Here is a 72,089-nt window from a genome sequence, read left to right as displayed (position 1 = left end):
CCGGCAGGGATGTAGCTCAGTTGGTAGAGCATGGCGTTTGCAACGCCAGGGTTGTGGGTTCGATTCCCACGGGGGGCCAGTATGAAAAATAATGTATGCACTCACTAACTGTAAGTCGCTCTGGATAAGAGCGTCTGCTAAATGACTAAAATGTAAATGTAAATGTAAGAAGCCCTCCTGTTCTCCACTCATTACCTGTATTAACTGCACCTGTTTGAACTCATTACCTGTATAAAAGACACCTGTCCACACACTCAATCAAACATACTCCAACCTCTCCACAATGGCCAAGACCAGAGAGCTGTGTAAGGACTTCAGGGATAAAATTGTAGACATGCACAAGGCTGGAATGGGCTACAGGACAATAGGCAAGCAGCTTGGTGAGAAGGCAACAACTGTTGGCGCAATTATTAGAAAAAAGTTCAAGATGACGGTCAATCACCCTCGGTCTGGGGCTCCATGCAAGATCTCACCTCGTGGGGCATCGATGATCATGAGGAAGGTGAGGGATCAGCCCAGAACTACACGACAGGACCTGGTCATTGACCTGAAGAGAGCTGGGACCACAGTCTCAAAGAAAACCATTAGTAACACATTACGCTGTCATGGATTAAAATCCTGCAGCGCACGCAAGGTCCCCCTGCTCAAGCCAGCGCATGTCCAGGCCCGTCTGAAGTTTGCCAATGACCATCTGGATGATCCAGAGGAGGAATGGGAGAAGGTGATGTGGTCTGATGAGACATAAATAGAGCTTTTTGGTCTAAACTCCACTCGCCGTGTTTGGAGGAAGAAGAAGGATGAGTACAACCCCAAGAACACCATCCCAACCGTGAAGCATGGAGGTGGAAACATCATTCTTTGGGGATGCTTTTCTGCAAAGGGGACAGGACGACTGCACCGTATTAGGAGGGAGGATGGATGGGGCCATGTATCGCGAGATCTTGGCCAACAACCTCCTTCCCTCAGTAAGAGCATTGAAGATCGGTCGTGGCTGGGTCTTCCAGCATGACAACGACCCGAAACACACAGCCAGGGCAACTAAGGAGTGGCTCCGTAAGAAGCATCTGAAGGTCCTGGAGTGGCCTAGCCAGTCTCCAGACCTGAACCCAATAGAAAATCTTTGGAGGGAGCTGAAAGTCCGTATTGCCCAGCGACAGCCCCGAAACCTGAAGGATCTGGAGAAGGTCTGTATGGAGGAGTGGGCCAAAATCCCTGTTGCAGTGTGTGCAAACCTGGTCAAGACCTACAGGAAACGTATGATCTCTGTAATTGCAAACGAAGGTTTCTGTGCCAAATATTAAGTTCTGCTATTCTGATGTATCAAATACTTATGTCATGCAATAAAATGCAAATTAATTACTTAAAAATCATACAATGTGATTCTCTGGATTTTTGTTTTAGATTCCGTCTCTCACAGTTGAAGTGTACCTATGATAAGAATTACAGACCTCTACATGCTTTGTAAGTAGGAAAACCTGCAAAATCGGCAGTGTATCAAATACTTGTTCTCCCCACTGTATATATATATATGCGAGAAATAAACATATGGGGGATTGGAAGTGATGCAGACAATTACATTGATGGAAGTTACAATCTATCTTCAATATTAAAGCTGATCTACCCCCTAAAAAAAAATACAAATACAAAAAACATTAAAAAAAATAACACAACTGGAGCTCGGCAACCTTCCACCACAGATGCGGAAGGCCGCCATATGCGGATGCGATGGATTGAGACACAGATATCTCTAGCAAAAATGTATGGCTTTTGAGGGGGATTTCTGTATTATGTTATTTAGATTGACGCACCGTCAATAGACTCTAGGGGTTTAAATAAAGTTTGATTTGAAGGGAGACACAGCTATGCCTAACTTAGAAACCTTTATTTACATCTTAGTAATTTAGCAGACGCTCTTATCCAGAGCGACTTAAAGTGAGTGAGTGCAAACATTTTCATACTGGCCCCCTGTGGGAAACGAACCCACAACCCTGGTATTGCAAGCGCCATGCTCTCCCAACTGAGCTACAGGGGACTACAAGTAAAGTGTTATGTTTTGATTGAGTACTGTGGTTTTTGCTTTAATAGATCAGTGCTGGAGACACATTCTCTGAGTTTAAAACTATCCTGCAGATAAATCACCCCCATATTTCCAGCCACAAGAACTTTTTCCAAGGTAACTAATGTGTTTCCTTTTCAGTTTAGAGAGACAATGTTAGGGGTGATTTCCCAGATAAAGATTACAACTCCATTGAGAATGCTTTCTAGTCCAGGACTAAACTTAATCTGTGTCTGGGACACCACCCCAATATGTTTGTTGCCACAGTATCAAGTTACCACAGTATCACCATAACATTTAAACAGAACAGCAAGCATGCTATAACATTTTGTCACCCAACACTATATTCACACAAACTATGCATTTTTACAGATGATGAAAGTTACTATGTAGTTTTGGACCATTGTGAGGGCAGAAATCTTGCACAGAAGATCAAAGAGAAGAAGCCATTTTCAGAAGAACAGGTTTCTGATCGAATAACATATTGGTCGCGTTCCAGACTGACTACATTGCAGATGTTGCATTTCATCAACCAATGGTTGCATGCCAAGTCATCGACTCTGCAGTCAGGCATCAGATTGCTATATCAAATCTTAGCTGATATGTTCACCTATCAATGCGTTGTGAGATCTGTCAGGCTTCTGCAATGTAGTCAGCCTGGAACGCAGCCATTTCTATTCATGACACTACATCAAAACTTGTTTGTTTCAGGCTAAACATAAATTATGGACTGTATTTCTTCCCAGATCATGGACTGGTTTGTCAAGATCTGCATGGCCCTGAAGCATGTCCATGGCCTGGGCCTTCTTCACAGAGACCTGAGACCACAGGTACAGACTGGTCTGCTAGATGGTTCTCAACCCTCTCCTCAGGGACCCCCAGTTGTTCAATGTTTTTGATCTACTCCAAAGATAGCAAGCCTAAATGATTTAGTGAACAAATCATCAAGCTGTTGATTAGATTAATCAAGTGTGCTAGTTCAGTGTTACAACAAAATTGAAAATGACTCTCCGAGGAGAGGTTTGAGAAGCACTACTGAACATACAGTATTTGTAGCTTAAAAGCGCCAAATTGGTAATGATTGCAAAGAGACAATGTCTTTCAAGCAGTAACACATTTTTTTTTTATTAAAGAGATTCTCCAGTACTTTTCTACATGTTTTAGCCAGTAGTTTTGAAAGTAGCGCTAAGGAGCCAATAGTTGTCCCCCAAAAATGTGTAATATGTCACAGTGCCTATACAATTCTATAACCTCTTCAATTTCTTCACATTTTATTATGTTACAAAGTGGGATTAAAATTGATTTCATTTTACATTGTCAACTATCTACACAAAATATTCTGTAAAGTGGAAGATTTGTTTATATATATTTTTTAAAGATCAATGAAAAATAAAACACTAAAATACCAGGATAAGATAAGTATTCACCCCCCTGGGTAAATTCATGTTAGAAACACCTCTGGCAGCGATTACAGCTGTGACTCTTCTTGGTTTAGTCTGATAAGAGCTTTGCACACCTGTATTGTGCAATATTTGCCCATTATTATTTTCCTAAATTCTTTAAGCTCTGTCAAGGTGTTGGGTCATGGCTTGACTGCAATTGTCAAGTCTTGCCATAGGTTTTCAAGCAGATGCAAGTCAAAACTGTAACTTCACCACTCAGGAACATTCACTGTGTTATTGCTAAGCAACTCCAGTGAAGATTTGGCTTTGTGTTGTAGGTTATTGTCCTGCTGAAAGTTAAATTCCTCTCCCAGTGTCTGGTGTAAAGCAGACTGAAGCAGGTTTTCCTCTAGGATTTTGCCTGTGCTTAGCTCAATCCTGAAAAACTCCCCAGTCTTTGCCGATGTCAAGCTTACCAATACCATGATGCAGCCACCACCATGCTTGAAAACAAGGAGACAGTCACTCAATGCTGTATTGGATTTGCGCAAAACATAAGGCTTTTAATTTAGGCCCAAAAATATATTCCTTATCTTTTTTTATTTGTATTATTACTTTAGTGCCTTGTTGAATACATATGCATGTTTTGGAAGATTTTTATTCTGTATATTTGTATTCTTCTTTTCACTCTGTTATTTAGGTCAACATTGTGAAGTCACTACAATGTTGTTGATCCTTCCTCAATTTTCTCCAATTATAGCTATTGAACTCTGTAGCTGTTGTAAAATGACCAGTGGCCTCAGGGTGACATCCAGTTTCCTTTCTGTCGTGCAGCTCAGTTCAGAAGGATGACTGTATCTTTAATGTGTCTGGGTGGTTTAATACATTATCCACAGCTGAGAGATATAAGGAAGATCAGGGAACAATTGATGTTGCATGTATTCAACCCCCTTTATTTAGGCACAGTAACATCTCCATATATACTGAGTGCACAATGTTTAGAATACTCAGTGTATTTTCATGGGAATTCTACACAGGGACACTCAAAGTCAATATTAAATGCAGCATACTTTATTGTCAATGCACTGGAGAGTTTCCAACCAACTTAATGCATATGTCAATCAGGAGCATCACCAGGGAAGTCCCATTAGTTCTCCTATATATATATATTTACATTTTAGCAGATGCTCTTATCCAGAGCGACTTACAGTTAGTGAGTGCATACATTTTTTTTCATACTAGCCCCCCGTGGGAATCAAACCCACAACCCTGGCATTGCAAATGCCATGCTCTACCAACTGAGCTACACAGGACTATATACTGCAGAGAAGTCCTATTTTCAGGATTTAGCTTATTCATCACTCATAATTAATTTATCATTAACGTTTGCTTCGTTCATGTGACTGACCAATACTGGGTCATGCATGTGACAGACCAGTACCTCATGAGGCTTCTTCTCTAAGCTGAGACCTTGAAACAGAGATATCTTTCATAATCAAAATAAGGGTCTGGGCGTACTACGAAATTGCAGATACTGATAGTGAGGATTTGTTCAATCAGTCACTTGCATGAAAACAGAAATTGGTTATTAGAAAAGCACATCACAGTATACTTCCATTTTCTTTTTTTTACTGGTACCGGGGACCTTCAGAAAAGTATTTTCAGGCTTGTGGGTGTCCTACAGAAAAAATAAACGACATGTAAGTGTTCGTGAGAGACTCACCTTTCCATATTAGTGTGTAGCCCAAACTGTTTGGATGCTACAGATAGAAGTTGGCAGAAGAGCCTGTACCGACTTCATAAGTGTCCAGTGAAGCTTGTGTGGTTTCTTTCACCATTGTGTTCGTGATCATCTTTCCACAGAGGGGTCATTAAAGTTTTTTAGGCCAAACTGTTCTGATTCTGTAGACGTTTTCGTGAAAAGTCCGATTTTCAGGATGTCTCATGGTCAGACAAAAACCACTCTGCCATATCGGCGGATGCAGTGGATTGAGAAGCAGCCTATGAAAAAAACGGATATCTCTAGTATAATTCTTAAGAGTCAAGCCGTTGGCTAGGGTGCGTGGTACTAAGCTGAGACATGGAATTGTTCTAATTGTTTTAAGATGATCATACCAAGGATCATTTAGCTATTATATTATATATAGAAGATTTAAGAAAGTGTATGATATCTGTATACACAATATAGTTTATTAGTTTGTACCCCAAATGGTTTGGATGCTACAAACAGAAGTTGGCACATCAACGGTACCGAATTCAGTTCCTTGGGGCTAAATATGTATTTCTTTTTTTTCTTCTTTTTTTTGTAGCTGCCATGCCTCCCAGGGGTCAAATTTGTGGTGGCACCATATCTATATCTTTCAACATTTCAGTTTAGCCGCCCACGCACCACTCGTTTACAAAAAAATTAAATGCTTTTCATTCTTCCATATTAATACAGAAATAATGGTACATCATATTTTGTTGTCGGTAACTAGTTGCTTGCCAACGTCCTAATATTTCAGAACGATCATAAAAAGGGTTTCCAAATTATGACTTGTTGGCGTTTTTAGAGTAATTTTGTACATAGTCATTATCTCTTTAAAAAGACAAAGGTTAATGAAAGTTATCCAGAATATAGCCTTTATGTGGGACAATTAACTGTACAGTCCATTCGGAAAGTATTCAGACCCCTTGACTTCTTCCACATTTTGTAACGTTACAGCCTTATTCTAAAATTGATTAAATAAAAACAAATCCTAATCAATCTACACACAATACCCCATAATGACAAAGTGAAAACAGGTATTTAGTATTTTTGCAAATACATTAAAAATAAACAACATAAATACCTTATTTACATAAGTGTTCAGACCGTTTGCTATGAGACTCGAAATTGAGCTCAGGTGCATCCTGTTTCCATTGATCATCCTTGAGATATTTCTACAACTTGATTGGAGTTCACCTGTGGTAAATTTAAATCGATTGGACATGATTTGGAAAGACACACACCTGTCTACATAAGGTCCCACAGCTGACAATGCATGTTTGGTATGATGAGTTTCTCGGGTATCAAATAATCAAGGATGCAAGGGTATACTTAGACACTTTGTAGAAAGTTAATGCAAATGTTTAATGATCGGTACCGGGTCCGTTACAACAAAGGACAGAGCTTTGCTTCTTGGTATCACGAACTGATTTGAACCAAGAGTTACTCTCCCTTATATACAATCTGTTACCAGTTTCTTCAAGCACCTCTGGTAACCCTCAGTGGTCACTCCCTTCTTTGATGTTTATTACCCTTTACCCCAAGTCAGTATATCCTGTCCATCAATGATTCTAAGATCAACCTCAGTAATCTCCTTTGACATAAGGAATGCAGACTCTGTGGCACCAAGTCACTTATATACTAACTCTCCCCTGGTCACACAACACTATTAAATGACATCATTACAATGTCAGAGGAAAAATCAAGCCATGAGATCAAAATAATTGTCTGTAGAGCATTGAGACAGGATTGTGTTGAGGCACAGATCTGGGGAAGAGCCCCATAAAATGTCTGCGGCATTGAAGGTCCCCAAGAACACAGTGGCCTCCATCCTTCTTAAATGGAAGAAGTTTGGAACCACCAAGACTCTTCCTAGAGCTGGCCACCCGGCCAAACTGAGCAATTGGGGGAGAAGGGCCTTGGTCCGGGAGGTGACCAAGAACCTGATGGTCACTCTGACAGAGCTCCAGAGTTCCTCTGTGGAGATGGGATAACCTTCCAAGCCTTTATGTTAGTGGCCAGAAGGAAGCCACTCCTCAGTAAAAGACACATGGCAGCCTGTTTGGAGTTTGCCAAAAGGCACCTAAAGGACTCTCAGACGATGAGAAACAAGATTCTCTGGTCTGATGAAACCAAGATTGAACTCTTTGGCCTGAAAGTTAAGCATCACATCTGGAGAAAACCAGGCACAATCCCTACGGTGAAGCATAGTGGTGGCTGCATCATGCTGTGGGGATGTTTTTCAGCGGCAGGGACTGGAAAACTACAAGCATTTTGCTACACCCTCAAAAACATCTGCTAAACACATCTCTCATCTCTAGTCAGGATTGAGGGAAAGATGACCGGAACAAAGTACAGAGAGATCCTTGATGAAAACCTGCTCCAGAGTGCTCAGGACCTCAGACTGGGGCTAAGGTTCACCTTCCAACAGGACAATGACCCTAAGCCTCTGAATGTCCTTGAGTGGCCCAGCCAGAGCCCGGACTTGAACCTGATCGAACATCTCTGGAGAGACCTGAAAATAGCTGTGCAGCGATGCTCCCCATCCAACCTGACAGAGCTTGAGAGAATCTGCAGAGAAGAATGCAAGAAACTCCCCAAATATTTACATTTTAGTCATTTAGCAGACGCTCTTATCCAGAGCGACTTACAGTTAGTGAGTGCATACATTATTTTTTTTATTTTTCATACCCTCCGTGGGAATCGAACCCACAACCCTGGCATTGCAAACGCCACGCTCTACCAACTGAGCTACGTCCCCGCCGGCCATTCCCTCCCCTACCCTGGACGACGCTGGGCCAATTGTACGCCGCCCCATGGGTCTCCCGGTCGCGGCCGGCTACGACAGAGCCTGGAAATACTGGTCTGCCAAGCTTGTAGTGTCATTCCCAAGGATGACACTACTTTTTTCTAAATGTGAAAGAAATTCTAAAAACCTGTTTTTGCTTTGTCATTATGGTGTATTGTGTGTAGATTGAAAACGATTTAATCAATATTAGAATAAGGCTGTAACGTAACAGAATGTAGAAAAAGTCAAGGGGTCTGAATACTTTCCAAATGCACTGTATATGTTATTTGATGAGAAGTAAAATGTTAATTAGATGTTTTGTTTTCACTCAACTAAATATATATATTTTTTTCTACACTAGAATATATTCCTTACAGAATTTGGGACACTTTGTTTGGGAGATTTCGGAAGAGTCAATGAAAAGTATGGTACTTTTTTATTTATAATTATAAACTGGTGAAAATGAATTTGAATACATAAAGGTGTTACATCCTGTTTCATGATTGTCTGCTAATGGGTTTCTCTCCTACCAGTGCTTCCCAATCTGGATCTTCAGACGATGGAATGGTGGGTTATTTAGGCCCAGAGATTCTGACTGGTAAAGTTTATGACACCAAAAGGTAAATTCTAAATAAAAACAAACACAAATATATGAAAGGGGATCTGTAACCCTGTGATGTCATATGTTTGGCCGAAGCAAAGATAATATTTCTATAATAGACATTTGCCTTTTGGCATATCAATGCATTTCCCTCCTTTGCAGTGATATTTGGTCCTTGGGATGTGTGCTATATGAGTTGTGTATGCTTCGGTGTGCAGTAAGTAATGCCTCCATCTCCTTATTTGCCTCTTGCTAATGTAACATGCAGTGTGATAGTAACAGCTCTTTCTTCACAGTTCGCTGCAGCAAGCACAATCAAGCTCATCCCCAAAATACTGGGAGGTCCTTATCCATCTCTCCCAGAGAGTTTCTCACCTGAGCTCCATGAACTACTGTGTGACGTCTTTCAACAAGACCCAACCAGCAGACCTTCAGCTGGTGAAATCCTATCAAAACCCTTCATTATCAGTTTCCTCACAAAAAAGGTTTGCAATACAAGATGATATGATAAAATCGTACCATTTGTTTGTTTGTTCATTAATTAATTCATCTATCCATGAATTCCTTCCTTCCTTCCTTCCTTGAGTCAAATTATCTGTTTGTCTGTCCACCCATTCATCCATCTATCTAAATACATTTTCTTACAGAATGAAAAAACTGTGGAGGAGCTCCAGACAAACTTGGACAATCTGAGAATGCTGGCAGACAGCTTGGAGCGTGTGCACCATGGCGCCACCATAGGCAGTTTGACAGGAGGTGTTATTGGGGCAGCTGGAGGAATCACTTCTATAGTAGGCCTCATCCTGGCTCCCTTCACTCTGGGCGCATCCCTGATCGTCACAGGGGTGGGTGTTGGGGTGGCTGTCGCTGGTGGAGCCACAGCCGGAGTATCCAACATCACCAACATGGTCAATCAGTCTACCGACCGCAAAGCCATCAAGAGCATCATCAAGGAGTTCCAGGAGAAGTTGAACTCTGTGGTGACATCTCTACAAAACATTGCTGAGGGTATCGAGACACAGAGGATGAGTGGCTCCTTTACCACAGAAATAGGTAGTTTAAATGCAGAGAAGCTAGTAAATGCTGGGGCGAGGGTTGGGAGGGGCCTAGGGAGCATCCCAGAGCTCGTCCGATTGTTCCAAGTCGCCAACATTGGCAAGGTAGCAGCCCAAACTGCAAGGGCAGTGCGTGTGGCAGAGATGGCGACAGGAATATTCTCTGCTTTCTTTGTAGCAGTTGATATCTTCTTCATCGCCATGGATGCCAAAGAGATCCACAACATCCAACAGGCAAAGGCTGAGAAACAGTCTAGTGATAGCAGTAAGTTAGAAGTGATGGACACATACTCCACGACTGAGCTGAACCCTGGATGTGTGGAACCAAAGGCTGAGGTCAAGTCAGAGACAATGAAGTTCGTCCAGACAATCAGACAGACAGCTGATCAGTTACAGGAGAGCCTAGACGAACTGAGTGACGTCCTGTCATTCATTCCTAAGATAGAGGACTGATACTTAGTCAAGTGAAACTATACACAGTTGTAGTGATTGTAAAAGATGCAGAAACAAGAAATAGAGCAGATTAAATCATTCATTGATACATAACTTCTCTGTAAAACACAGGGATGGGCGATGTGACTTTGACAGCCAGATAGGCCTTTAGGTTTAAGGCGTGAGCAAATTCCCTTTTCTGTTCTTCAATCCTTGCACAAATCAGCTATGATAATTAGATTGTAGAGACATAAGTATACAGTATATCTCAGCTGTAGTACTGAAGTGCTTTCCTTTCCGGTTATTACAGTTGACCTGTTTGATCTGTATATTATTTTCTTACATCAAATTATATCAGTTGTATTACACAACTACAAAATGGTCAGTTGTTTCAAACTTATAATAGCCTACATGAAGTGGTGATGGTGACTGTATAGAAGTGTAATTGTTGCAATACATATTTTGAAGAAAAAAAATGACATTATTCTGGGAAAACAACGTTTATACAATATAATCCTAATCTATAAATGTCTGCTTACAACCATAATAAAATATTTTTAACTCAATATACGTTTTGTCTTATTGAAAATATTAAACAGATCATATAGAAAAAGATAACTTAACATAGCAACTTGACAATCATATTTTTTGTCCCACTTCTGCTGTGTCCATGATTGATAAATGAATAACTAATTAAATAGTATAACAATGAATCAGCTAAACAGAAAATATACAGTTCAAAATATGACCTTGGAAATTCAATTCAACATCACCTAAAAATACTTATAATACGTTTGAAAACAATGTCAAATGGATGTAAATATAAACTAATTATATACAGTGAGCTCCAAAAGTATTGGGAAAGGGCAACATTGTTTGTTGTTTTGGCTCTGTACTCCAGCCCTTTGGACTATAAATGATACAAGTGCAGACTGACAGCTTTCATTTCAGGGCATTTTCATCCATATTGGGTGAAACGTTTCAAAATTATAGCACTTTGTATACATAGTCCCCCCATTTCACATATACAGTACACAGTATGTACTACTAACATTAACAGATTATATTTCTAGCATTAACTTTTCTCAGCATGGCCCCCATTTGTCCCTGTCTTACTGTCGCGAATGGCATGTTAATGACAGATCGGTATCTTAACCCCACAATCAACCGGATACCTGAAATAAACAATTTTGGGCAACTCTAAGTCAATTACGGGCACGGTTGACCACCCCCTCCCTCCCGGCCTCATTCTTCTGGCGTCTCTTTTCTACTTCTGATAGCTTTACAGTTCATCCTCCAATTGGAACACATGAAACTCATGCCTGTCAAAGTGGACGGCCCTTGATAATGTCCCAATTACAAAATCTGGTTAATAATCATTTTTTCCCAAGCAGATGAATGTTTCACCATCCTTTACGGTCCATTCTGTTTTGTCAATTTTCCCGACCAGTGCACCAGCAGCATGAGAGAAGTTTGGACGTGATCTCTCTCCATGCTCACTCCACGTGGATGGTCTCAGGACTCTTGTCGCAGTCTTACCCTCCGTACACAGGTTGCTGGCTCAGACTCAGGTCTCAGTTAGAAGTGGTGTAGTGAACACCATTGTCGCCATTACTTCTTTTCGGTAGGGAAAATCTCAAAAGTCTGAAACCTCAAAGTGGAAATTACAAACTTTAGAAGCATTTTCTAAACTGAAATAAACTCTAAGTTTGCATTTCCTGCTTTGCAGGAACATTCTCGAAAAATAAAGAGTGATCAAATTAAGGTCCTACATCTGTATTTTTTTTATTTTTTTATTTCACCTTTATTTAACCAGGTAAACCAGTTGAGAACAAGTTCTCATTTACAACTGCGACCTGGCCAAGATAAAGCAAAGCAGTGCGATAAAAACAACAATACAGAGTTACATATTTGGTAAAACAAAACAAAGTCAAAAATACAACAGAAATACATATAATATACAGTGTGTGCAAATTTAGCAAGTTATGGAGGTAAGGCAATAAAATAGGCTATAGTGCAAAATAATTACAATTAGTATTAACACTGGACTGATAGATGTGCAAGAGATGATGTGCAAATAGAGATACTGGGGTACAAATTAGCAAAATAAATAACAATATAGGGATGAGGTAGTTGGGCGGGCTAATTTCAGATGGGCTGTGTACAGGTGCAGTGATCGGTAAGGTGTTCTGACAACTGATGCTTAAAGTTAGTGAGGGAGATAAGTGTCTCCAGCTTCAGAGATTTTTGCAATTTGTTCCAGTCATTGGCAGCAGAGAACTGGAAGGGGAATTGCGCCAAAGGAGGTGTTGGCTTTGGGGATGACCAGTGAGATATACCCGCTGGAGCGCAGACTACGGGTGGGTGTTGCTATGGTGACCAATGAGCTAAGATAAGGCGGGGATTTGCCTAGCAGTGATTTATAGATGGCCTGGAGCCAGTGGGTTTGGCGATGAATATGTAGTGAGGACCAGCCAACAAGAGCGTACAGGTCACAGTGGTGGGTAGTATATGGGGCTTTGGAGACAAAACGGATGGCACCGTGATAGACTACATCCAATTTGCTGAGTAGAGTGTTGGAGGTGTAGTGTCTAAAAGACACACCTTTGCTGATCCATGCTGTGGTGATAAGGAGTCCGCCGACACTGTACTTTGTTTATAAAGGTTTATTATAACAAAGGGTATTCAGCATCGAAATTTACAGATACCTGCAGATATCTGGGAACAGCAAGAGCCAAATTCTGTAATTCGCTATTCTTATCTCCTATTGTTCAAGACATGGTTTTATATCATTTATGACGTAATATGGTGTGATTCTAAAAACCAATCCCTGGCCTTTTCCACATCTCTCCCCTATACTTTTTCCATGAACATTAGTAATGCTTTCCAGATGTTTTCAGCAAAGTAGAATACAGTTCATCTGTTGCACCATTTTGCAACATCAGCAAAACCCTAGAAGCCAAGTTTCCTCTAACACACTTTTTGCAAAGGTCAGCACATCAGACTCTAAGACACTACATATTTCCCCCCTTCGAGACTAATTAAGTCTCGAAAACAAAAAGAATAGGATTATGACAAATAACAATTGTTGTTCTTGAGTAACTTTAACAATAAACCAAAATTTATGGAGAGTAAACACATGTTTATATAGACACATTTTTGTATGTAGTGTAAATACATTATTATGGAGTGTAAATAAATTGTTATGGAGTGTAAGAGTGAAAAACCTGTCTGGCAGCTTTCATTCCAAATATCCATCAGTCAGTCAAGACAGGAAAATTCTCTCACGGCCCCTCTGCCCTAGGCGACCACCTAAGTACTCCAGATCAATTCATACATCTTTATTAATACATTTTAAGCTATGATGCAATTGAATACATATGAAAACCCCAGCAAACAAAATACAATCAAAATGTCCACATTCAGGCTGGTCGACCCATCGGACCCTCCTGTGGATTCTCTCTGTCCTTGCCTAGACCCCATATCCCTAAACTTCAACGAAATAAACAAAAACATCTGAGGTCCCCACATGTACCCAACAACAGAAAACATAATTGTTCAAAAATTAATACAGAAAGAATATAACACTGGAATGTAGTCCACTACACTTCATCTCCTCCACAGTGTCGACTTTCAATGCGACGTCGATGATGGAATCGGAACATTTCCACTCCTTCCTTGTTCCACTTCCTCCAGTCCATTCATATTGTCCATGTTTGAGTATTTGAGTCCCTCTACATATTCCCCCATATGCTTCTGGAAGAAAAGAAAATACCAAACAGTATCTTTTGCAAAACAACACATGCAAATTAAAACATCAATGTCAACTAAAAATGATATATAAAATTAGATATAAAATGAATCACATTCCATTTCCCCCCTTTGATTCATAACAATAATATAATCATCCCACAATCAGATATTCCAAATTTCCTAGAGTTATTTCAACCCTAGTTTTCATAACATTTTAGTCTGACTTTTTCCCCAAAAAAAAATTCTCAATTTTTTTTTTTCAAAAACCATTTCACTGATTTATTCACAAAACTCTTTCCCATTTTCTGAGGATATTAAGTCAGGAAATTTCCACCTGCTTATGACTTCTTTACACAACAACTTTGCAACCGACTGAGCATATTTTAGCTTAGTTGAACATCTTATGAACCTCTTGGTATATGAATGTAACCAATGATAACAGTCACACATTATTTTCCCAAAAACTCTACTCCTTTGTGATTTTTATCCTAATCTCCCCTTTACAACATAAGCTAACCCATAGCTTACTAAATCATCATGGTTTCTCCAAAACAATATTTGATTGCTATTCTAACGATTTTTCTATTGTCTTCAAAACACTTGCTTTTGAAAGTCCTTCAATTCCTGGTTCAATCCCTTGGATTGCTTCATCTTTTCAATGGATACTGATTCTTCCAAGGAGGTCTGCCTCCTCAACTTTCACCTCAATTGAGCTGATTTCACAAATCCAATATCAGTACTGTGTTGAGACCACAGAAATTCTGGAACTTGTTGCAACATCTCCTCTTTCATAGGGTCTGAATCCATCTTCACACTGCAAATAGATTCGTGTGTTATCCGTACAGCTTGTGGCTCTCCTTGTCCTTGAGCCGAAATCATGATTTTGAGAAATCGATGATCTTCAGTCCTCCAAATCGCCAAATTCTCTTTCATTGGTATGAAAACAGCTTTCTCTGCTTCTGTCATCATTTCTCCTATTTGCTTCTGCTCATAGCCTTCAGAAACCAACAAGGTCACATGTGGCACACTCTTCTCAATCTCAAATTCTTTATCCAGATAATCGTCTGTGTTTATCTTCATAGCTGCTCCTTGTGGTCCTAAAATTATGCAACATGAGGTAAGTTGAACATTCTTTGGTTGATGACTCAGCCATTCCTCTGAGTCCGATTGGGCAGCATTCTTGAAATACTTGAGCGTACAATGAGATGGATATTCCGGAAGCCTCGCATCTGGCATGTTTGTCACAATGAATTTCTCCCATATCTTAGCCTGCTTCAAAAAATCTTCACTGAGATTTCCAATCCAGAATACTGAAGAAGAATCCATCTCTGTCGTCATCGACAATTGGTAAACATTTTCCTTTGGCACCTCTACCAGACAGCCGTCTGGTGTACATTTTATTGTACAGTTCAATTTACACAATGCATCTCTTCCCAACAATGCAATAGGTGTATGTTCTGATACTAGTATGGGTATTGTAATTTTCTGATTTTCATAGCAGAGCTCAATTGGTTCCGTAAGAGGAATCAGCTGTTTCACTCCCTCAAATCCGATTGTCCTAATTAGTTGATTGGACATAGGGAGATGTGTAGCATCTTCAGGCCGAACACAGGTAAAAGCAGCTCCGCTATCCGCCATCACTTCCAATGGTCGCTTGTTTACTTTCACCTCAATTGTTGGATCTTTTTCCGGTCCTGATGCTACCAGCTGACACCCCCTTTCGGATTTTCCGGGCACCTCTAGAATCCTTGCTCCGGGCCCCTATAAGGGTTCACCGGTCCTCCAGATGGTCTTGACTGGCCCCTGTATCTTCCTCTGAAATTCCCTCTGATGTTTCCTTCTGGCCCATTACACTCACGAGCAAAGTGACCAACCTGTCCACAGTTATAACACACTTCTGAAGATTGCTGGAAGTGTGGCTTAAATCTTCCTCCTCTTCCTCTTCCTAAACCTTCTCGTCCTCTTCCTCTCCAATTCTGTCTCTGTCCAGAAACTGGCTGTGGATATGAAACAACTGGTACCGCTATTGGTGTCTGGTACAGTTGTGGTTGGAACTGGTTCGGTTGAAGCTGTGGCAGTGATTGTTGATTTGGTTTACCCTGATTCTGCATAACCAGAGCTTGTTTCTTCTCCTTCTTATTCTCCACCAGTTGTATTTGATTGAGTTTTCTGAGAGTTTCTTGGTCCTGTTCTTTCTGGTTGTGTTCCTTTTTCCGGTACAGATCCACTTGATGGGCTATATGATCTGTATAAACACCTTTTGTCATGCTCCCAAGTCCAACCACTTCTGCCAGTTTGCTCCTTACCGGTAAGGGCAGTCCCATCTGTAGTTTAGCTCTCAAGATTGACTGCTCAATTTGACTCACATCTGGATCATTTCCGGTAATATTTCTCCACACTTGATGAACTCTTGACACGTAGGCTCTCGGATTTTCTTGTTGTCCTAGTGGGTCAATCAGAATGTTGTCAGGGTGCACATTTGTTGGAAACGTATCTTTCAGTGCTCTCCACAGCCGATTCCTGCTTGCAGCCAACAATTCAGGATCATTCACAGCAGTTCCCACATATCTATGAAGTCCAGCTCTCTGAAAAATGTCTTCCATGCCTGGAATCCCAAGGAGATTAGCCAAAAGTCTCTTAATGTCTCCTATGGCAGACTGTGTTCCCACCGTAATTTCTTCCAACTTTGAAATCCAAGGATATGCTCCATCTTGAAGAGTAGGCAGCTTCTCAAGTATATCTGACATATCGGTGTTCTGCAAAGGCTTATATTCTAGGTTTTGTCCTCGAATGATCACCGGCATAATTTTCTTACTAGTGCCATCTTTCCTTGGCCTCAATGTATATTTCTTCTCAGATTCTTGGGATTCTTTTCTCAGCAGCTTCTTTTCCTTCGTCTTCAGCTTCTTGAGTTGTTCTTCCAGTTCTTTTACTTCTTCTAAATTATTGGCCTTATACAGGAATGATACGCATCGGTCTATATCTCTTTCTATTTCTTCTGTGTTAGTCATTGGAGGATAAAATCCTCTTGAATATGAAGCACCTTTAGTCTCCAAATCTTCATCGTTGTCTCCATCTTCATTTTCACCAGCACTCGAATCACTTGTATTCTTCTTCTTCCAACTTCCATCACCCCTTCTTTCCGCTCTGGCCAACCTCTGTCTGATGACAGGGTCATATCCACCCATGATCTCTTCTGAATCACTCTGATCATCATCATCATCATCATCGTCATCATAAAGTTCCATCCTCCTGAACCTCGCTCTACCCTTAGTTTCCAGACATCTCGTTTTGTTCCTGCTTTTGGAGTTTGGATTCATCTTTATGGTCGTTTCTGCTTGTCCTCTCTCTATTATTTGTTCATCTTCATCTCTGATGCAATAGTCACCCTCCTGAATGATCACTGGAAGCTGAGGATAAACGTCCTTAAACTTGGCTTCTTTCTCATAAGGTGGGGGTGTTTTTGCTGAATCCATATATGAGAAAGGTGTATTGACTTCTGCAATTAGTTTTTCTGTCACCTTCACCTCTTTTGCCATTTTCTCTGTACCTCTGTCTCTCTTATCTTTTGTATCTTTTATCAGTTTTTGTCCTTCATTTTCAAACAGTTTAAGAACACCCAGCTCTCTTTGTCTTTTTTCTTTACGAAGTTTTCCTTTCTTCTCCTTCTTTTGATCTGCCTTATACGTGGATACAAGCACTTGCATTATCTTGATGACGTCTGGGTTAAGAGTCCCTTCCACTGGCCATGGTTGTTCAATGTCAGGCCAACGTTTATTCCATTTTTCAGATAATTTTGCTATACCATTAACTAGAGGATTACTATTCTGTACTACATGAAGAGGAGTAATTGCTTTTGTAGTTTTGATGTCCTTTTTCCCCATTGTAATGACTATGTTATGTGTTTCCCTCTTGTTTCCCTTCTTTTTTTTTTTTTTTTTTTCTTCTTTAAATTAAAAAATAATTAATCAATTAATCCAATCAATCAATTAACCAATTAAATCAATCAAAAAATCAACCAATCAATCAATTAACAAATCAAATCAATAAATCAATCAACTAATTCAATCAATCAATCAATCAATCAATAAATCAAATCAATCAATCAACAAACTAATAAAATCAATCAACCAACCAATCAAATCAATCAATCAATCAATCAACAAATCAAATCAATAAATCAGTCAACTAATTCAATCAATCAATCAATCAACTAATTCAATCAACCAATCAATCAAATCAATCAATAAATCAAATCAATCAATCAACAAACTAATCAAATCAATCAACCAACCAATCAAATCAATCAATCAATCAATCAATCAAATCAATCAATCAATCAATCAACTAATCAACCAATCAATCAATCAAATCAATCAACTAATTCAATCAATCAATCAATCAATCAATCAATAAATCAAATCAATCAATCAATCAACTAATGAACCAATCAATCAATCAAATCAATCAACTAAATCAATCAATCCAATCAATCAACTAATTAAATCAATAAATCAATCAACTAATTCAATCAATCAATCAACTAATTCAATCAATCAATCAATCAATCAACAAATCAAATCAATAAATCAATCAACTAATTCAATCAATCAATCAACTAATTCAATCAATCAATCAAATCAATCAATAAATCAATCAATTACTAATCAAATCAATCAATCAACTAATCATTCTGTGAATTTTATTTTACCAAATTATTGATTAGTGGCAGTCTTACCACATCCGATGAGGAAGAGTAAAGGAAAGTAGTCAACTCCAGAGCAATTCAAAAATAAAAGACCTGCACCAGCAACACCACCCACAACTACTCACAACCCAATTGCTTAATAAGCACCTAATTACCTTAATTTTACAGAATAATGTCAATGCTGGATTTCCAACACAACTCTAATCAAAACAAGTCATTGACAAAAACTCTAATGTGCAATTATCAATTACATCAATTCATCAGTCTGTTGCCAAGTTCCTGCGAAATGGTCACAACATGAAATATTATATGTAGACACAGTGTATCAATTATATCCTGTAAGGGAAAGTAGGTTTTGTGGATAAGTACAGTACTGGCCTTAATTTGGCTGGGTGGTTGTCATCGATGCCAGCTGATGTTAGCACCTCCTCTCTCTCTCTCTCTGTCTCCTCCCTCTCGTCTCTCATATGACAGAAAGACAAAAGAACAAACAAGAATTTAGTTTATTATTATTTATATATATATATTTTTTCACATTCACGCTAAGAAATAAGCAAAACAGCTTAACTCAGGAATATTATAAATAGCTCAATAACATTTTATTTTATTCATTTATTTTATTATTATTATTTTTAATCCGTCAATATATCTCTCATTTACCAACTCAACCGATTATCAACCAAACAGTTTTACAGTCAAGCAACAGTTAATTCAACAGAACATTTCACTTGTGTGCAAGATTCCCCCTCCCTTTTTCTTTTTGTCTGCTCTGAGACTGACTCTCCCATCAGTTCAGTGCAGGGGAGTGGCTAAACTCATAAAATCCTACGCGTGCGCAGTTCAGTCACCAATGTGATTTCAGAGTGAAAGGAACAGACAGACCCGCTGTTGCTCCGTTCTCTCCTCCCATAGACAATAACAAGACTCTACAGAACACACAAACAAACACGAAACACACAGAACACAAATCCCACTTCCAAGTTATGTTATCTTTCACTTATCCTAATTTGCAGATTGATAGTTATGCTGTTATCAATTACAAAACATCTCTATACACTCTTAAAAAGTCCTCCCTGTAGGGTCATGCTATTCTAATAGTTAATGAACATTCTCCTTTTATAGAGACTCATAAGGTTTTGACCTTAACTGACATATTTCCTTACAAAAGAGTAAAATCCCTGTTGTCAGAGCCTTAGTCGACACACAGCTGGAAGTAATCAGAGACGCAGCCCCCCTTTTCTCTGTTTCACACACACACAGACAGAGAGACATAGGCTGTCCTTCTCTCACACACACACAGTTGAAGAGGAATGCATCCGTTCATACAAAGCATGCTTACCGCCGTTCCTAATTTTCTTTATATTCCTTTTGCTAAATTTCTGCTACCTTCAGGTTTTAGACATTCAAAAGAGAGGATTACTTCAGACAGATATTTCGTCAAATAAATTCAGAGCGGTAAACGTACAATTGAACATATTGTCTTAAACCTGCAGTTCCCAGAACTGACTTGAGAGTTAATCTAATAACTATCAAGATTTATGGCCATCATATTGATGCCTTGTTTTTCAAGGGCTTCCTTAAATTTAACGGTGTCCTAAAGTATACTGTCTTTTATTCCTTCATGCCTTTCCTGGACACTCTCTCACACTTTTTCCAAGGCAAAATATGTGTCCTATCGGTGTGCCCTATAGACACTCCCCACTTTTTGCGTTGTTCTCAACGCAAACTAATTTAGAAAATTTAGAACGGAATTCCTATCACACAGCAAAAAACCAGCAAAACGCACGCACAGATTCTTTGACGGTACATCTTGAACGCACACACTCTCTGGACTCACAAAACGGCCAGCGCCCAATATTAGTGAAAAAAGCTCACCTTATTTGCCGGCTTCTTGAGCGGGAGTCACTTTGTAGCCCAGGAATGGAATGCTGAGAAAAGATGTAGCACGACCCCAAAAAAATAAAAATAAAACAACCTCGTCGCCATTAAATGTAGTGTCTAAAAGACACACCTTTGCTGATCCATGCTGTGGTGATAAGGAGTCCGCCGACACTGTACTTTGTTTATAAAGGTTTATTATAACAAAGGGTATTCAGCATCGAAATTTACAGATACCTGCAGATATCTGGGAACAGCAAGAGCCAAATTCTGTAATTCGCTATTCTTATCTCCTATTGTTCAAGACATGGTTTATATAATTTATGACGTAATATGGTGTGATTCTAAAACCAATCCCTGGCCTTTTCCACATCTCTCCCTATATTTTCCATGAACATTAGTAATGCTTTCCAGATGTTTTCAGCAAAGTAGAATACAGTTCATCTGTTGCACCATTTTGCAACATCAGCAAAACCCTAGAAGCCAAGTTTCCTCTAACACACTTTTTGCAAAGGTCAGCACATCAGACTCTAAGACACTACAGAGGCTATTTTGTAAATAGATCAGTATCTGTAGATCAGTATTTGTATTATTTATTTTATACAGTCTTTTTGCTCATCTTTATCAAGGGATCCAATGATGTTTGGGGCACTGCTGGTTTAGAACTGGTAAAAGGGAACTGTGAAGATGTAACTGTCTTTGTGCTCAACATGAGCCGCTCTTATCTGTGTGACTTTCACACCCCATACTTCACACCTTCTGTAACACCTTCTCCTCTCTTCCTCTCTCCAGACCTCAGCCTCATAGTCCCTCCTGGTTTAAGGAGGGAGAATTCACTAACTCCCTGTATTTGTATAAGAGCGGAATGGGGGAAGTGGGGAAGGGCTTTAAGGGCAGAGTGAGTGTGTTCACCCAGGAGCTGGAGATGAGGAACATATCACTGCTGTCAGATAGGGTACGCTACAAATGTCAGGCCAACCACTTGGATTGGATCTGGGAACCAGCCGTTGTGCTACAAATAACAGAAGCTCATCAAGAACCTAACAATTGTCCAATAGACAATTGTTGATGTCATAATACCCATAGAACCTAGCGGTCAAACAGGGAAATGTTTCCAATCGTTAAAATACGGGCTGTGTTTTGTGTAGGCCTGGCAGCAGGATTAACCTCGGCAAGGGGACATCAGAAATGACTAAAGGGGCACAACTATTTACGCTTGCTGATAACACAGGATGGATAATAATTGATAGTACAATTACACACAATGTATTTGCAGCCACGCACGGCTGTCTTGCCGCAAGAATACAGGCTACTGCACCGCTTTACAAACATGGACAATTCATAACCGGCTCGAGAAATTACAAGTTATGACAACGCTACACAGCTACATGCACAATACCCATCAATCCAATGCAAAACAGTTGCTAATTACCGTAATAACACTTCCCCATGCCAATACAATGCATTTCAAATCGCGGAAAGCAAACAATAATGTACAATGCACAACCACGACTTATCGTACAATGCAGCTTGGACGCAGCTACCAAACTGTCATTCCACAAGAGTGCCATACTACGCTGCGTATGATAACAGAGAAATTAGTATTTATTCCATAGCAACAAGTTGTTTATGGCAACACTATAGCTACATCATTACTCAACCATTGGTCAAGGTCTGCCCACCCTCATCAATGTAATGCAAAGCTCCTCTTCTACCATATAAAATAACATTAAAAACAATCCGATTATAAACCAAACATTTCCAATCCAATAACATCACAGAAATCAAGCAGTAGCAAAGATTTCTGACATTTGCCACGCATTTACAAAAGCAAATAACAAAATTATAAAAGCCCACAAGGTGGACGGAGAAGAAATCTCCCTTCTCAGACAATCACTGGAACAGCTAAGTAGCTGTTCTGAAGAAACACTCCACTACAGACCAGACAATTAAGAAGAAGGACATTGTGACCTCTGGTGGACAATCAGATCCTTACACCCACAGGAGACCCAACCAAACCGTTCTCAGGAATGCTTGTTAAGACAGAGATAAACGCCGAAGGAAAACATTCACACGTAAAAACATTCATGATATCTTACTCCAAACGGGCGGTGGTTCATGTGCAAAGTATTATGATTATTTTGAGAGTAGTTTCCAAATGTATCCAAGTGGTGTCTCTCTTTGTCTCTCTCTCTCTCTCTCTCTCTCTCTCTCTCTCTCTCTCTCTCTCTCTCTCTCTCTCTCTCTCTCTCTCTCTCTCTCTCTCTCTCTCTCTCTCTCTCTCTCTACCGCTCCCTCTTTTGGTAAACAAGCAGTCATGTTGTTGTTAGTCAGCTAGGGACTTTTTCTCATGTACTGTATTAAGTGTGTGTGTTAATTCTGTGTTATTATGTAGTTAACTTGTAAATAAATAATTAAACCAATTTGTGTAGTACTGAATCATAAGTGAAGCTGGGGTTTTTGCATATCCAATAAGGTTACGACTGTTCAGCATGATGATATGATAAGAGGTTATGATTTAATACGTTGACTCTTTTATACATATTGACCTTTAGAGTTTAATTCTGGATATGGTAACTCTTTAAACAACTTCTTCCGTGTTGCCCCAAATCCTAATGAGTTAATTGTTACATGATTAATTTAATTGGGTAACAATTAATCATAGTCAGTTGATTCAATCAATAACAGTCATCAGATTAATGAAAGTCACGTCACGACAATGTCTGAATTTAGGCAGTTCAGAATAATCAGAAGCTATGCAGGAACCTTCTTGTTTTGTCTGTTGAAAACGTTTTGATCTAGACTAACCTTGGCAGAGCCACATAAAATCAGTTTCGAATATCTTCCTGATGTATATGGAGTACTTCCATCCTTCATGAGCAGAGCAAGGGCAGTGTCTCCAGGATCTGCATAAGGAAGAACCAACGAGTGTTCATGCATATCAACTGCAGCTCTGAGAACTGGTACCCAGAGCCTCACATGCTGTGGACGGACCGCAGTGGGAAGGAGATCACCTCAGCAGAGACAGAGAGACACAAACAGAAGGAGGGGGGCGTCCTGTACTCCATCACCAGTCACTTGAGAATAGGGATGGACCAACTGGAGGGGGTCACGTGTGGTGATGTCACAGGACCAGCGAACTAAGATGGAGTCTGCACTGCAGATGACTGGTGAGTTTAGGCACTGCAATATATGGCCAAGTAGCCAGAAACAAGTTTAGAAAATGGAAATTATAGATATGACAGATGACAGACCTTGACTTTGGTTCCATTCTTTATGATCTAGACGCACTGCTGTGTACAGGTTTTCTCTGTATTTTTTTTGAGCCATTGCCAAGTAGCATTCGATCCATACCCATGGGAACAACTGGGTCTAGGGAGAACAGAGCCTCAGTCAGATGTTAAAGTGTTATATCACTCATATCATTGCAGACCTCAAAATTGGTCTAATATCAAAATGAGTCAATCATTCCAGGCCATCTGTTATGTTGATTTAGGTATATGCCACAATCCCAAATGAATGAGAAAAATATGCATCGCCTAATTCCATTATTGCAGACTGTTGGTCAAGCAGCGTCGTAGACCGAGGTGTCCTAGGACGTGGAGTTACCACAGCATTAGACCACTTTTGAATTCTGAAAACATCTGACAAACTTTTATTTTAGAGTGAAGTACCTACAATAATTAACGTCTGTAGAAACCCGGCAAGTATAAACCAGAACATGAAGCATGATTCCTTAACTAGGGAAAATAACAAGCGTGACACAAATGTTTCTAAAAACCCAGTCATCAATCATGATCCAGTATATACACTAAACAGAAATTTAAACACAACATATAAAGTGTTGGTCCCATGTTTCATGAGCTGAAATAAAAGATCCCAGAAATGTTCAATATGCACAAAGAGCTTATTTTTCTCAAATTCTGTGCACAAATCTGTTTACAACCCTGCTCGTGAACATTATTTCCAATTGACTGATTTCCTCATATGAACTGTAACTCAGTGAAATCTTTGAAATTATGTTTCTATTTTTGTTCAATATAGCTGGGTAATGTTACACAAGAGTATGTTTGTGTACCTTACAGATTTAGGAAATTGTACCCAAAGCTGACCTCTGACCCTGCTTCTATCTTGTTACAGAGGAGTTCTACCGCAGCAGTCTCTCTGACCACGTCTACATCTCTGCATTCGTGATTCCTGTGTTTCTGGCACTGGTGTGTATCACTGCATCTGTGCTCTTTGTCATGCATCAGAAAAGAGGTTGCCTCTCGTTCTATGTTAATAAGAACATATTTTGTTTTTTACTTCCATATATTCAGGAGAAACTGAGGCATATTAGTAAGATCAAATATGTATTCTTTCGTTAACTGACTTCTGTACCGCATCAATAATTAATTTAATGAAATAACAGATTTGTAGTATTCAAAATCCTAAAGTTTTACAGAATGTTTTTTCTTCTTTATTCTTCATCATTAGAGAGGAAGTCAAATCAGAACTAGAAGAGAAGAAGAAAGGTATCTGAAATCCTCAATATGAATATATGAAGTATTACGTTCGGTTTCCCTTAATCTTTGTATGTTTTAGTGTGGATTTTCTCAGAAAGATTAACGATGTTCCTCTTACAGAAATAACCAAAAAGGATGAGTTATTGGGTATGTATAACATGCTATACAGTCGATTGAACATTATTTAGTTCATTGATATCAAATGCAGAATGATGCACAGTAACAAAGTCATTTTGTATCCACACAGGAATAACTGGGAAAATTCCGTACACTGGTAAGTATATGCTCCTTTCCTAAGTCAATGTAAAATCATTTGATTACATCCCATTATATCTCATATAGTTTTGTTAATGAGAGGAGACCCATTATGTAAATCATGAATTACCTCTTTCTATACAGTTTGGACCTTGGTGTACCATCATGCAGGTAACACACGCACGCACGCACACACACACACACACACACACACACACAATGTATTTGAAGGGACAACTTATATATTTACTACATGTATTACTTTTGGATATAGTTTCATTTCAACTTTCAAGTGTTATAGCTTTCTTCAACAGTTAAGTGATAAAGCTTTCTTCAACAGTCAAACATTTATTTCTTTCAGTGGATGTGACTCTGGACCGTGACACTGCACACCCCAGACTAACTGTATCTGACAATAATACATCTTTCAAGTTTGGAGACCTACAGAGAAAAAGTGGCACTGAGAAGAGGTTTGAGGAAAAGCAGTGTGTCTAGGGAAAGGAGGGATATGATACAGGTACACATTACTGGGAGGTTGACCTGGGGAAGAAGACTCAGTGGAGTGTTGGAGTCACACAGGACCCAGAGAACAGAAACATCATCCCAATGATTCCAGAGAATGGCTACTGGAGCATACGTTTGGAAAATGGAGTATTGAAAACAGTTGAAAAGTCTTCTAATGTCCTTCCCATTGAACTGAAACCTGTGAAGCTGGGGGTGTTAGTGGACTATTGTCACGATCGTCGTATTGAATAGACCAAGGCGCAGCGTGATGAACGAACATGGTTAACTTTATTATCTTTAGTGATAATAGAAACAACAATCAACAAAACAACAAACGACTCGTAATGTCCTCGGTAACAATCACCAAACCAACTGGAACAAGAACCCACAAACACAAAGGGAAAACAGACAATTTAAATATGGCTCCCAATCAGAGACAACCAACGACAGCTGACACTCGTTGCCTCTGATTGGGAGTCACTCTAGCCAACATAGAAATAAACACAACAGAATGAACACACCCTGGCTCAACATATAGAGTCCCAGAGCCAGGGTGTGACAGTACCCCCCCCTAAAGGCGCGGACTGCGACCGCGCCTCAACTTGAACAAAACAGGGGAGGGCTGGGTGGGCATACCTCCTGGCGGCGGTTCTGGCTCCGGCCTTGCCCACCACCCTCCAATAAACCCCCCATAGCGCCCCTGGTCCAGTCTGGCCCCGCTGGCTGGAGCTGAACTGGACTTAGCAGGAGCGGTTAGCTTCAGCTCCGTAGTGGAGCAGTTGACCGGTACCTTACCAGGCACCGGTGACCCAGGCACGGGTTGTGCTGGACTGACGACGCGCACCACTGGCTTGGTGCGTGGAGGAGGAACGGGCATTACCAGGCTGACGACGCGCACCCCTGTCTTGGTGCGTGGAGGAGGAATGGGCCTTACCAGGCTGACGACTCGCACCCCTGGCTTGGTGCGTGGAGGAGGAACGGGCCTTACCAGGCTGACGACGCGCACCCCTGGCTTGGTGCGTGGAGGAGGAACGGGCCTTACCAGGCTGACGACTCGCACCCCTGGCTTGGTGCGTGGAGGAGGAACGGGCCTTACCGGGCTGACGACGCACACCGTAGGCTTGGTGTGTGGAGCAGGGACAGGCCGGGCTGGGCTGGCGACGCACCCCGTAGGCTTGGTGCGTGGAGCAGGGACGGGCTGGGCTGGCGACGCACACCGTAGGCTTGGTGCGTAGAGCAGGGACAGGCCGAACTGGGCTGGCGACGCACATCGTAGGCTTGGTGCGTGGAGCAGGGACAGGCCGGACTGGGCTGGCGACGCACACCGTAGGCTTGGTGCGTAGAGCAGGGACAGGCCGGACTGGGCTGGCGACGCACACCGTAGGCTTGGTGCGTGGAGCAGGGACAGGCCGAACTGGGCTGGCGACGCACACCGTAGGCTTGGTGCGTGGAGCAGGGACAGGCCGGACTGGGCTGGCGACGCACACCGTAGGCTTGGTGCGTGGAGCAGGGACAGGCCGGACTGGGCTGGCGACGCACACCGTAGGCTTGGTGCGTGGAGCAGGGACAGGCCGGACTGGGCTGGCGACGCACACCGTACACTTGGTGCGAGGGGCCGGAACAGGCCGGACCGTACTGGGGACACACACCACTGGCTCTACCTCGGGATCTGGAACGGGCCGGACCGGACTGGTAACACACCCCAGTACCTCTCGCCGTGCCTCTACACCTTCCTTCCCTACTTTGACCAGTGGCCCCCGTAACCTGGTGGCCTTCTGAATCCGCCCCTTTTCTGCCTCCGTCAGCCCCGTCGTCCATGCCGTGTGCCCCCCCCTAAAAATTTTCTGGGGTTGCCTCTCGCCTGTCCGACGTTGACACTGCTGACGCCGCTGCTCCTCTCTCGCCAGGGCCTTAATCCTAGCCCATGGCCCTTTTCCCCCGAGCATGTCCTCCCAGGACCACACTTTGCCCACCTGGGCCATCACCAACCTCTCCATCTCCTTTCCCGGCGCTTCCTCCCATGTCCAGTCCAAGATCTGCCCCTGGACACGCTGCTTGTTCCTTGTATGGTGGGTTCTTCTGTCACGATCGTCGTATTGAATAGACCAAGGCGCAGCGTGATGAACGAACATGGTTAACTTTATTATCTTTAGTGATAATAGAAACAACAAACGACTCGTAACGTCCTCGGTAACAATGACCAAACCAACTGGAGCAAGAACCCACAAACACAAAGGGAAAACAGACAATTTAAATATGGCTCCCAATCAGAGACAACCAACGACAGCTGACACTCGTTGCCTCTGATTGGGAGTCACTCTAGCCAACATAGAAATAAACACAACAGAATGAACACACCCTGGCTCAACATATAGAGTCCCAGAGCCAGGGTGTGACAACTATGAGGGGGGAAAGACAGTGTTTTTCAACATTGAGAAGAAATGCCACATTCACTCCTTCCTTGGAACATTTACTATGAAACTCTGTCCGTTCTTTGGTCCTTGGTTTGATTGTAAAGAGGAACTCAAAATCTCACCTGTCTGACAAGAGATAACCCCCTCAAGCTGAGAAGTGAACCTGTAAAAGATAGCAGTTGTCAGGCAAGGCCATAGCATTGTTTGTTCAGTCTTTGGTTACTACTGCCTGTGCCTGTGGTATTATTAGTACTCTAATACCCCACAACTCTCTGTGGTTTTACTAGAACTCTAAAACCCCACAACTCTCTGTGGTTTTACTAGAACTCTAAAACCCCACAACACTCTGTGGTTTTACTAGAACTCTAATACCCCACAACACTCTGTGGTTTTACTAGAACTCTAAAACCCCACAACTCTCTGTGGTTTTACTAGAACTCTAAAACCCCACAACACTCTGTGGTTTTACTAGAACTCTAAAACCCCACAACTCTCTGTGGTTTTACTAGAACTCTAAAACCCCACAACACTCTGTGGTTTTACTAGAACTCTAATACCCCACAACTCTCTGTGGTTTTACTAGGACTCTAAAACCCCACAACTCTCTGTGGTTTTACTAGAACTCTAATACCCCACAACACTCTGTGGTTTTATTTGACGATGGAGAAAACAGCTGATACGTAGAGTGCAAAGCAGATTATTTTCCATTGTTTGAGCAATTATTTTGCTTTAGCAATTATTAACTTTGTGAAGATTGTGTTTCTTCAATCTTTTACTTATTTTGTCCCACACACATTGATCTGAGCGATGTGAGATGGAATGTTTTGCCCTTTTTTTAATAGCTTCAAGCCTACTATTTTCTAATGTTTTAAATGTAACTGTAAAAATCTACTAAAATCTCTGTTTTGATTCTGTATATTCTCATTACTGTAAAGTGTGACAATATCATTTGCTGTAATGATGTATAGACTAATGTCTTCCGCTTTGTCATATTAATTTGTCATATTAATGTTTTGTTATGTTCATATTGTATAGCCATAGTAAAAAAAATAAAAAATAAAAATAGAATCACTTTATATCCCAGACTGATTGAACTAGCATGTTGGTAGAAATATCTGTAATTAAAATATGGCTTGGCTGTAATAAGAACACTTGAAGCTAAATACATGGTTTTGTTCTCCTGTTTCAGTGGATGTGACCTTGAATCTCAGAACTGCAGGTATGGAATTGAATATTAAATGCAAACTCAATATATGCATTCAGTAATTCAATTTGCGCAATACAAATGTAAAACCTAGAGAATTGCAATTCAATTTCTGAATACAAATTCAGTTTCTGTTAGCGCTAATATCACTCCATCTGCAGGTCCTTGGCTCATCATCTCTCCAGATAGGAAAGAAGTCCAGTAATCATCAAAGAAACAGAAGGTTGAGAAAAACCCAGAAAGATTCACTCCAGATGTCTGTGTCCTGACTGCTTCAGCTCTGGAAGACACTACTGGGAGGTGAGATCAGAAGACATGACATTTTACTGAATTGTTGTGGTTTTGCATCACAAGCTCCATGTCACACAATATAGAGTAAGAAAGGCAAGCAGTATAACATCACATAACATACAACACATCATCATAGAATACATACTTGTAACATATCATCAGTAACTAGGGCAGCTACATTAATAATGTTAACATTCCCAAAATTCCAAGGTTTTCCAGAAATCCCAATTGGAAGATTCCTGGAATCATGGAATCCTCCAACCTGGGATTTCTGGAAAACTGGATGATTTTGGAGTTACCGGAATTTGGCAACCATTTTATTAACAGGTAGGTGTGCAGGGCAAATCTAACTGGTTCTTAGGAGTCGCACAGCATTCTGTGAACAGGAAGGAGTTCATCGCAGCGAACCCCACCCAATGTCTGTGGTCTCTGTGTCTCATTGAAGGCAAAGAGATTCAGGCCTGCACCGACACAGCCTTTTCTCTCACTCTTATTGACGGCTTGCCCTCGAAAGTTGGGGTGTTTGTGAATTACGAATGCGGGCAGGTCTAGTTTTACAACGTCGAGGCCAAGTTGCATATGTACTCGTTCATCGGTTGTACCTTCAGAGGGAATGTTTTTCCTTTCTTTGCCCCTTGTCGAAGTGATGCTGATAAGAAAGAGATCCTACCTATGGTTATATCTCCAGTTCAGCTCACAGAATGATTAACATTCTTTTAAGGGAGTTCAAAGACTTCTTGAAAACCTTTTGTCAGGGGACGTGTATGCGGTAGAGAAGTCAAATGCAGGACACTGAGCGGCGGACAACGTTCTTTACTGAATACAGTAAGAATAACGTACAAAACAACAAACCTCCAAAACAGAGAGGAAAAAACACAACGACCCGTACATACAAGGAACTGCCGGAATGACAAACGAACAATCACACACAAAATAACCAAATGAGAGACATGGGTAAATATAGGGAGTACAATCCAACATAATGGGAAACAGGTGTACACAATAAAGACCACACAAGACAAACACCGAAACATCGATCGGCAGCAGCTAGTACTCCGGGGACGACGAACGCCGAAGCCTGCCCGAGCAAGGAGGAGGAGCAGCCTCGGCTGAATCCGTGACACCTTTTGACTTTGACATTATGTTGATTCTTGTTCACAGAAAAACTGAAGAAAAATCAGAATATACGTCATTAAACAACTGCATAGAAAATAGCATAAGAAAACACTCACTTAAAGACATAATGGATGACATATAGAATACAGGACACTTACAACATTTGACAGGATATTTATTTTGATAAAGATACCGCCATTTTGCAACCCTTATCCAGAGTTAAGTAATACAATTGCATAATGTTACTACTGTGTATGAAACCCATGTAAAGTGATGAACTAAATATATCTGTGTTTCTCAACATTTACTTAATTTATTATCAATGTGGACCAGTGTTACTTGTCCAAGGTTAAATTAATAATTCACCCGAATTCCAAAATAAAAATATTTGTATCCTTATTCTGTAAGTAGTCTATGGACAGGTATGACAGCAATCCATGATTTGTTTTAGTTTCCCTGGCACGGTGTTCAAATGCTAACGTTTTAGCATGTGTGGCGCAAATCCCATGCAAGTTAGGATTTATTTTCATATTAGCATTTTTCACACATCATATCCAAGTCATTACAAAGTATCTCAAATTGATTGTGTAGCTCAACAAAGTCATTATAGATGATTTGGACATAATGAGTGAAACAAGCTAATATTGGTACCATGATTTGGGATTTGGGATTTGTGCCTTGCACCTTGTCCATAGACTGCTTACAGGGTAATGAAACCAATATGTAATTTTGTAATTTGAGTGAACTATCCTTTTATGTTCAGATGATTGACATCTTTGCTAGAGCATTTTAGTTTCTATGAATTCATATAATGACATGTATACCTGTACCTCACAAATGTTTAGACACAAATTGAGAATATCTTAAACTGTCTCTTCTATTTCTCTCAGTACTCTACTACTAAATCCACAACTACTATGCAATCTGTTCAAAGGGAAAGGTAGCATATATTTATCTGTGTATAGCACAGATAAATGGCCAGTGGCAATTATGGATTCCACCGTTTCAAAATAGTCAACTGGGTTGGAATTCATTTAATTTGGGAGGAAATGCTCATAGAAATGCCTGAAACAAAATGATATCAAACACATGATTTCCATGTGACAATTCACTCCATAATAGCCATCCTCCACTCACCAGCCTCCTATTGGGGTAACATTTGCACAGTTTAGCAGACCCTCTTATTCAGAACAAATAGGGTGAAGTGCCTTTCTCAAGGGCACATTGACAGGTTTTTCACCCAGTCATATTGGGGATTTGAACCAACAACCTTTTGGTTACTAGTCCAACACTCTTAACCACTAGGCTACCTGCCACCCCCTAGAATTCCATGTATTTATATCTAGAATGCTTGTGCAAGCACAAAGCCTGTTTTAACATGGCCAGTGGCAATTATGGCTTCCACTGTTTCAAGGTAGTCAACTGGGTTGGACATCGGACACAGGCGGCTGTCTTAATTGGGGAGGAAGTGCTCATAGTAATGCCTGAAAGAGAATGGTTTTGAACGCATAATTTCCATTTGTTCATTCACTCCATTCTAGCCATTATTATGAGCCATCCTCCTGTTGGGTTAACATTTTTACATTTTAGTCATTTAGCAGACTCACTTATCCAGAGCAACTTACAGGAGCAATTAGGGTTAAGTGCCTTGCTCAAAGGCATATTGACAGATTTTTCACCCTGATAGTTTTGGGATTCAAACCAACAACCTTTTGGTTACTAGTCCAACGCTCTTAAACGCTAGGCTACCCCAGGAGGAATCATAGAATTCCATCCAGGTCAGCAGCAGGGATCAGCCAACGCAATTTACCAGAAGAGAAAGCAAAACACTCTGCTCCCTAATTTGTTCTGATTGGGCGGGGCAACTCTCGTCTACTTATTGCCCCTGGTGGGGCGAGCGGGGAGGGGACACTAAGTAGACAGAGTTAACTGTTCCCTCTCTCTCGTGAGCATGCCAGAGAATATGGAGGAACCGTGAGCTCGCGTGGGAAAAGCATGCTCACGCGAGATAGGGGACGCCCAATTACACAGACAGGACAATTTCTTTCAATGGTAAACGGCCTGAGTTTCGTATTTATCCTCCATCTTTGATTATATTTCTGAGTTAATATTCCAGCACTGTGCAGGTGCTTGGCTTTATGACTGTTTAAACTATACACAATCCAGTACAGTAGGTGGCGGTATGCACCAATAAGTTAATAGAAGTAGAAATTGACTACTTTAAAATGGAGATAGTCCTCAATTGCACTGCCCATCCTGTCACAGAAACGATCATGGAAAATAAAATATAGGGGGTGTGTCCTCTTGTCCAACTCTAGGATGACAGAGAACTTTTGAAAGAGGAGTATGTCGTGTATTGAGATTATGACTATTTTGGAGGAAGAAGGAATGTTGTTTAGGTTAGTATCAGAAGGCAATGTTTTAGGTGTAATACCACATACCACAGACAGGAGGTGGGTTGTAGACAGGGGAGACTGGTGATTGGCCAGAAGAGGGGGCATCATTGTTTATAAATAGGGGGGAAAATGACGGAGAGGGTAGAGCAAGCAGCCATTCTGAGGCGTCTCTCCGGGTGTCATGTCACCTGTTACTCATGCTGAAGCTTGTGATCTGAATAAACCTTATGATCGACGTTCAGTATGAGCAGACTCTTTAATTGATGGTAACACCTACGATTGACGTATACTACAAATGGAGGCTCCGCTGAGATATTGATTGCATCGTTGTTGGTCCCTTTCCTGGATTCGTGAGGTGACTACTGTCCAAGCCGGCTCTAAAGGTGAGAGATTACTCACAAAGAAATTTGGCCATTGGTTATCCCGCTGATTCAGGAGAGGGCTTTGACGGTGTACAGTTAAAAGTACTTGGGTCGTGGTCAATGTGGGGTGTTGCTGTTAACTGGGAGTCTGAACGAAAATATTCTAAATTTGGTTGATGTGTAAACGCTGTTTACAACAATGGATTGTACAAATGGATTGGTAGAGAATATATGTTGGGAGATATCTGCATAATTAGGGCACCGGGAATACGGAAAAGACCTCGAAACGAGGCGACTCGTAATAATTATTATTATTATTATTAAGTGGGCTACAAATCCTGGCCTTAGTTAGACTGAGTCAGGTTGATTTCTTAAGCGGGAATTATGAAGTGAATGGTTGTAGCTATGTTATACTCCTCCTCTGGTCGACGGGAAATTGGTTTGGGGATAACCGCTTGATATGAGATTCATCTTTCAAGGCAGCATAAAGTTAGACGGGGAGAATTGGACGATTATTTATTTGGCCACGGTGCAGGATATTGATTTGTGTAGTAGGCCGCTGTTGGCTAGAGGCTGAAGCTAAGGCTGGATTGTTTCAGGCCACGTGGTGCCTCGTTGCTAAGGCTTGATTGTATGGTTCGGGTCACGTGGTACATCGTGGCGAAATGCTAAATGCTAAGGCTTGAGGCTAAAGGCTAATTTTTGTAAGGCTAAAGTGTGAATCATGTTACATCATGGTGGCTGAGGTGGATGCTAGTGCTAATTGTGTTTTGTGTCACGATGTACCGTAGGCTAAGCTAACTGCTAAGGTTGAATGCTAATTGTGTTGCGTGCTACATGCTAACGGATATCCTTAGAGATTCCATTGCGATGGGTTAAAGTCTCTTAAACTTGTCACTGTCTGTAAGTCAGGTTGTATGTTTTGTGAGCGCTGTTAAATGTTGTTTGACTATAAGGGGGAAATGGGAAGTTACAGCTGGCTGTTATTCTTTCTGTTTGGGGAGAGAGAGAAGAGAGAATCTTTCTTCCACGGTGAAAAGGGGTTTTTGAATGGTTGTGCGCATGCGTTTAATTTTGCGACACTACACTACAGAAAGGGGGAGTTTATGACACGAGATGGGACACGTTTTGGTTTACGGCACTAAATCTGCGACATGCGGTCGACTGAAACAAAATGGTGGCGTTAGTAAATGTATGGGGATGCGTTTAATTTTAAAATGATATTTGCGCATGCGTGGGATTCTGCAAAACAACACATTGGTTAAACTGCAGGGAGAGGAACACAGACGACGGAACAAATAGGCACAGGGGAGAGTTTAACACGAATATTGGTTAAAGATGAAACTTGTTTTGTAGCCTTTTGAATTTATAAATTAAATATAGGATAACGGATTATAATAGATTGAATTAAATAATTAAATGACGGATTGAAAGCAAAAGGTTTTTGGGCGATCTATAATTAGTCCTGAGTTAAAGTCTTACAGTGAATCATGTAGAACAAACGAATATTGAATGGTTGGAAATACTCAGTGACTGCATTAACGACTAAAATTTGATGTTGTGTCTTTGTTCTTCTGTCATATGAGAGGAACGCTAAGCGAGAGGAGCGAGGAGATACAGGAAGTGATCACGTCACGTGGCAGAGGATCAAGTCAAAAAGGTTTTGGTACTGATTATGGTTACAAAATCTTTCCCTAACAGGATATGTGATGTTATGACGATTTTACAAGGGGCTTGGCAAATTCTATTTCAATAAAAGTTACATGTTGGAGGCTATGTGCATCACTGGGCTGGATTACAGTTCGATTGGAAATCAGGTACTGACATGATTCTTTAAATTTATGATAATTAGGGGTTAGAGCAAGGGGTTAAAGGCTTTGTTTGGGGATGGATGGAAGTACAAGGAAGGAGTTCAAAGTCTTGGGGGAAAACTAGGAGTAAATAAGGACATTAACACTTCAGTCTATTAGAACAACAGGGAGAAGCAATTTAACTCTTTCAACATTGATAGTTATTAAAGCCATAAATATAGCGCATTTGATTTAGGGTCCAGCATCAATTATAGGGGGAAAATACTGTTATGAGGGTTAGGAGAATAATAATTATAATATGCCATTTAGGATGATGACGTTTCTTTCACAGAGAGAGAGAGAGAGAGATAATTAGGGAGGATAAGTATGGTTAGCAGGATCAGAAGTAGGAGCTGTTGCACCTACTCAAATAAGGGATTATTTTGCGTAAGGTTACAGATAAAGATCAGGGAGAATATGTGTACTTATCTAGTGAAAGCATTAGAATTTGTTCCGGTTAGGAATTATTGGTTAAAGGGCTATGTAATTTGTAAGGTGATGCTTATAATGGAAGATTTGAAGTCTGTAAAACTTTTCACAGTCACAGAGGGAGTTAAGGATAAGTTTATTACAGTAGTCACTCCAACAGGGAATAATCGAATAGGATGTTGGTAGTTTCCCACTAGAGGGAATTAAGGGTTTTAATTCATCAACTAAATCAACGACGTTAATGGTAACTTTGGGAAGGGATTAATGATACGATGGTAATAGCAAATGGAGGAAGGATGACAACAACTTTTCTGAAATTAAAGGAGGCAGCAAGAGAGACTCAGGGGTTTAGGTTACTACGAATAGGGTTAAAAAAGTAGAGCAGATAGTAGTAGAGAGCAATATAGATTAATCTGAAATGGAGAAGAGAGATTCGTCATGGAAGCTGCAGGATGAGGTCTTTTGATTTCGATGACGGAGGGGGGGGGCATCTGATCAGTGCTGCTCGTTCCTCTGTTGTGGAAATTAGAGATAGATTAACTCATTCTGTAAGAATCAGTGAGGAATCTTGAGGGTCCATGTCTGTTGAGAATTCCATCCCGAACCTGTTAGACGGTTGCGCAGCCTCTGTCAGGTGTGGGTCAGTTTTGAGCTTTGTCATGACTGTGGAATTGGCAACAGTCATTGACAGATAAAATAATGTTGTTGTCAAAACAGTAGGGTTTAAGTGTTCTTGGGTGAAAAGATTACCCTATGAGCATTGGTTAGAGAGAAAGTAAAATCAGGTAATTGCAAACTCTGAAGTATTCAGGTGAAATATTGAGGGCTAAAAGTTGTGTTTGTTCTAATAAAACATATGAGGTAAGGGGTATGTTTATGGAAAGATCAGATTGGGATGTTAGATGATAACTTTGGATAAGCATGACCTTAAGGGTAGTAATGACAAATAATAGGTTACTTTTTATATATCAGGTAGTAAGAAGAGCAGGACTTTGATGGTTAAAAGATTAGCTTTTGACTGACAATGTGACTATGGGAATTTTAGAGATTTGGTCGGTTTGTGATGATAGAGTATATTCTTACCCTATGGGGGATAGGATGTTGTTACAGGTCAACGTTGAAGCTTCCATATGAGGTTTTACCATTATAAGAGGGATAGCATTGGACACAGCTAAATCTAGGGTTGGAAGGGTGACATTGCATTTACATTTTAGTCATTTAGCAGACACATGGCGACATGTCATAGTCTTCAAGCCTATCATTGAAGAATAAGTTTAAGGGAGAAGGGGGGACTTCATTCATGGTATGGTGTAACATTTGGGAAGATAATATTGATAAATATTAGTGTATTACTGTGAGTCCAGATAGTTCAGATAATATCACTGGGGTTATAGATGCATTGTAAGGGATGCATTTGAAAGGATTTGGTTGCAAGATCAGTTAGGTCCAGTAGGGGCAGTGATGGGTCAGATTCTAGTTTAAGCTTTGATAACACTGGGTGATGTTTGTACTGACTTTTGAGAAAGTTATGAGATTGAGATAGGTTGGAGAAGTGGTGCCTGGAGACAACACTCAGATGCCGGTGTGGACTGTTCCTGATCTGGATAAAGATGGACAAGTGGAACTGAGGGATAAATATCATTTTGGATTATTTGATGATTTTTCAAATTGTTTTTTCAATATTAGTATAATTTTTAGTATGATTTATGAATCAAAGGGGGGAATGGATAATGTGATTCATGCATCATTTATGTATCATTTTTTAAATTCTTAGGTGAAATGGAGGTTTAATTTGAAAGTGGTTGTTTTGCAAAGGATACTGTTTGGTCGTTTATTTTCTTGTCATTCCAGAAGCATGTGGGAGAACATGTGGAGATTGGAATACTCAAACAAAGACAATATGACTGGAGGAGATGAAACAAGGAGGGTGTGGCTGATTCCATCATCAACAAGTCCATTGGAAGAGGACATTACAGGGAGATGAAGTGTAGTGGACTACACTCCAGTGTCTGCAATGAAATATAGACATATTTGATGTGTAATACATAATTGTGTCATATTCTTAGGTATTGATTTTAGTAGAATGATGTTTGATGTTATTGAATGCAGATGAGGATATTAGATGCTTTTGTTTATTTCGATGGGGTTAGGGACAGAAGGTCTAGGAAGGGAGAGATTCATTGTACGATTCGATGGGTTGACCAGCTGTACAATGGATATTTATGGATAGGATTTTGTTTACATGTGTATTTAGTTGCATCATACTTTCAAATGCATTTACATGAGTTATGAGGTTATCTGGAGTACCGACGGTGGTTGCCTGGGGCAGAGGGACCGTGAGAGAATTTTACTGTCCTGATTGATATGGATGGATGGCTGCTGGACAGTTTTTCGCTCTCACACTCCATAGAGATTTATTCATAATTCATAGTAATGTGTTTACACTCCATAGAGATTTCTTCATATGTCATAGTAATGTATTCATACTTCATAAACAGTTGTTCATATGTCATAGTAATGTATTCACACTTCATAAACAGGTATTTCATAGAAAGGTATTTACACTCAAGAGGAGAATGGGTTTGGTTTAATGTTAAAAGATACTCAATGAGATAAATGGTTACTAGTCATAATCCTATTCTGTTTGGTTTCGAGACGTTTAGTTCGTCTCGAAGGGGGGAATATGTCGTGTATTGAGATTATGACTATTTTGGAGGAAGAAGGAATGTTGTTTAGGTTAGTATCAGAAGGCAATGTTTTAGGTGTAATACCACATACCACAGACAGGAGGTGGGTTGTAGACAGGGGAGACTGGTGATTGGCCAGAAGAGGGGGCATCATTGTTTATAAATAGGGGGAAAATGACGGAGAGGGTAGAGCAAGCAGCCATTCTGAGGCGTCTCTCCGGGTGTCATGTCACCTGTTACTCATGCTGAAGCTTGTGATCTGAATAAACCTTATGATCGACGTTCAGTATGAGCAGACTCTTTAATTGATGGTAACACCTACGATTGACGTATACTACAAGTATTTAATGCTTTTTTTCCAGATGTAAAGTGAAAGCAAATAGGAGAGACAACACATTCAAAGGTAAGAACGTTATATGTAATATAATTTTGTACTATCAACAGGTAACTTAATACTGAAACAACAAACCCTTTTAGAAGTCTATCATGGTATTCTAATACTCATGCACAATTTGTGCACATTTCCATATATATATTTTATATAATAAATTTTTTAAAGTAGCCTAAATCCCAGCTATTATAAGAAATGTTAGATGTTTGTGTTCTGTGTTATATCTTCCTCTCATGGAATATGCAGTTGTTGTTTTTTTACAATGCCTGAAAGTGCAAAGTTCATTGGAATAGTGTACCTCTTATTGTTTTGTGTCGATGGGTATAATTGGAGATAATCGCTTTTAAGCTAATTTGTTTGGAGCTGAGCAGTTCTAAACAGCACATTGATAGATTTGCATGGCAATTACATTCAAAATGTTTACAGGCATTTACCAGGAGTGATATTTCCTCATATTTACCCAAGATGGTGTAATTTCTGAGAAACAGTATGTTGCTTAACCTAATCTAGAGATAATCTGATATGGTCTTTGAAACCAAGGGCATTAAAGGGACATTTCACCTTAGCTCTGCCACTGTACATAGTCATTACTACATTGACAACATCATGTTTTGTCATAGACTACAAGTCCTCACAATAAGCTAGAACAAGCTCATTTTAACTTGACAGGAAGTTTTGACTTCCTGTGCAATTGTCTGCTCATAGTACACCAGAAGGTTCAACATTCATAACAAATGCATGACGGACTACGGGGACAGAGCAGGAAGCCCTGCCCCAACATGGTATCAGTGCTGTGAAAAAGTATTTGCCCCCTTTCCAATTTTCTCTACTTTTGCATATTTTGATGTTGAATGTTAACAGATCTTCTACCCAATCCTATTATTAGATAAAGAGAACCTGAGTTAACAAATAACAGAACAATTACATACTTATCATCTATGTCATAAACAAACTTTCTAATGCTCCTATTTAAAAAGTAATTGCCCCCCTTACACTTAACTGGTTCCGAAACCTTTAGCTGCAATGACTCCAACCAATTGCTTGCTGTAGTTGTTGATCAGTCTCTCACGTCGCTGTAGAGGAATTTTTGTCCAGTCTTGCAGAACTGCTTTAACTCAGCAACATTTGTTGGTTTTCAAGTCCTGCCACAACATCTCAGTTGATAATAGGTCTGGACTTTGACTTGGTCATCCCAAAATTTCAAATCTGTTTTAGACATTTTAATGTAGACTTGAGTGTGTGTTTTGGATCATTGTCTTGCTGCATGACCCAGCTGCGCTTCAGCTTCAGCTCACACATGCATGGCCTGACATTCTCCTGTAGAATTCTCTGATTCAGAGCAGAATTCATGGTTTCTTCTATTAAGTCAAGTTGTCCAGTTCCTGAGGCAGCAAAGCATTCCCAAACTATCACACTACCACCACAATGCTTGACAGTTGGTATTTGGTTCTTACTGTGGAATGCACCCCCCACCAAAAAGTTACACGTTTGACTCATCTGTCCATAGCAAATTCTTCCAAGAGTCTTGATGTCATCCAGGTGCTTCCAGGTGATTTTTTGCAAACTTTAGTCAACTTTTTGGACGAGATGGGTCCCATAATATCTGGGGTCACATTATTCCTGATGAATCAATAATAACATAAAATCAATTCTTTATTTCTGTAAGAACGGAGACAAATACTAGTCAGCAGAGCAGAGTAAAATACCCCTCAGCAACGCTTGAAATTGGCATGGTCTAACTGACTCAACAACCAAAAACACAGAAGTTTAGATTTCTTAACGAACCAGAAAACTTATACTTATTTCTGGTTGATCATTAAAGTGAATTGGCTAACCCATTGATCCTACTTTGTAGCATACCCCTCTGCATTTCATGAACGGTTTATTGTAGGTTGCATTTCAAAACAATGCATTTTAACATAGACAACATATTTAAAATTACAAAATAAGTGTTGAGCTTTTTATTAATCAACTCCTCATTTCATAATTCCAAATATTTTACTGTACATATTTGGCATTTGAGTTTTTTACCAATGACACCATACTGTATTCTAGTGAAATCCAAAGATGGGGAATACACAGAGTGTCCTTGAGAAGAAAGGATACACTATCCTGAGGAAGGCAGAGAATGGTGTCATAGCTACTGACAAAGATGGTGACCAGTTTGTCATTAAAGAGATCAAACTGAATGAGGTAAGCAGGCACCATTTTGTTTTCTTTGAGACTAACACTTTCTAATAAGGTGTGTTATTTATATGACTATAGATCATTTATAAGGAATTTGGCACTTGTCTGGTTTTGCTATGTAAATCATAATTACTTTGGGTTCCTGGATCCTTTCACAGCATTACAAGGCCGCATTGAGACGATTACTTATCAATGACCCAAGCCCAGCTCAGTTAATCCCTACCATTGTGTCGCTGAGTTGTCATAATGCTTTAGCAAATATACATTATTCTAGGCGTTGGTAGACACAATGTAGAGGAAGGTGTCAGAGGAAGGCCCTCAAAATTGTCAAAGACTCCAGCCACCCTAGTCATAGACTGTTCTCTCTGCTACCGCACGGCAAGCGGTACCGGAGTGCCAAGTCTAGGTCCAAAAGACTTCTCAACAGCTTCTAACCCCAAGCCATAAGACTCCTGAATAGCTAATCATGGCTACCCTGACTATTTGCACTGCCCCCCCCACCCCATCTTTTTACGCTGCTGCTACTCTGTTAATTAGTTATGCATAGTCACTTTAACTCTACCCACATGTACATATTACTTCAACTACCTCAACTAGCCGGTGCCCCCGCACATTGACTCTGCACCGGTACCCCCCTGTATATATAGCCTCCCTACTGTTATTTTATTTTACTTCTGCCCTTTTTTCTCAACACTTTTTTGTTGTTTTATTCTACTTTTTTTATTAAAAATAAATGCACTGTTGGTTAAGGGCTGTAAGTAAGCATTTCACTGTAATGTCTGCACCTGTTGTATTCGGCGCATGTGGCCAATAAAATTTGATTTGATTTGATTTGATTTGTAAGTAACCTAATTTATGTCCCTCTAACTGCCCTGAATGCCTCTGCTGATCCTACAGCTATTGTATGCACCAATCATGTGCTTATGAACCAGATTTATGCTGTTAGCACTGAGGTTGTGTGCACAAGTAGAAAGTCCACTGTGTGCAGCTCACTCTGCACTAACATAAATAATATGAGAATATATATTTCTGCTAAGCTTCAATTCAAGAAAAAACTTCAAACTGTAACCAGTGCCTGCAACCTGGTTCATGTTATCAGTCAACCTACCAGGGAAGTTGCAAACAGCACAGGAATTAAATCAACAACATGTATTGATCACATCTTTCCTAATGCTGCAAAAATTTGCTTTAAAGCATTACCCAGATCCATCGGATGTAGTGATCACAATATAGTAGCCATATCTAGGAAAACAAATGTTCCAAAGGCTGGGCCTAATATAGTGTATAAGAGGTCATACAATACGTTTTATAGTGATTCCTATGTTGTTGATGTAAAGAATATTTGTTGGTCTGAGGTGTGTAATGTGGAGCAAACATACGCTGCACTTGACACATAAATGAAATTGCTTATCCCAGTTACTAATAAGCATGCACCCATTAAGAAAATGACTGTAAAAACGGTTAAATCCCAGTGAATTGATGAGGAGTTCAAAAATGTTATGGTTGAGAGGGATGAGGCAAAAGGAATGGTATAAAAGTCTGGCTGCACAACCGATTGGCAAACGTACTGCAAATTGAGAAATCATTTAACTAAACTGAATAAAAAGAAGAGGAAAATACACTATGAAACAAAGATAAGTGACATAAAGAATGATAGTAAAAAGCTTTAGAGCACCATAAAATAAATTTTTGGAAAAAAGGCAAACTCAGCTCCATCATTAATTGAATCAGATGGCTCATTCATCACACAAATCCTGATATTGCCAACTACTTTAATGAGTTTTTTATTAAAAAAAAAGCAAACTTAGGCATGACATGCCAGCAACAAACGCTGACCCTACACATCCAAGTATATCTGACCAAATTATGAAAGACAAGCATTGTAATTTCAAATTCCGTTAAGTGAGAGTGAAATTATTGTTGTCTGTCAACAATGACAAGCCACCGGGGTCTAACAACTTGGATGGAAAATTACTGAAGATAACAGCGGACAGTATTTGCACTCCTATTTGCCATGTATTCAATTATTTAAACCTACTAGAACGTGTGTGCCCTCAGGCCTGGAGGAAGCAAAAGTCATTCTGGTACCAAAGAATAGTAAAGCCCACTTTACTGACTCAAATAGTCGACCAATCTGCCTGTTACCAACCCTTAGTAAAGGATTGGAAAAAAATGTGTTTGACCAGATACAATGCTATTTTACAGTAAACAAAATGACAACAGACATTCATCAGCCTTATAGGGAAGAACATTCACCAAGCACAGGACTTACACAAATGACTGATGATTGGCTGAGAGAAATTGAGGATAGAAATATTGTGGGGGCTGTTTTGTTAGACTTCAGTGCGGCTTTTGACATTATTGATCATAGTCTGCTGCTGGAAAAATATATGTTATACAATAAATACAAATACAAATTCCTACATTATACTGTAGACCGCCACATGTCAGTCACTTTATGTACTTATTTTACTTATTTCATTGCATTGCTTTACTGTAATTGTGTTTCAATTTAAAATGCATTTTAAATCTTAAGGGGGGGGGGGGGTGGTATGGTTTAAGCTGATATATGGTTTAAGATGGTTATACCACGGATATTTAAAATATTTGATATTGACTTTTAGGACCCCTCTAGGTATCAAAAATATATATAAATAAATAGAAATATTTGATAAAAAGTAGGAGATATAAGAAGCTCAGGAAATATATATATACAGTGGGGGGAAAAAGTATTTAGTCAGCCACCAATTGTGCAAGTTCTCCCACTTCAAAAGATGAGAGAGGCCTGTAATTTTCATCACAGGTACACGTCAACTATGACAGACAAAATGAGAAATAAAATTCCAGGATTTTTTATGAATTTATTTGCAAATTATGGTGGAAAATAAGTATTTGGTCAATAACAAAAGTTTCTCAATACTTTGTTATATACCCTTTGTTGGCAATGACACAGGTCAAACGTTTTCTGTAAGTCTTCTCAAGGTTTTCACACACTGTTGCTGGTATTTTGGCCCATTCCTCCATGCAGATCTCCTCTAGAGTAGTGATGTTTTGGGGCTGTCGCTGGGCAACACGGACTTTCAACTCCCTCCAAAGATTTTCTATAGGGTTGAGATCTGGAGACTGGCTAGGCCACTCCAGGACCTAGAAATGCTTCTTACGAAGCCACTCCTTCGTTGCCCGGCGGTGTGTTTGGGATCATTGTCATGCTGAAAGACCCAGCCACGTTTCATCTTCAATGCCCTTGCTGATGGAAGGAGGTTTTCACTCAAAATCTCATGATACATGGCCCCATTCATTCTTTCCTTTACACGGATCAGTCGTCCTGGTCCCTTTGCAGAAAAACAGCCCCAAAGCATGATGTTTCCACCCCCATGCTTCACAGTAGGTATGGTGTTCTTTGGATGCAACTCAGCATTCTTTGTCCTCCAAACACGACGAGTTGAGTTTTTACCAAAAAGTTACATTTTGGTTTCATCTGACCATATGACATTCTGCCAATCCTCTTCTGGATCATCCAAATGCACTCTAGCAAACTTCAGACGGGCCTGGACATATACTGGCTTAAGCAGAGGGCCACGTCTGGCACTGCAGGATTTGAGTCCCTGGCGGCGTAGTGTGTTACTGATGGTAGGCTTTGTTACTTTGGTCCCAGCTCTCTGCAGGTCATTCACTAGGTCCCCCGTGTGGTTCTGGGATTTTTGCTCACCGTTCTTGTGATCATTTTGACCCCACGGGGTGAGATCTTGCGTGGAGCCCCAGATCGAGGGAGATTATCAGTGGTCTTGTATGTCTTCCATTTCCTAATAATTGCTCCCACAGTTGATTTCTTCAAACCAAGCTGCTTACCTATTGCAGATTCAGTCTTCCCAGCCTGGTGCAGGTCTACAATTTTGTTTCTGGTGTCCTTTGACAGCTCTTTGGTCTTGGCCATAGTGGAGTTTGGAGTGTGACTGTTTGAGGTTGTGGACAGGTGTCTTTTATACTGATAACAAGTTCAAACAGGTGCCATTAATACAGGTAACGAGTGGAGGACAGAGGAGCCTCTTAAAGAATAAGTTACAGGTCTGTGAGAGCCAGAAATCTTACTTGTTTGTAGGTGACCAAATTCTTATTTTCCACCATAATTTGCAAATAAATTCATTAAAAATCCTACAATGTGATTTTCTGGATTTTTTTTCTCATTTTGTCTGTCATAGTTGACGTGTACCTATGATGAAAATTACAGGCCTCTCTCATCTTTTTAAGTGGGAGAATTTTTTTTTTTTAGTTTAAAAAACTTCTATCAATGTAATTGTCTGCATCACTTCCAATCCCCCATGTTTTTTTTATTTTTTATATATATATACTCCCCTTTATTACTTTTCAACCCCACCATCCTTTCCCTACTTGGAGTAAATTAGTGAACAACAATGCCCAGGCCTCTACTTCCGGTCTATACTTACTATCTACACCTTATGGACAGAGTCAATTTTACAATAATTCTATTATATATATATATATATATATATATATATATATATATATATATATATATATATATATATATATATATATATATATATATTTTTTTTTTGCTCCTGAACTTCTTCTACTCTCAACCTCTCCGATCATTTTCATGGTGTCCATCCGGTTTGCTTCTATATGCCATATCTTTCTAACTGTGCTCCTTCCCAAAAGCTCCCAACATACAACCTATATACTTATTGTGGACACAGTATGCTTACATTATTAGCTATCTTTGTTATTATTTGTTGTTATTTGTTATTAGTCCCATCCTTCAACTCTATTCAATACCTCCCATCTATCTCTTAACACCATCCATATAGGATTTCTATTTGCCATATATATTTCGACCGTACTGTGATGTTTTACAAAAATTCTGAACCTTTCTATTCTCATTGCTTCTACAGATTGTGAATTAAAAATATTTTTTTTTGCTAAAAGTATTATTATATTATTGATTGATTGACTATGACTTTTCAGATCACCCAGTAATGCTATCTGCAAGGTTAGTTCCAGGTAAATATTGCAATCCTTTAGCCATTCCTGGACCTGTGTCCAAAAACAAGCTACAAATGGACAGAACCAAAACAAATGATCTAATGATTCTGTCTCTTCACAGCAAAACCTGCAGAGCTGGGAAGATTGTATCCCCCATATAAATAACATTTTATTGGTAGCAAGAATTTAATATAATAATTTAAATTGAAAGATTCAAATTTTTGAATCCGGTGTCGTTTTGCGTGTCAGTTCATAAACACTATGCCATGGGATCGGTACGTCAAAGATCTCTTCCCAACTATTTCGCAATCTATATGGGACGGCTGTCAATCCTTTGGTACTTAAGTGAAACTGATATACTTTTTTATTTATCACAGTTTTCCTTAACCAATTATGTTCTTTAATGCAAGGCCGACAGACAAGTTCCTTACTTTCTCCCCCTTCCACTTTCCTCTTCCACTTTTGCGGTAAGGCTGCAATTATTTGGTTGTAATTTTGGGTAGAGCAGACATTTCCATATGTTTTTGTTAGCTGCATGTGCGACATAACTCCACCAGTCCTACCGATGATATCATTTACGAAGATTATACCTTTTTTTAAACATTCTGTCAAAAAATAAAGGTTTTTGTCAATTAGTATATTTGAATTTAACCACAATATTTGTTGCATTATTTGTTCTGTCGTTTCTGGAGGATTAAATTGAAATTGCAACCAACTTTCTATGGCTTGTTTTAGAAAGAGTGACATTTGGGAGATTATTTCCTTTTCAAATAACTGAAAGTGAGAGGTTGTAATCTGAATAAAGGGAAAAAGGCCTTTCTTGAAAATTGGGTGAGACAATCTTACTAATTTGCTTGAGAACCAGTTCGGATTTAAGTATAACTTTTGTATGACTGAAGCTTTTAGTGATAGGTCTAATGCTTTAATATTTAATAATTTATGTCCTCCGAATTCATATTCATTATATAAATATGCTCTTTTAATTTTGTCTGGCTTGCCGTTCCAAATAAAATTGAATATTTTTTTCTCATATAATTTAAAAAACTGTTCGCTAGGCGTAGGCAAGACCATAAGCAAATAGGTAAACTGGGATAATACTAAAGAGTTAATCAGGGTGATTCTTCCACAAATTGACAGGTATTTTCCTTTCCATGGTAGTAAGATCTTATCTATTTTTGCTAACTTTCTATTAAAATGTATTGAAGTGAGATCATGTATTTCCTTTGGGATATGTATTCCGAGTATATCCACATCACCATCAGACCATTTTATTGGTAAACTACATGGTAAAGTAACATGTTTATTTTTTAGTGATCCAATACGTAATATAGTACATTTGTCATAATTTGGTTGTAATCCAGAGAGGTTAGAAAATGTATCTAGATCCTCTATGAGGCTGTGGAGGGATTCTAGTTGTGGATTTAAAAGAAAACATGAAACATCAGCGTACAATGACACCTTTGTTTTTAAGCCCTGTATTTCTAATCCTCTGATATTATTATTGGATCTGATTTTAATAGCTAACATCTCGATGGCAACAATAAATAGATATGCCGATAGTGGACATCCTTGTTTCACTCCTCTTGACAGTTTAAAACTTTCTGAGAAATAGCCATTATTTACTATTTTACACCTAGGGTTACTATACATGATTTTGACCCATTTTATAAGTGGGAGAACTTGCACAATTGGTGGCTGACTAAATACTTTTTTTCCCCCACTGTATATATATATATACATACATACACTACCATTCAAAAGTTTGGGGTCACTTAGAAATGTCCTTGTTTTCCATGAAAACATACATGAAATGAATTTTAATAGGAAATATAGCAAAATGAATAAGGAATGTAGTCATTGACAAGGTGAAAAATAATGATTTTTAATACAAATAATAATTGTGTCCTTCAAACTTTGCTTTTGTCAAAGAATCCTCCATTTGCAGAAATTACAGCCTTGCAGACCTTTGGCATTCTAGTTGTCAATTTGTTGAGGTAATCTGAAGAGATTTCACCCCATGCTTCCTGAAGCACCTCCCACAAGTTCGATTGGCTTGATGGGCACTTCTTACATATCAAGAGGCTGCCACAACAGCTCAATAGGGTTGAGATCCGGTGACTGTGCTGGCCACTCCATTATAGACAGAATATCAGCTGACTGCTTCTTCCCTAAATAGTTATTTCATAGTTTGGAGCTGTCCTTTGGGTCATTGTCCTGTTGTAGGAGGAAATTGGCTCCAATCAAGCACCGTCCACGGGGTATGGCATGGCATTGCAAAATGGAGTGATAGCCTTCCTTCTTCAAGATCCCTTTTACCCTGTACAAATCTCACACTTTACCACCACCAAAGCACCCCCAGACCATCACATTGCCTCCACCATGCTTGACAGATGGCATCAAGCACTCCTCTAGAATCTTTTCATTTGGTCTGCGTCTCACAAATGTTCTTCTTTGTGATCCGAACACCTCAAACTTCGATTCGTCTGTCCATAACACTTTTTTTCCCAATCCTCCTCTGTCCAGTGTCTGTGTTCTTTTTCCCATCTTAATCTTTCATTTTTATTGGCCAGTCTGAGATATGGCTTTTTCTTTGCAACTCTGCCTAGGTCAGCATCCCGGAGTCGCCTCTTCACTGTTGATGTTGAGACTGGTGTTTTGCAGGTACTATTTAATGAAGCTGCCAGTTGAGGACCTGTGAGGCGTCTGTTTCTCAAACTAGTCACTAATGTATTTGTCCTCTTGCTCAGTTGTGCACCGGGGCCTTCCACTCCTCTTTCTATTCTGGTTAGAGACAGTTTGCGCTGTTCTGTGAAGGGAGTAGTACACGGCGTTGTACGAGATCTTCCGTTTCTTGGCAATTTCTCACGTGGAATAGCCTTAATTTCTCAGAACATGAATAGACTGACGAATTTCCGAAGAAAGTTATTTGTTTCTGGCCATTTTGAGCCTGTAATCGAACCCACAATTGCTGATGCTCCAGATACTCAACTAGTCTCAAGACACCAGATGTATTGCTTCTTTAAACAGCACAACAGTTTTCAGCTGTGCTAACATAATTGCAAAAGAGTTTTCTACTGATCAATTAGCCTTTTAAAATGATCATCTTGGATTAGCAAACACAGGACTGACGGTTGTAGATAATGGGCCTCTGTACGCCTATGTAGATATTCCATTAAAAATCAGCCGTTTCCAGCTACAATAGCCATTTACAACATTAACAATGTCTAAACTGTATTTCTGATCAATTTGATGTTATTTTAGTCTATAAAAAAATGCTTTTCTTTCGAAAACAAGGACATTCATAAGTGACCCCAAACTTTTGAACGGTAGTATATATATATATATATATGTGTGTGTAAACACAGTACCTGTCAAAGGTTTGGATACATCTACTCAAGGGTTTTTCTTTATTTGTACTATTTCTTACATTGTAGAATAATAGTGAAGACATCAAAACTATGAAATAACACATATGGAATCATGTAGTGACCAAAAAAGTGTTAAACAAATCAAAATATATTTTATATTTGAGATTCTTCAAATAGCCACCCTTTGCCTTGATGACAGCATTGCACACTCTTGGTTTTCACTCAACCAGCTTCATGAGGTAGTCACCTGGAATGCATTTCAATTAGCAGGTGTGCCTTCTTAAAAGTCAATTTGTGGAATTTCATTCTTAATGCGTTTTGAACCAATCAGTTGTGTTTTGACAAGGTAGGGGTGGGTATACAGAAGATAGCTCTCTTTAGGAAAAGACAAAGTCCATATTATGGCAAGAACAGCTCAAATAAGCAAATAGAAACGACAGTCCATCATTACCTTAAGACTTGAAGGTCAGTCAATACTGAAAATAAAGTCGCAAAAACCATCAAGCACTATGATGAAACTGGCTCTAATGAGGACCGCCACATGAAAGGAAGACCCAGAGTTACCTCTGCTGCAGAGGATAAGATCATTAGAGTTACCAGCCTCAGAAATTGCAGCCCAAATAAATGCTTCACAGAGTTCAAGTAACATACACATCTCAACATCAACTGTTCAGAGGAGACTGCATGAATCAGGCCTTCTTGGTCGAATTGCTGCAAAGAAACCACTAATAAAGGACATCAATAAGAAGAAGAGACATGCTGGGCCAAGAAACATAATCAATGGACATTAGACCGTTCGAAATCTGTCCTTTGGTCTGATGAGTCCTTATTTGAGATTTTTGGTTTCAACCGCCGTGTCTTGTGAGATGCAGAGTAGGTGAACAGATGATCTCCGCATGTGTGGATCCCAACATGAACCATGGAGGAGGTGGTGTGGTGGTGCATTGTTGGTGTCACTGATTTATTTCGAATTCAAGGCAAACTTAACCAACATGAATACCACTGCATTCAGCAGCGATACGTCATCCCATCTGGTTTGGGATGAGTGGGACTATAATTTGTTTTTCAACAGGATAATCACCCAAAACACCTCCAGGCTCTGTAAAGGCTTTTGACCAAGAAGGAGAGTGATGGAGTGCCTCCACAATCACCCAACCTCAACCCAATTGAGATGGTTTGGGATGAGTCGGACCACAGAGTGAAGGAAAAGCAGCCAACAAGTTCTCAGCATATGTGGGAACTCCTTCAAGACTTTTGGAAAAGCATTCCAGGTTAATCTGGTTGAGAGAATGCCAAGAGTGTGCAAAGCTGTCATCAAGGCAAAGAGTGCTACTTTGAAGACTTTTGTATAATTTTTTTTGGTTACTACATGATTCCATATGTGTTATTTCATAGTTTTGATGTCTTCACTATTATTCTATAAAGTAGAAAATTGTAAAAAGAAATAAAAAGCTATGAATGAGAAGGTGTGTCCAAACGTTTGACTGGTAATGTGTATAGATAGAGAGCGAGAGAGATTATTATTTATTTTAACATATTCAACCACTTTTTGGGGGTAGGCACAAAACGTGCTCCATACTTCCATTCAAGTGAGACCACCATCGTCTTCTTGAGAGTCTCATCTTTGTAGGCCAAACCGTTTGGACACTACAGACCTTTTCGTGAGAAGACCGATTTTCGGGATGTCTCGTGGTCTGACAAACACAGCTGTATATATATATATATACAGTGGGGAGAACAAGTATTTGATACACTGCCGATTTTGCAGGGTTTCCTACTTACAAAGCATGTAGAGGTCTGTAATTTTTATCATAGGTACACTTCAACTGTGAGAGACGGAATCTAAAACAAAAATCCAGAAAATCACATTGTATGATTTTTAAGTAATTAATTTGCATGACATAAGTATTTGATCACCTACCAACCAGTAAGAATTCCGGCTCTCACAGACCTGTTAGTTTTTCTTTAAGAAGCCCTCCTGTTCTCCACTCATTACCTGTATTAACTGCACCTGTTTGAACTCATTACCTGTATAAAAGACACCTGTCCACACACTCAATCAAACAGACTCCAACCTCTCCACAATGGCCAAGACCAGAGAGCTGTGTAAGGACATCAGGGATAACATTGTAGACCTGCACAGGCTGGGATGGGCTACAGGACAATAGGCAAGCAACTTGGTGAGAAGGCAACAACTGTTGGCACAATTATTAGAAAATGGAAGAAGTTCAAGATTTTTTTATTTTTTATTTTTTTATTTCACCTTTATTTAACCAGGTAAGCCAGTTGAGAACAGGTTCTCATTTACAACTGCGACCTGGCCAAGATAAAGCAAAGTAGTGCAATAAAAACAACACAGAGTTACATATGGGGTAAAAAACATAAAGTCAGAAATACAACAGAAAATATATATAGAGTGTGTGCAAATGTAGCAAGTTATGGAGGTAAGGCAATAAATAGGCTATAGTGCAGAATAATTACAATAGTATTAACACTGGAATGCTAGATGTGCAAGAGATTATGTGCAAATAGAGATACTGGGGTGCAAAAGAGCAAAATAAATAACAATATAGGGATGAGGTAGTTGGGTGGGCTAATTTCAGATGGGCTGTGTACAGGTGCAGTGATCGGTAAGGTGCTCTGACAACTGATGCTTAAAGTTATTGAGGGAGATAAGAGTCTCCAGCTTCAGAGATTTTTGCAATTCGTTCCAGTCATTGGCAGCAGAGAACTGGAAGGAATGGCGGCCAAAGGAGGTGTTGGCTTTGGGAATGACCAGTGAGATATACCTGCTGGAGCGCAGACTACGGGTGGGTGCTGCTATGGTGACCAATGAGCTAAGATAAGGCGGGGATTTGCCTAGCAGTGATTTATAGATGGCCTGGAGCCAGTGGGTTTGACGACGAACATGTAGTGAGGACCAGCCAACAAGAGCGTACAGGTCACAGTGGTGGGTAGTGTATGGGGCTTTGGAGACAAAACGGATGGCACTGTGATAGACTACATCCAATTTGCTGAGTAGAGTGTTGGAGGCTATTTTGTAAATGACATCGCCGAAGTCAAGGATCGGTAGGATAGTCAGTTTTACGAGGGCATGTTTGGCAGCATGAGTGAAGGAGGCTTTGTTGTGAAATAGGAAGCCGATTCTAGATTTAACTTTGGATTGGAGATTCTTTATGTGAGTCTGGAAGTTGAGTTTACAGTCTAACCAGACACCTAGGTATTTGTAGTTGTCCACATACTCTAGGTCAGACCCGTCGAGAGTGGTGATTCTAGTCGGGTGGGCGGGTGCCAGCAGCGTTCGATTGAAAAGCATGCATTTAGTTTTACTAGTGTTTAAGAGCAGTTGGAGGCTACTGAAGGATTGTTGTATGGCATTGAAGCTCGTTTGGAGGTTTGTTAACACAGTGTCCAATGAAGGGCCAGATGTATACAAAATGGTGTCGTCTGCGTAGAGGTGGATCTGAGAGTCACCAGCAGCAAGAGCGACATCATTGATATACACAGAGAAAAGTGTCGGCCCAAGAATTGAACCCTGTGGCACCCCCATAGAGACTGCCATAGGTCCAGACAACAGGCCCTCCGATTTGACACACTGAACTCTGAGAAGTAGTTGGTGAACCAGGCGAGGCAGTCATTTGAGAAACCAAGGCTATTTAGTCTGCCAATAAGAATGCGGTGGTTGACAGAGTCGAAAGCCTTGGCCAGGTCGATGACGGTCAATCACCCTCGGTCTGGGGCTCCATGCAAGATTTCACCTCGTGGGGCATCAATGATCATGAGGAAGGTGAGGGATCAGCCCAGAACTACACGGCAGGACCTGGTCAATGACCTGAAGAGAGCTGGGACCACAGTCTCAAAGAAAACCATTAGTAACACACTACGCCGTCATGGATTAAAATCCCGCAGCGCACGCAAGGTCCCCTTGCTCAAGCCAGCGCATGTCCAGGCCCGTCTGAAGTTTGCCAATGACCATCTGGATGATCCAGAGGAGGAATGGGAGAAGGTAATGTGGTCTGATGAGACAGAAATAGAGCTTTTTGGTCTAAACTCCACTCGCCTTGTTTGGAGGAAGAAGAAGGATGAGTACAACCCCAAGAACACCATCCCAACCGTGAAGCATGGAGGTGGAAAAATCATTCTTTGGGGATGCTTTTCTGCAAAGGGGACAGGACGACTGCACCGTATTGAGGGGAGGATGGATGGGGCCATGTATCGCGAGATCTGGGCCAACAACCTCCTTCCCTCAGTAAGAGCATTGAAGATGGGTCGTGGCTGGGTCCTCCAGCATGACAACGACCCGAAACACACAGCCAAGGCAACTAAAGAGTGGCTCGGTAAGAAGCATCTCAAGGTCCTGGAGTGGCCTAGCCAGTCTACAGACCTGAACCCAATAGAAAATCTTTGGAGGGAGTTGAAAGTCTGTGTTGCCCAGCGACAGCCCCAAAACATCACTGCTCTAGAGGAGATCTGCATGGAGGAATGGGCCAAAATACCAGTAACAGTGTGTGAAAACCTTGTGAAGACTTACAGAAAACGTTTGACCTGTGTCATTGCCAACAAAGGGTATATAACAAAGTATTGAGAAACTTTGTGATTGACCAAATACTTATTTTCCACAATAATTTGCAAATAAATTCTTAAAATATCCTACAATGTGATTTTCTGGATTTTTTTTTCATTCTGTCTGTCATAGTTGACGTGTACCTATGATGAAAATGACAGGCCTCTCTCATCTTTTTAAGTGGGAGAACTTGCACAATTGGTAGCTGACTAAATACTTTTTCTCCCCACTGGAAAAAGCTGATGTTACTCATCTTCAATATTAAATGATACTAAATACAAATACAAAAAACATAAAAAACACAGCTGGAGCTCGGCAACCTTCCACCACAGATGCGGAAGGCCACCATACACAGATGCGATGGATTGAGACACAGATATCTCTAGCAAAAATTTATGGCTTTTGATGGGGATTTTTTGTATTATGTTATTTAGATTGACGCACCGTCAATAGACTCTAGGGGTTTAAATAAAGTTTGATTTGAAGGGAGACACAGCTATGCCTAATTTAGAAACCTTTATTTACATCTTAGTCATTTAGCAGACGCTCTTATCCAGAGCGACTTAAAGTTAGTGAGTGCATACATTTTCATACTGGCCCCCCGTGGGAAACAAACCCACAACCCTGGCATTGCAAGCGCCATGCTCACCCAACTGAGCTACAGGGGACTACAAGTAAAGTGTTTGGTTTTGATTGAGTACTGTGGTTTTTGCTTTAATAGATCAGTGCTGGAGCACATTCTCTGAGTTTAAAACTCTCCTGCAGATAAATCACCCCCATATTTCCAGCCACAAGAACTCTTTTCCAAGGTAACTAATGTGTTTCCTTTTCAGTTTAGAGAGACAATGTTAGGGGTGATTTCCCAGATAAAGATTACAACTCCATTGAGAATGCTTTCTAGTCCAGGACTAAACTTAATCTGTGTCTGGGACACCACCCCAATATGTTTGTTGCCACAGTATCAAGTTACCACAGTATCACCATAACATCTAAACAGAACAGCAAGCATGCTATAACATTTTGTCACCCAACACTATATTCACACAAACTATGCATTTTTACAGATGATGAAAGTTACTATGTAGTTATGGACCATTGTGAGGGCAGAAATCTTGCACAGAAGATCAAAGAGAAGAAGCCATTTTCAGAAGAACAGGTTTCTGATCGAATAACATATTGGTCGCATTCCAGACTGACTACATTGCAGATGTTGCATTTCATCAACCAATGGTTGCATGCCAAGTCATCGACTCTGCAGTCAGGCATCAGATTGCTATATCAAATCTTAGCTGATATGTTCACCTATCAATGCGTTGTGAGATCTGTCAGGCTTCTGCAATGTAGTCAGCCTGGAACGCAGCCATTTCTATTTATGACACTACATCAAAACTTGTTTGTTTCAGGCTAAACATAAATTATGGACTGTATTTCTTCCCAGATCATGGACTGGTTTGTCAAGATCTGCATGGCCCTGAAGCATGTCCATGGCTTGGGCCTTCTTCACAGAGACCTGAGACCACAGGTACAGACTGGTCTGCTAGATGGTTCTCAACCCTCTCCTCAGGGACCCCCAGTTGTTCAATGTTTTTGATCTACTCCAAAGATAGCAAGCCTAAATGATTTAGTGAACAAATCATCAAGCTGTTGATTAGATGAATCAAGTGTGCTAGTTCAGGGTTACAACAAAATTGAAAATGACTCTCCGAGGAGAGGTTTGAGAAGCACTACTGAACATACAGTATTTGTAGCTTAAAAGCGCCAAATTGGTAATGATTGCAAAGAGACAATGTCTTTCAAGCAGTAACACATTTTTTTTTTATTAAAGAGATTCTCCAGTACTTTTGTACATGTTTTAGCCAGTAGTTTTGAAAGTAGCGCTAAGGAGCCAATAGTTGTCCCCCAAAAATGTGTAATATGTCACAGTGCCTATACAATTCTATAACCTCTTCAATTTCTTCACATTTTATTATGTTACAAAGTGGGATTAAAATTGATTTCATTTTACATTGTCAACTATCTACACAAAATATTCGGTAAAGTGGAAGATTTGTTTATATATATTTTTTAAAGATCAATGAAAAATAAAACACTAAAATACCAGGATAAGATAAGTATTCACCCCCCTGGGTAAATTCATGTTAGAAACACCTCTGGCAGCGATTACAGCTGTGACTCTTCTTGGTTTAGTCTGATAAGAGCTTTGCACACCTGTATTGTGCAATATTTGCCCATTATTATTTTCCTAAATTCTTTAAGCTCTGTCAAGGTGTTGGGTCATGGCTTGACTGCAATTGTCAAGTCTTGCCATAGGTTTTCAAGCAGATTCAAGTCAAAACTGTAACTTCACCACTCAGGAACATTCACTGTGTTATTGCTAAGCAACTCCAGTGAAGATTTGGCTTTGTGTTGTAGGTTATTGTCCTGCTGAAAGTTAAATTCCTATCCCAGTGTCTGGTGTAAAGCAGACTGAAGCAGGTTTTCCTCTAGGATTTTGCCTGTGCTTAGCTCAATCCTGAAAAACTCCCCAGTCTTTGCCGATGTCAAGCTTACCAATACCATGATGCAGCCACCACCATGCTTGAAAACAAGGAGACAGTCACTCAATGCTGTATTGGATTTGCGCAAAACATAAGGCTTTTAATTTAGGCCCAAAAATATATTCCTTATCTTTTTTTATTTGTATTATTACTTTAGTGCCTTGTTGAATACATATGCATGTTTTGGAAGATTTTTATTCTGTATATTTGTATTCTTCTTTTCACTCTGTTATTTAGGTCAACATTGTGAAGTCACTACAATGTTGTTGATCCTTCCTCAATTTTCTCCAATTATAGCTATTGAACTCTGTAGCTGTTGTAAAATGACCAGTGGCCTCAGGGTGACATCCAGTTTCCTTTCTGTCGTGCAGCTCAGTTCAGAAGGATGACTGTATCTTTAATGTGTCTGGGTGGTTTAATACATTATCCACAGCTGAGAGATATAAGGAAGATCAGGGAACAATTGATGTTGCATGTATTCAACCCCTTTATTTAGGCACAGTAACATCTCCATATACACTGAGTGCACAATGTTTAGAATACTCAGTGTATTTTCATGGGAATTCTACACAGGGACACTCAAAGTCAATATTAAATGCAGCATACTTTATTGTCAATGCACTGGAGAGTTTCCAACCAACTTAATGCATATGTCAATCAGGAGCATCACCAGGGAAGTCCCATTAGTTCTCCTATATATATATATTTACATTTTAGCAGATGCTCTTATCCAGAGCAACTTACAGTTAGTGAGTGCATACATTTTTTTTCATACTAGCCCCCCGTGGGAATCGAACCCACAACCCTGGCATTGCAAACGCCATGCTCTACCAACTGAGCTACACAGGACTATATACTGCAGAGAAGTCCTATTTTCAGGATTTAGCTTATTCATCATTCATAATTAATTTATCATTAACGTTTGCTTCGTTCATGTGACTGACCAATACTGGGTCATGCATGTGACAGACCAGTACCTCATGAGGCTTCTTCTCTAAGCTGAGACCTTGAAACAGAGATATCTTTCATAATCAAAATAAGGGTCTGGGCGTACTACGAAATTGCAGATACTGATAGTGAGGATTTGTTCAATCAGTCACTTGCATGAAAACAGAAATTGGTTATTAGAAAAGCACATCACAGTATACTTCCATTTTCTTTTTTTTACTGGTACCGGGGACCTTCAGACCATTCTTTTCAGGCTTGTGGGTGTCCTACATAAAAATTAAATGACATGTAAGTGTTCGTGAGAGACTCACCTTTCCATATTAGTGTGTAGCCCAAACTGTTTGGATGCTACAGATAGAAGTTGGCAGAAGAGCCTGTACCGACTTCATAAGTGTCCAGTGAAGCTTGTGTGGTTTCTTTCAACATTGTGTTCGTGATCATCTTTCCACAGAGGGGTCATTAAAGTTTTTTAGGCCAAACTGTTCTGATTCTGTAGACGTTTTCGTGAAAAGTCCGATTTTCAGGATGTCTCATGGTCAGACAAAAACCACTCTGCCATATCGGCGGATGCAGTGGATTGAGAAGCAGCCTATGAAAAAAACGGATATCTCTAGTATAATTCTTAAGAGTCAAGCCGTTGGCTAGGGTGCGTGGTACTAAGCTGAGACATGGAATTGTTCTAATTGTTTTAAGATGATCATACCAAGGATCATTTAGCTATTATATTATATATAGAAGATTTAAGAAAGCGTATGATATCTGTATACACAATATAGTTTATTAGTTTGTACCCCAAATGGTTCGGATGCTACAAACAGAAGTTGGCACATCAACGGTACCGAATTCAGTTCCTTGGGGCTAAATATGTATTTCTTTTTTTTCTTCTTTTTTTTGTAGCTGCCACGCCTCCCAGGGGTCAAATTTGTGGTGGCACCATATCTATATCTTTCAACATTTCAGATTAGCCGCCCACGCACCACTAGTTTACAAAAAAAAAAAATGCTTTTCATTCTTCCATATTAATACAGAAATAATGGTACATCATATTTTGTTGTCGGTAACTAGTTGCTTGCCAACGTCCTAATATTTCAGAACGATCATAAAAAGGGTTTCCAAATTATGACTTGTTGGCGTTTTTAGAGTAATTTTGTACATAGTCATTATCTCTTTAAAAAGACAAAGGTTAATGAAAGTTATCCAGAATATAGCCTTTATGTGGGACAATTAACTGTACAGTCCATTCGGAAAGTATTCAGACCCCTTGACTTCTTCCACATTTTGTACGTTACAGCCTTATTCTAAAATTGATTAAATAAAAACAAATCCTAATCAATCTACACACAATACCCCATAATGACAAATTGAAAACAGGTATTTAGTATTTTTTGCAAATACATTAAAAATAAACAACATAAATACCTTATTTACATAAGTGTTCAGACCGTTTGCTATGAGACTCGAAATTGAGCTCAGGTGCATCCTGTTTCCATTGATCATCCTTGAGATATTTCTACAACTTGATTGGAGTTCACCTGTGGTAAATTTAAATCGATTGGACATGATTTGGAAAGACACACACCTGTCTACATAAGGTCCCACAGCTGACAATGCATGTTTGCTATGATGAGTTTCTCGGGTATCAAATAATCAAGGATGCAAGGGTATACTTAGACACTTTGTAGAAAGTTAATGCAAATGTTTAATGATCGGTACCGGGTCCGTTACAACAAAGGACAGAGCTTTGCTTCTTGGTATCACGAACTGATTTGAACCAAGAGTTACTCTCCCTTATATACAATCTGTTACCAGTTTCTTCAAGCACCTCTGGTAACCCTCAGTGGTCACTCCCTTCTTTGATGTTTATTACCCTTTACCCCAAGTCAGTATATCCTGTCCATCAATGATTCTAAGATCAACCTCAGTAATCTCCTTTGACATAAGGAATGCAGACTCTGTGGCACCAAGTCACTTATATACTAACTCTCCCCTGGTCACACAACACTATTAAATGACATCATTACAATGTCAGAGGAAAAATCAAGCCATGATATCGAAATAATTGTCTGTAGAGCATTGAGACAGGATTGTGTTGAGGCACAGATCTGGGGAAGAGCCCCATAAAATGTCTGCGGCATTGAAGGTCCCCAAGAACACAGTGGCCTCCATCCTTCTTAAATGGAAGAAGTTTGGAACCACCAAGACTCTTCCTAGAGCTGGCCACCCGGCCAAACTGAGCAATTGGGGGAGAAGGGCCTTGGTCCGGGAGGAGACCAAGAACCTGATGGTCACTCTGACAGAGCTCCAGAGTTCCTCTGTGGAGATGGGATAACCTTCCAAGCCTTTATGTTAGTGGCCAGAAGGAAGCCACTCCTCAGTAAAAGACACATGGCAGCCTGTTTGGAGTTTGCCAAAAGGCACCTAAAGGACTCTCAGACGATGAGAAACAAGATTCTCTGGTCTGATGAAACCAAGATTGAACTCTTTGGCGAGAAAGTTAAGCATCACGTCTGGAGAAAACCAGGCACAATCCCTACGGTGAAGCATAGTGGTGGCTGCATCATGCTGTGGGGATGTTTTTCAGTGGCAGGGACTGGAAAACTACAAGCATTTTGCTACACCCTCAAAAACATCTGCTAAACACATCTCTCATCTCTAGTCAGGATTGAGGGAAAGATGACCGGAACAAAGTACAGAGAGATCCTTGATGAAAACCTGCTCCAGAGTGCTCAGGACCTCAGACTGGGGCTAAGGTTCACCTTCCAACAGGACAATGACCCTAAGCCTCTGAATGTCCTTGAGTTGCCCAGCCAGAGCCCGGACTTGAACCTGATCGAACATCTCTGGAGAGACCTGAAAATAGCTGTGCAGCGATGCTCCCCATCCAACCTGACAGAGCTTGAGAGAATCTGCAGAGAAGAATGCAAGAAACTCCCCAAATATTTACATTTACATTTTAGTCATTTAGCAGACGCTCTTATCCAGAGCGACTTACAGTTAGTGAGTGCATACATATTTTTTTTTATTTTTCATACCCCCCGTGGGAATCGAACCCACAACCCTGGCATTGCAAACGCCACGCTCTACCAACTGAGCTACGTCCCCGCCGGCCATTCCCTCCCCTACCCTGGACGACGCTGGGCCAATTGTACGCCGCCCCATGGGTCTCCCGGTCGCGGCCGGCTACGACAGAGCCTGGAAATACTGGTCTGCCAAGCTTGTAGTGTCATTCCCAAGGATGACACTACTTTTTTCTAAATGTGAAAGAAATTCTAAAAACCTGTTTTTGCTTTGTCATTATGGTGTATTGTGTGTAGATTGAAAACGATTTAATCGATATTAGAATAAGGCTGTAACGTAACAGAATGTAGAAAAAGTCAAGGGGTCTGAATACTTTCCAAATGCACTGTATATGTTATTTGATGAGAAGTAAAATGTTAATTAGATGTTTTGTTTTCACTCAACTAAATATATATATTTTTTTCTACACTAGAATATATTCCTTACAGAATTTGGGACACTTTGTTTGGGAGATTTCGGAAGAGTCAATGAAAAGTATGGTACTTTTTTATTTATAATTATAAACTGGTGAAAATGAATTTGAATACATAAAGGTGTTACATCCTGTTTCATGATTGTCTGCTAATGGGTTTCTCTCCTACCAGTGCTTCCCAATCTGGATCTTCAGACGATGGAATGGTGGGTTATTTAGGCCCAGAGATTCTGACTGGTAAAGTTTATGACACCAAAAGGTAAATTCTAAATAAAAACAAACACAAATATATGAAAGGGGATCTGTAACCCTGTGATGTCATATGTTTGGCCGAAGCAAAGATAATATTTCTATAATAGACATTTGCCTCCAATGTGAAATCACCATGGATAATGAAATATCAATGCATTTCCCTCCTTTGCAGTGATATTTGGTCCTTGGGATGTGTGCTATATGAGTTGTGTATGCTTCGGTGTGCAGTAAGTAATGCCTCCATCTCCTTATTTGCCTCTTGCTAATGTAACATGCAGTGTGATAGTAACAGCTCTTTCTTCACAGTTCGCTGCAGCAAGCACAATCAAGCTCATCCCCAAAATACTGGGAGGTCCTTATCCATCTCTCCCAGAGAGTTTCTCACCTGAGCTCCATGAACTACTGTGTGACGTCTTTCAACAAGACCCAACCAGCAGACCTTCAGCTGGTGAAATCCTATCAAAACCCTTCATTATCAGTTTCCTCACAAAAAGGTTTGCAATACAAGATGATATGATAAAATCGTACCATTTGTTTGTTTGTTCATTAATTAATTCATCTATCCATGAATTCCTTCCTTCCTTCCTTCCTTGAGTCAAATGATCTGTTTGTCTGTCCACCCATTCATCCATCTATCTAAATACATTTTCTTACAGAATGAAAAAACTGTGGAGGAGCTCCAGACAAACTTGGACAATCTGAGAATGCTGGCAGACAGCTTGGAGCGTGTGCACCATGGCGCCACCATAGGCAGTTTGACAGGAGGTGTTATTGGGGCAGCTGGAGGAATCACTTCTATAGTAGGCCTCATCCTGGCTCCCTTCACTCTGGGCGCATCCCTGATCGTCACAGGGGTGGGTGTTGGGGTGGCTGTCGCTGGTGGAGCCACAGCCGGAGTATCCAACATCACCAACATGGTCAATCAGTCTACCGACCGCAAAGCCATCAAGAGCATCATCAAGGAGTTCCAGGAGAAGATGAACTCTGTGGTGACATCTCTACAAAACATTGCTGAGGGTATCGAGACACAGAGGATGAGTGGCTCCTTTACCACAGAAATAGGTAGTTTAAATGCAGAGAAGCTAGTAAATGCTGGGGCGAGGGTTGGGAGGGGCCTAGGGAGCATCCCAGAGCTCGTCCGATTGTTCCAAGTGGCCAACATTGGCAAGGTAGCAGCCCAAACTGCAAGGGCAGTGCGTGTGGCAGAGATGGCGACAGGAATATTCTCTGCTTTCTTTGTAGCAGTTGATATCTTCTTCATCGCCATGGATGCCAAAGAGATCCACAACATCCAACAGGCAAAGGCTGAGAAACAGTCTAGTGATAGCAGTAAGTTAGAAGTGATGGACACATACTCCACGACTGAGCTGAACCCTGGATGTGTGGAACCAAAGGCTGAGGTCAAGTCAGAGACAATGAAGTTCGTCCAGACAATCAGACAGACAGCTGATCAGTTACAGGAGAGCCTAGACGAACTGAGTGACGTCCTGTCATTCATTCCTAAGATAGAGGACTGATACTTAGTCAAGTGAAACTATACACAGTTGTAGTGATTGTAAAAGATGCAGAAACAAGAAATAGAGCAGATTAAATCATTCATTGATACATAACTTCTCTGTAAAACACAGGGATGGGCGATGTGACTTTGACAGCCAGATAGGCCTTTAGGTTTAAGGCGTGAGCAAATTCCCTTTTCTGTTCTTCAATCCTTGCACAAATCAGCTATGATAAGTAGATTGTAGAGACATAAGTATACAGTATATCTCAGCTGTAGTACTGAAGTGCTTTCCTTTCCGGTTATTACAGTTGACCTGTTTGATCTGTATATTATTTTCTTACATCAAATTATATCAGTTGTATTACACAACTACAAAATGGTCAGTTGTTTCAAACTTATAATAGCCTACATGAAGTGGTGATGGTGACTGTATAGAAGTGTAATTGTTGCAATACATATTTTGAAGAAAAAAAATGACATTATTCTGGGAAAACAACGTTTATACAATATAATCCTAATCTATAAATGTCTGCTTACAACCATAATAAAATATTTTTTAACTCAATATACGTTTTGTCTTATTGAAAATATTAAACAGATCATATAGAAAAAGATAACTTAACATAGCAACTTGACAATCATATTTTTTGTCCCACTTCTGCTGTGTCCATGATTGATAAATGAATAACTAATTAAATAGTATAACAATGAATCAGCTAAACAGAAAATAAACAGTTCAAAATATGACCTTGGAAATTCAATTCAACATCACCTAAAAATACTTATAATATGTTTGAAAACAATGTCAAATGGATGTAAATATAAACTAATTATATACAGTGAGCTCCAAAAGTATTGGGAAAGGGCAACATTCTTTGTTGTTTTGGCTCTGTACTCCAGCCCTTTGGACTATAAATGATACAAGTGCAGACTGACAGCTTTCATTTCAGGGCATTTTCATCCATATTGGGTGAAACATTTCAAAATTATAGCACTTTGTATACATAGTCCCCCCATTTCACATATACAGTACACAGTATGTACTACTAACATTAACAGATTATATTTCTAGCATTAACTTTTCTCAGCATGGCCCCCATTTGTCCCTGTCTTACTGTCGCGAATGGCATGTTAATGACAGATCGGTATCTTAACCCCACAATCAACCGGATACCTGAAATAAACAATTTTGGGCAACTCTAAGTCAATTACGGGCACGGTTGACCACCCCCCTCCCTCCCGGCCTCATTCTTCTGGCGTCTCTTTTCTACTTCTGATAGCTTTACAGTTCATCCTCCAATTGGAACACATGAAACTCATGCCTGTCAAAGTGGACGGCCCTTGATAATGTCCCAATTACAAAATCTGGGTAATAATCATTTTTTCCCAAGCAGATGAATGTTTCACCATCCTTTACGGTCCATTCTGTTTTGTCAATTTTCCCGACCAGTGCACCAGCAGCATGAGAGAAGTTTGGACGTGATCTCTCTCCATGCTCACTCCACGTGGATGGTCTCAGGACTCTTGTCGCAGTCTTACCCTCCGTACACAGGTTGCTGGCTCAGACTCAGGTCTCAGTTAGAAGTGGTGTAGTGAACACCATTGTCGCCATTACTTCTTTTCGGTAGGGAAAATCTCAAAAGTCTGAAACCTCAAAGTGGAAATTACAAACTTTAGAAGCATTTTCTAAACTGAAATAAACTCTAAGTTTGCATTTCCTGCTTTGCAGGAACATTCTCGAAAAATAAAGAGTGATCAAATTAAGGTCCTACATCTGTATTTTTTTAAAATTTTTATTTCACCTTTATTTAACCAGGTAAACCAGTTGAGAACAAGTTCTCATTTACAACTGCGACCTGGCCAAGATAAAGCAAAGCAGTGCGATAAAAACAACAATACAGAGTTACATATTTGGTCAAACAAAACAAAGTCAAAAATACAACAGAAATACATATAATATACAGTGTGTGCAAATTTAGCAAGTTATGGAGGTAAGGCAATAAAATAGGCTATAGTGCAAAATAATTACAATTAGTATTAACACTGGACTGATAGATGTGCAAGAGATGATGTGCAAATAGAGATACTGGGGTACAAATTAGCAAAATAAATAACAATATAGGGATGAGGTAGTTGGGCGGGCTAATTTCAGATGGGCTGTGTACAGGTGCAGTGATCGGTAAGGTGTTCTGACAACTGATGCTTAAAGTTAGTGAGGGAGATAAGTGTCTCCAGCTTCAGAGATTTTTGCAATTTGTTCCAGTCATTGGCAGCAGAGAACTGGAAGGAATTGCGGCCAAAGGAGGTGTTGGCTTTGGGGATGACCAGTGAGATATACCCGCTGGAGCGCAGACTACGGGTGGATGTTGCTATGGTGACCAATGAGCTAAGATAAGGCGGGGATTTGCCTAGCAGTGATTTATAGATGGCCTGGAGCCAGTGGGTTTGGCGACGAATATGTAGTGAGGACCAGCCAACAAGAGCGTACAGGTCACAGTGGTGGGTAGTATATGGGGCTTTGGAGACAAAACGGATGGCACTGTGATAGACTACATCCAATTTGCTGAGTAGAGTGTTGGAGGCTATTTTGTAAATAGATCAGTATCTGTACATCAGTATTTGTATTATTTATTTTATACAGTCTTTTTGCTCATCTTTATCAAGGGATCCAATGATGTTTGGGGCACTGCTGGTTTAGAACTGGTAAAAGGGAACTGTGAAGATGTAACTGTCTTTGTGCTCAACATGAGCCGCTCTTATCTGTGTGACTTTCACACCCCATACTTCACACCTTCTGTAACACCTTCTCCTCTCTTCCTCTCTCCAGACCTCAGCCTCATAGTCCCTCCTGGTTTAAGGAGGGAGGATTCACTAACTCCCTGTATTTGTATAAGAGCGGAATGGGGGAAGTGGGGAAGGGCTTTAAGGGCAGAGTGAGTGTGTTCACCCAGGAGCTGGAGATGAGGAACATATCACTGCTGTCAGATAGGGTACGCTACAAATGTCAGGCCAACCACTTGGATTGGATCTGGGAACCAGCCGTTGTGCTACAAGTAACAGAAGCTCATCAAGAACCTAACAATTGTCCAATAGACAATTGTTGATGTCATAATACCCATAGAACCTAGCGGTCAAACAGGGAAATGTTTCCAATCGTTAAAATACGGGCTGTGTTTTGTGTAGGCCTGGCAGCAGGATTAACCTCGGCAAGGGGACATCAGAAATGACTAAAGGGGCACAACTATTTACGCTTGCTGATAACACAGGATGGATAATAATTGATAGTACAATTACACACAATGTATTTGCAGCCACGCACGGCTGTCTTGCCGCAAGAATACAGGCTACTGCACCGCTTTACAAACATGGACAATTCATAACCGGCTCGAGAAATTACAAGTTATGACAACGCTACACAGCTACATGCACAATACCCATCAATCCAATGCAAAACAGTTGCTAATTACCGTAATAACACTTCCCCATGCCAATACAATGCATTTCCAATCGCGGAAAGCAAACAATAATGTACAATGCACAACCACGACTTATCGTACAATGCAGCTTGGACGCAGCTACCAAACTGTCATTCCACAAGAGTGCCGTACTACGCTGCGTATGATAACAGAGAAATTTGTATTTATTCCATAGCATCAAGTTGTTTATGGCAACACTATAGCTACATCATTACTCAACCATTGGTCAAGGTCTGCCCACCCTCATCAATGTAATGCAAAGCTCCTCTTCTACCATATAAAATAACATTAAAAACAATCCGATTATAAACCAAACATTTCCAATCCAATAACATCACAGAAATCAAGCAGTAGCAAAGATTTCTGACATTTGCCACGCATTTCCAAAAGCAAATAACAAAATTATAAAAGCCCACAAGGTGGACGGAGAAGAAATCTCCCTTCTCAGACAATCACTGGAACAGCTAAGTAGATGTTCTGAAGAAACACTCCACTACAGACCAGACAATTAAGAAGAAGGACATTGTGACCTCTGGTGGACAATCAGATCCTTACACCCACAGGAGACCCAACCAAACCGTTCTCAGGAATGCTTGTTAAGACAGAGATAAACGCCGAAGGAAAACATTCACATGTAAAAACATTCATGATATCTTACTCCAAACGGGCGGTGGTTCGTGTGCAAAGTATTATGATTATTTTGAGAGTAGTTTCCAAATGTATCCAAGTGGTGTCTCTCTTTGTCTCTCTCTCTCTCTCTCTCTCTCTCTCTCTCTCTCTCTCTCTCTCTCTCTCTCTCTCTCTCTCTCTCTCTCTCTCTCTCTCTCTCTCTCTCTCTCTCTCTACCGCTCCCTCTTTTGGTAAACAAGCAGTCATGTTGTTGTTAGTCAGCTAGGGACTTTTTCTCATGTACTGTATTAAGTGTGTGTGTGTTAATTCTGTGTTATTATGTAGTTAACTTGTAAATAAATAATTAAACCAATTTGTGTAGTACTGAATCATAAGTGAAGCTGGGGTTTTTGCATATCCAATAAGGTTACGACTGTTCAGCATGATGATATGATAAGAGGTTATGATTTAATACGTTGACTATTTTATACATATTGACCTTTAGAGTTTAATTCTGGATATGGTAACTCTTTAAACAACTTCTTCCGTGTTGCCCCAAATCCTAATGAGTTAATTGTTACATGATTAATTTAATTGGGTAACAATTAATCATAGTCAGTTGATTCAATCAATAACAGTCATCAGATTAATGAAAGTCACGTCACGACAATGTCTGAATTTAGGCAGTTCAGAATAATCAGAAGCTATGCAGGAACCTTCTTGTTTTGTCTGTTGAAAACGTTTTGATCTAGACTAACCTTGGCAGAGCCACATAAAATCAGTTTCGGAATATCTTCCTGATGTATATGGAGTACTTCCATCCTTCATGAGCAGAGCAAGGGCAGTGTCTCCAGGATCTGCATAAGGAAGAACCAACGAGTGTTCATGCATATCAACTGCAGCTCTGAGAACTGGTACCCAGAGCCTCACATGCTGTGGACGGACCGCAGTGGGAAGGAGATCACCTCAGCAGAGACAGAGAGACCCAAACAGAAGGAGGGGGGCGTCCTGTACTCCATCACCAGTCACTTGAGAATAGGGATGGACCAACTGGAGGGGGTCACGTGTGGTGATGTCACAGGACCAGCGAACTAAGATGGAGTCTGCACTGCAGATGACTGGTGAGTTTAGGCACTGCAATATATGGCCAAGTAGCCAGAAACAAGTTTAGAAAATGGAAATTATAGATATGACAGATGACAGACCTTGACTTTGGTTCCATTCTTTATGATCTAGACGCACTGCTGTGTACAGGTTTTCTCTGTATTTTTTTAGAGCCATTGCCAAGTAGCATTCGAGCCATACCCATGGGAACAACTGGGTCTAGGGAGAACAGAGCCTCAGTCAGATGTTAAAGTGTTATATCACTCATATCATTGCAGACCTCAAAATTGGTCTAATATCAAAATGAGTCAATCATTCCAGGCCATCTGTTATGTTGATTTAGGTATATGCCACAATCCCAAATGAATGAGAAAAATATGCATCGCCTAATTCCATTATTGCAGACTGTTGGTCAAGCAGCGTCGTAGACCGAGGTGTCCTAGGACGTGGAGTTACCACAGCATTTGACCACTTTTGAATTCTGAAAACATCTGACAAACTTTTATTTTAGAGTGAAGTACCTACAATAATTAACATCTGTAGAAACCCGGCAAGTATAAACCAGAACATGAAGCATGATTCCTTAACTAGGGAAAATAACAAGCGTGACACAAATGTTTCTAAAAACCCAGTCATCAATCATGATCCAGTATATACACTAAACAGAAATTTAAACACAACATGTAAAGTGTTGGTCCCATGTTTCATGAGCTGAAATAAAAGATCCCAGAAATGTTCAATATGCACAAAGAGCTTATTTTTCTCAAATTCTGTGCACAAATCTGTTTACAACCCTGCTCGTGAACATTATTTCAATTGACTGATTTCCTCATATGAACTGTAACTCAGTGAAATCTTTGAAATTATGTTTCTATTTTTGTTCAATATAGCTGGGTAATGTTACACAAGAGTATGTTTGTGTACCTTACAGATTTAGGAAATTGTACCCAAAGCTGACCTCTGACCCTGCTTCTATCTTGTTACAGAGGAGTTCTACCGCAGCAGTCTCTCTGACCGCGTCTACATCTCTGCATTCGTGATTCCTGTGTTTCTGGCACTGGTGTGTATCACTGCATCTGTGCTCTTTGTCATGCATCAGAAAAGAGGTTGCTCTCTCGTTCTATGTTAATAAGAACACATTTTGTTTTTTACTTCCATATATTCAGGAGAAACTGAGGCATATTAGTAAGATCAAATATGTATTCTTTCGTTAACTGACTTCTGTACCGCATCAATAATTAATTTAATGAAATAACAGATTTGTAGTATTCAAAATCCTAAAGTTTTACAGAATGTTTTTTCTTCTTTATTCTTCATCATTAGAGAGGAAGTCAAAGCAGAACTAGAAGAGAAGAAGAAAGGTATCTGAAATCCTCAATATGAATATATGAAGTATTACGTTCGGTTTCCCTTAATCTTTGTATGTTTTAGTGTGTATTTTCTCAGAAAGATTAACGATGTTCCACTTACAGAAATAACCAAAAAGGATGAGTTATTGGGTATGTATAACATGCTATACAGTCGATTGAACATTATTTAGTTCATTGATGTCAAATGCAGAATGATGCACAGTAACAAAGTCATTTTGTATCCATACAGGAATATCTGGGAAAATTCCGTACACTGGTAAGTATATGCTCCTTTCCTAAGTCAATGTGAAATCATTTGATTACATCCCATTATATCTCATATAGTTTTGTTAATGAGAGGAGACCCATTATGTAAATCATGAATTACCTCTTTCTATACAGTTTGGACCTTGGTGTACCATCATGCAGGTAACACACGCACGCACGCACGCACACACACACACACACACACACACACACACACACACACACACACACACACACACACACACACACACACACACACACACACACACACACACACACACACACACACACACACACACACACACACACACACACACACACACACACACAATGTATTTGAAGGGACAACTTATATATTTACTACATGTATTACTTTTGGATATAGTTTCATTTCAACAGTCAAGTGTTATTGCTTTCTTCAACAGTTAAGTGATAAAGCTTTCTTCAACAGTCAAACATGTATTTCTTTCAGTGGATGTGACTCTGGACCGTGACACTGCACACCCCAGACTAACTGTATCTGACAATAATACATCTTTCAAGTTTGGAGACCTACAGAGAAAAAGTGGCACTGAGAAGAGGTTTGAGGAAAAGCAGTGTGTCTAGGGAAAGGAGGGATATGATACAGGTACACATTACTGGGAGGTTGACCTGGGGAAGAAGACTCAGTGGAGTGTTGGAGTCACACAGGACCCAGAGAACAGAAACACCATCCCAATAATTCCAGAGAATGGCTACTGGAGCATACGTTTGGAAAATGGAGTATTGAAAACAGTTGAAAAGTCTTCTAATGTCCTTCCCATTGAACTGAAACCTGTGAAGCTGGGGGTGTTAGTGGACTATGAGGGGGGAAACACAGTGTTTTTCAACATTGAGAAGAAATGCCACATTCACTCCTTCCTTGGAACATTTACTATGAAACTCTGTCCGTTCTTTGGTCCTTGGTTTGATTATAAAGAGGAACTCAAAATCTCACCTGTCTGACAAGAGATAACCCCCTCAAGCTGAGAAGTGAACCTGTAAAAGATAGCAGTTGTCAGGCAAGGCCATAGCATTGTTTGTTCAGTCTTTGGAAACTACTGCCTGTGGTATTATTAGTACTCTAATACCCCACAACTCTCTGTGGTTTTACTAGAACTCTAAAACCCCACAACACTCTGTGGTTTTACTAGAACTCTAATACCCCACAACTCTCTGTGGTTTTACTAGAACTCTAAAACCCCACAACACTCTGTGGTTTTACTAGAACTCTAATACCCCACAACTCTCTGTGGTTTTACTAGAACTCTAAAACCCCACAACTCTCTGTGGTTTTACTAGAACTCTAATACCCCACAACTCTCTGTGTTTTTACTAGAACTCTAAAACCCCACAACTCTCTGTGGTTTTACTAGAACTCTAATACCCCACAACTCTCTGTGGTTTTACTAGAACTCTAATACCCCACAACACTCTGTGGTTTTACTAGGACTCTAAAACCCCACAACACTCTGTGGTTTTATTAGTACTCTAATACCCCACAACTCTCTGTGGTTTTATTAGAACTCTAATACCCCACAACTCTCTGTGGTTTTACTAGAACTCTAATACCCCACAACTCTCTGTGGTTTTACTAGGACTCTAAACCCCCACAACACTCTGTGGTTTTATTAGAACTCTAATACCCCACAACTCTCTGTGGTTTTACTAGAACTCTAATACCCCACAACACTCTGTGGTTTTACTAGGACTCTAAAACCCCACAACTCTCTGTGGTTTTACTAGAACTCTAAAACCCCACAACTCTCTGTGGTTTTACTAGAACTCTAATACCCCACAACTCTCTGTGGTTTTACTAGGACTCTAAAACCCCACAACACTCTGTGGTTTTACTAGGACTCTAAACCCCCACAACACTCTGTGGTTTTACTAGGACTCTAAACCCCCACAACACTCTGTGGTTTTATTTGACCATGGGGAAAATAACTGATACGTAGAGTGCAATGCAGATTATTTTCCATTGTTTGAGCAATTATTTAGCTTTAGCAATTATTAACTTTGTGAAGATTGAGTTTCTTCAATCTTTTACTTATTTTGTCCCACACAAATTGATCTGTGCGATGTGAGATGGAATGTTTTGCCCTTTTTTTAATAGCTTCAAGCCTACTATTTTCTAATGTTTTAAATGTAACTGTAAAAATCTACTAAAATCTCTGTTTTGATTCTGTATATTCTCATTACTGTAAAGTGTGACAATATCATTTGCTGTAATGATGTATAGACTAATGTCTTCCGCTTTGTCATATTAATTTGTCATATTAATGTTTTGTTATGTTCATATTGTATAGCCATAGTAAAAAAATTAAAAATAAAAAATAGAATCACTTTATATCCCAGACTGATTGAACTAGCATGTTGGTAGAAATATCTGTAAATAAAATATGGTTTGGCTGTAATAAGAACACTTGAAGCTAAATACATGGTTTTGTTCTCCTGTTTCAGTGGATGTGACCTTGAATCCCAGAACTGCAGGTATGGAATTGAATATTAAATGCAAACTCAATATATGCATTCAGTAATTCAATTTGCGCAATACAAATGTAAAACCTAGAGAATTGCAATTCAATTTCTGAATACAAATTCAGTTTCTGTT

At 40.0% G+C, this 72,089-nt stretch overlaps 2 protein-coding genes and 1 long non-coding RNA gene across 3 annotated transcripts in view; all 3 read left to right on the top strand.

Annotated features, from left to right (window-relative positions):
* Positions 1-10,596, top strand: part of LOC121561966 (probable serine/threonine-protein kinase Sps1) — a 22,211-nt gene extending 11,615 nt beyond the window's left edge. The window contains exons 3-10 of the mRNA XM_045211757.1: positions 2,086-2,173; positions 2,429-2,520; positions 2,803-2,886; positions 8,335-8,396; positions 8,507-8,593; positions 8,737-8,791; positions 8,871-9,059; positions 9,222-10,596. Coding sequence (XP_045067692.1) covers positions 2,086-2,173; positions 2,429-2,520; positions 2,803-2,886; positions 8,335-8,396; positions 8,507-8,593; positions 8,737-8,791; positions 8,871-9,059; positions 9,222-10,082 — 1,518 coding nt within the window. The 3' untranslated portion in view covers positions 10,083-10,596. The remainder of the gene's footprint in view (positions 1-2,085; positions 2,174-2,428; positions 2,521-2,802; positions 2,887-8,334; positions 8,397-8,506; positions 8,594-8,736; positions 8,792-8,870; positions 9,060-9,221) is intronic.
* Positions 10,597-38,779: 28,183 nt separating this feature from the next.
* Positions 38,780-54,661, top strand: LOC121561962. The gene is made up of 3 exons (XR_006657955.1): positions 38,780-38,816; positions 40,860-40,997; positions 54,649-54,661. It is a non-coding gene; the product is annotated as an uncharacterized LOC121561962 (long non-coding RNA).
* Positions 54,662-55,031: 370 nt separating this feature from the next.
* On the top strand, positions 55,032-63,186 carry LOC121554511 (probable serine/threonine-protein kinase PknB). The gene is made up of 7 exons (XM_045211788.1): positions 55,032-55,083; positions 55,366-55,449; positions 60,903-60,964; positions 61,075-61,161; positions 61,327-61,381; positions 61,461-61,648; positions 61,750-63,186. Exons 2-7 carry the CDS (start codon positions 55,369-55,371, stop codon positions 62,669-62,671), a joined length of 1,395 nt encoding a protein of 464 aa, XP_045067723.1. The 5' UTR covers positions 55,032-55,083; positions 55,366-55,368; the 3' UTR covers positions 62,672-63,186.
* The last annotated feature ends 8,903 nt before the right edge of the window (positions 63,187-72,089 follow it).

The sequence above is a fragment of the Coregonus clupeaformis genome, chromosome 39 (assembly GCF_020615455.1).
Source record: "Coregonus clupeaformis isolate EN_2021a chromosome 39, ASM2061545v1, whole genome shotgun sequence".
NCBI classification, from domain to species: Eukaryota; Metazoa; Chordata; class Actinopteri; order Salmoniformes; family Salmonidae; genus Coregonus; species Coregonus clupeaformis.
Note: the sequence above shows the minus strand (reverse complement) of the source record. Positions and strands in the feature narration are given on the sequence as shown.

Coding starts and splice junctions, on each gene's coding strand:
- LOC121554511 (XM_045211788.1), top strand. CDS start 55,369: ATGGACTGGTTTGTCAAGATCTGCATGGCCCTGAAGCATGTCCATGGC. Junction 55,450..60,902: donor ACAGAGACCTGAGACCACAG/GTACAGACTGGT, acceptor TTTCTACACTAG/AATATATTCCTTACAGAATT. Junction 61,382..61,460: donor TGTGTATGCTTCGGTGTGCA/GTAAGTAATGCC, acceptor CTTTCTTCACAG/TTCGCTGCAGCAAGCACAAT.